The 72,089-nt window shown below is 40.8% G+C and overlaps 1 pseudogene; it reads right to left on the bottom strand.

Annotated features, from left to right (window-relative positions):
* Window positions 1–36,890: 36,890 nt before the first annotated feature.
* Window positions 36,891–53,600, bottom strand: LOC147459782 (uncharacterized; annotated as a pseudogene).
* Between the last annotated feature and the right edge of the window lie 18,489 nt (window positions 53,601–72,089).

Raw genomic sequence — 72,089 nt, 5'->3', positions numbered from 1 at the left:
AAGGGTAGGACCTCGATTGTAGGAACCAAGAATTGGTTCATAGGACCTTGTCACATTTATGTACCTTCTTCAAAGTAGCATGTAACCTTTTGACTCTTATGGTTATAAAAATTTCTAGAATTTATATTATCTTAAGGTCATAATCTTTGAGTTTGAAATTTTGTTTTACCAGCTCTAACTAACTTAAGCGATGGGGTGTGTGTCTAGATGACTGACATTTTACCTAAAGAGATATGGGAATAATGAGAATAATGTCGACCCTAATGCAGAAACTTGGGATTATCTAAAGACTCAACTAAAGAAGAAATATCAGAACAAAGTAAATCATTTGGAAAATATGAATGATTTTCTTGATTGTACTCAAGGAACCATAGATCTAGAGTCGTATTATCAACATTTCTTGACTCTTGTCATATATGCTTCAGCAGGGATGACTGAAGAAGTCAAAGTAGCACAATTCGTGTCAGGGTTACATAATCCTATGAAGACAATACTTTAGAGCTTATGTCTTACAAATTTTGTGGATGTCCTTGATGCGGGCAAACCTTTGAGCTAAAGTTATCAAACAGTGGGAAGAGGAAGCCAGAACCTAATCCTGTTGGTGAAATCAAAAGACCTTGTCATTAGAAGGAACAAAGGTGTGGGAACTCACAACAAAGAAAAGGGAACTTATTGCGTATGAAGGCCAAACGAGATCATCTATGTTATACTTGTCTTGATCTTGACTATCAATCCAGATATTTCCCATTCAACAATTCAAGATTCACAGGATTGGTGGACAATTATGAACCCTGAAACTTCAACCCAAACTGGAACTTCAAAAAATTTAGACCTAGACCGAGTAGAACTTCAACTAAAATCAGAGACAGACTCAAAACCAAGCAAACTTTAGACCATGGAATCCACCTTTTGTTTGAAATAGCCCACCCACCAACAACAATATCAATGGAAATAAATTCAACCATCAACCTCATCTAGGAGGAGGAGTAAATTAAAGACCTCATGGGAGAGCTCAAGCTAACAGTGCTCAAGGTGCTAGAGGTGAAGAAAATCAAGCAAATGCATATGTTCATGTTGTGATCAAACATTAGGGAGTGAATGAATAATTTTTAGCGATTCAAACCCCAACAAAGTATCAAAGTAACTATTTGACCTTATTGATTGATTCTAAAACTACACATTCTTTCATCACTCCTAGATGCATTAGAAACCTCATTCTGCATGAACACTTTGATTAAGAACTTACAATGGAATTAGCTATGGTTAGGAAGATTAATTCTTCTACTTCAGTGGGTAACTTGAATTTTGTTTTGTATGGTCACAATATCTCAAAACACTTTAGAGTCTTACCAAAATGAGTCTATGATGGAATCCTACGAATGGATTGTCTTAAGGCCAATGATGCTCACATACAAATGACCAAAACTCCAGAGTTACAGTTATCGAGAAACGAGGAAACCTAAACTGCAACTAGTAAACTTTACCAAACTAATGAAAGGCTACAAAAAGAATAAAATGATTTATGTAGTAAAGTTTAACCCTACAGAGAAGAAGTTAGACACACATGAACCCGAATGGCTGAAAAAATTTGATGATGTATTTCTCGAAGAAATTTCACAGTTATTGCCTAAGCATGAAGTTGATCATGCAATAGAGCTTATTCCAGGACCTCAACTAGTTGCTCGTAGACCATACAAGATGTTGGTACTTGAGTCTGTATAATTCAAAGAGAAACTTCTTGAACAAGGCTTCATTTGACCCAGTGTTTCTCCATGGAGTACTCCTGTTCTTTTTTCTCAAAAGAAGGATGGTACTCTATGTCTTTGTATTGATTATTGTGGATTGGATCAGGTAACAAACAAGAATAAGTATGCATTACCAAGGAGTGATGAGTTACTTTATTGATTAAATGGAGCTTCTATCTTCACAAAAGTTGATCTTAAGTCATAGTATTATCAAGAGTCTGATCAAGGACGAGGATATACCAAAGACAGGATTTAACACTTTCTTTGGACATTATGAATTTACAATCATGCCTTTTGGACTTACTAATGCTCCTGCAACTTTTAATTGTCTTATGATTGACATGTTTGAAGAACATCTTGATGACTTTGTTCTTGTATTCTTTGATGATATCCTAGTTTAATCAAAGAACACGGAAGAACATGAACAACATGTGTGATGATTACTTGAACTTCTACGCCATAATTAGCTTTATGCTAAGCGTAGCAAATACACCTTCTTTACTAAAAAGTTCATTACTTGGGATTTATTGTATCCAAGGATGGTGTTTCTATTGATCCAAGTAAGATTGAAACAGTCATAGCTTGGCCTACACCTAAATCTTGTCAAAGAAGTACGCAGATTTCTTGGTTTAACAGGATGGTATCATACTTTTATTGAACGCTATGCTAAGATTGCATCTCCATTGACTAATACAGTTAAGAAGACTAAAGTGTTTACTTGGAATAAACATGTTCAAGCTAGTTTTGAGAAACACACAGAAGCTTTGGTAAATGCTCCAATATTATAGCTTCCAGACTTCTCAAATACATTTGCTGTGCTCACTGATGCAAGTGTACAAGCAATTGGTGGCGTTCTATCTCAAGAAGAAAGACCAATAGTTTATGAATCTCGTAAGTTACATACTCATGAGTTGAATTACCCTACACATGATTTGGAGTTGTTGGCCGGTATTCTTGTTCTTAAAGTATGGCGACATTATTTTCTTGGAAGGAGATTTGAATTACATAAAAATCATAAAAGTCTCAAATGGATTTACACTCAACCCGATCTTAATATGAAACAATAGAGATAGATGGAGTTATTATACAAATATGATTTTGGAATTGAATATAAGACTGGAAAGGAAAACCTCGTGGTGGCTGATGTTTTAAGTAGAAAGATTACTGTCGCAGCTATCACAACCTCTATTAGCTATTTAATTGATCGTATTTGTAAAGGTATGCCTCAAGATCCATATTATACAAAGATTTTGTATTTAATGAACTTGAAGAATTGCATAGAGGAGAAAGAAAGGCAAATCAAAGGCTTACATGTTGACAACAATGACCTTTACTTCAACAAGTGTCTATGTATCCCAAATCATGGTAGGAAAATCATGGTGGGATCAAACTTCAAATACTACAAGAAGCTCATGATATACCTATTGCAGGATATCCAAGATACATTAAAACTTACACTACTGCAAGGAATAATTTCTTTTGGCCAAGATTAAAGCTTGATGTGTTGAAATATGTCATAAGATGTTTAACATGTCAATGCATTAAAGTTGAACGAGGTTGATATTCTGGTAAGATTCAACCTATTGATGCACCACAAATGAAATGGGAATTCATATCCATGGATTTCATTATGAAACTTCCTACATCTCTGGGCTATGACTCTGTTTTTGGGGTTGTTGATATGCTTACAAAAATGACCCATTTGTTTCTAATCAAGACAACGTTTACGGCTATGGATATAGGTCAAGTCTTCATGAACGGTGTCTTTATGTATCATGGTTTACCTCGTCGAATAATTTTTGATCGTGATGCAAATCTCACCTTAAATTTTTGAAAACCTTATTCTCAGCTACGTGAACCCAATTGGCCTTTAGTACTACTTATCACCCTCAAACACATGGACAAACAAAAAGGACCAACCAAATTATTGATGAGGATATGTTGAGAGCTTATTGTATGCATGAATAGAGTAAATGGATCAAATATTTATATTTGGTCGAAATTGCGTATAATTCCTCATTTCAACGTTCAATTGGAATGTCTTGTTTGAAAGCATTGTATGGACAAGAGTGTCTTACTCCAAAATGGAGATGCCCTCTAATACGAATACAAGCATCCAAGGATATATTGGATAAAATGCAACTACAGATGGACCTTATATGACAAGATATTAAAACTGCTCAAGATGGGCAAAAAAGTTATGCTGATCCTAAATGATTTACGCGACTCTTTAAAGAAGGAGATATGGTATTTTTGAGAGTGAAACCCAAACTTAGCTCATTATCAATGGGTAAATGTAATAAGCTCGGTGCCAGATATTGTGGACCTTTTTTAATCACAGAGAGGATCAATGATCAAGTTTACAGACTCTTGTTACCACCAATCATAAAGGTACATGATTTTTTTCATGTCAGCTTTCTCAAGAGGTATGTACCTGACCCAAATCACATTCTTGATGATTCCCTATTATCTACCACTACCGAAAATGAAACTTTTGAAGTGTACCTTGAAGAGATTCTTCAAAGTGGAAACAAACCTCTTCGGAATCGGACCATTACTGAACACCTTGTTAAATGGTCAACATATCCTGAGGAAAATGCTACTTGGGAATGCGCTGATGTAATGAGACTAAATTACCCAGAATTCATGTTGAGGTGAGGGCACCTCGAATTTTTTCAAGTGTGAGAGAATGTAAGATCCCCAAATTTTGGGTCTCTTTTAAAAATAAGAAAAATAGATTCTAATGCATGTTTCGTAAAAGTTTGGCTTTGAATGCTTATTTGGTAGTGTTGTAAGGTTCTAAAGTGAAAAGCAAGGTCGTTTCCATGTTTCAATGGGTCCAGAAGGATATTTGATTGAGTTTTGAAAAAAAAGTGCTTTTTTAGTTTTTTCATGCCCTTTTGTGCTTTTTTGCAAAAAGCAAGGCCGGATCCTTAATCTACGAGTCGCAGGGAAGCTATGGTCCAATTTTGCAAAAATTTGCTTTTTGAGCACTTTTCACGCTACTTTTAGCTTTTCATGATTTTTATTGCTTTTTAGTGAAAAGCGAGCCCACTTTCTTATTTCGGTGGACAATGGAAACTCGTGGTTCAATTTTAAGAAATTTTACTTTTCTTTGCTTTTTACGCTATTTTTAGTTTTTCATGCTTTCTGACGTTTTTGAAAAGCAACATGCTTTTTAAGATGACATAAACATAAAAATATTATTTTTAGTCTCCGGTCAGATTTAAAAACGACCACCTGAAAAAAAAGGATTAAACAAAAATTTTACGGGAATTATTTTATGACACCGTAAATACGTCGTGGCAGTACGAGAAAGCTATAATCATGTGGGGGCATCACAGTGCAACATATTTTAGTTATAGTCACATTAGTTGTTGCCAGGATAGTGTCCAATTAGTCAATTTTTACTAAAAATTTGAAGAAAATTTGGGAGAGTTGACCACCAAAAGCTAAGCCATGTTTCTAGCAAAGTATCCAAACGCTGTGCAACTATATTTGGCCAAAGAGGTAGCGCTACCTACAACTTGGGGCACACTCCAACCTGCTAGTATTGGCTATAAACTGACCTGCAGGCCTTAGTTTTTAGTGCCGACAGTTGCGTCTACTGCTGTACGGCAATACATATCTAGTATACGGAGTGGTGCAAGCTCTATATATTAGTTTCCATAAGATCTTATCTCTCGTTCGTGGGAAGAAGAAGAAGAAGAAGAAGAACATTCTCTCTCTACTTGCTTACTATTTCCTCTCTCTTTTCACGGTGTGCGCGCTCTCTAACGGCTTTTGTGGTGAAAAACTCTACATAGCTCTCATCACCGCTCTCTTGAAGCAAATAAATAAGCCTTTAGATAGCCCTTAACCAATTCTAAAGCACGGTGAGAAGCTCTAAACTGCATAGCCATCATGCTTTCTCTCTGTATATGGTGGTTGCTTTTTTGTATATGAGTACATGTATAGACTTCCCAGGTGTGTATGAGGTTGTTCCATGCTTATTTCATCATGTTTAGCACATTGATTTATACACACGATGTGTTTATGGTCACATGTGTACATAAAAACTTCTTTTCATTTCACGTCACTTAGGTGGTAGGAACACTGTTTTGGTCATATCTCACTATGAATCAGGCCAAAACCTTTAAACCAGAGATGAAACACATCTTAGGTGTCACACAAAAATCTCGCATGAACTGAGTTATGGTATAAAAAAAAAGCTTGCTGTCCACAACACTTAGTCAATATTTTGGACCCTAGGCTCCTTAGAGAACCACTATATAGATTCATTGGATGAGCAAACCCACTTAGCCAAATAAAAAGCTTGATTAAACTTAATGATAAATTATTTAGATCTCCGATATCACTTTGTGAGTGCAAGTTATTAACTATTCCAGGACCGGGTTTAAGGAGGAGTACCATATGCTGTCGTGAATTGGTCGAGCTGTTTATATATGATTTATGGTTTGTTTTGGTGAGTTGATTTCAAGTATTAGATGTCCATAAACTTATATGGGGTATATGGTTAGTCACTCCGAACCGTACGGACATATATGAATAAAGTGGCTTTCTTTTCGTGGAATGATATCATATGATGTATGGATTCTCACGAATGGATGTGGATGCCTCATATGCATGTGTAACGGTTGTTTTCCACCCTTTCTAGTTCAAAACTAGCTCTATGTGTTAGAGGGGTGAGGTGCAGTCATAGTGCATCACTTATGCATGGTTGGGTATTGTCAAAATTGGATTTTGATATCATGTTTAGTTGCTCGTCGAACTTATTTTATGCATAAAAAGTTCATGTCTCAAGGGCATATGCGGGGACTCAGTTTGATTGCATTGGATATATCAAACTCCAAGAGTGGGACTTGGTTCAGTATGGAATATGGTCTGAGATCCCTCATGGATTATGGTTGTGATTTTTTATTGTGGAAGCTGGTGTGGCTCTTGGATCTTTTTTGTGGATATGGTTGTGCTGCCAAAATTTTTGCAGCCATGTTATATATTAAAGTGTTTTTGCAGGATTGGATGTGCATCACTACAATTTAGGTGGAGTTCTCACCTATGTGATGTGATTGGATTATGATTTATCGTTTTTGAATTGGATCAAGAAGTGGTTTTTGATGGTTCATAGTGGACATGTAAGGGTAGAGACCCTAAATAGTCTAATTGCTTGGAAAAGATTGTTTGTGCATATGGAAGATGCTATTGTGATTGGACTCATGTGTTATGTTTCTCATGGCAGCATCTCTAAAAGATTAGGATCACCTACATCGCTTAGGGTCGATGACCTGGGGCTTTCTGGATCAATGGTTTTGCCTAGGTCTTCTTTTTTGTTAGGCTCATCTACACGGTTAATGCATCAGGGGTTGAATGACCTACACGGTTAACACGTCGAGGATATTGCCTTGGCTTTGCCTAAACACCCGATCCTGGGCATCAAAGAGGCATGGTGACTAAATTGGTATGGTTGGTTGATACTCTACCACATGCTGGTATTTGGGATTCTTTCAGAGCCCGGGTACATGGAGGGAGGCAAGGTAGCCTCAGCCTATGCCTAGCTCAGGTAGCTTGGAGGTGTTCTAGCTCGCTCTTAGCGAAGTGAAATTCTATTTGTCCATAGTCATTAGGAAAGTTTTGAACTCATTTTTGGGCCTTTTAAGAGTGCCACATCATCAAAGTTGTACAAAAGAAAGCAACCCGGTAGACCCCTCTAAATATTTCTCAGAACCCCATGATATGACCTATCATTGGAAAACTTTAAAAAAATGGATTCTAAAGAGATAAGGTCCGAAAATTTTGGATGACTTCTATGAAAGTTACGCCATTTATTTTCAATCAACCAATTTTTGTTACCGTTACGATAATCTAAAATCACCTTTTTCTAGATCTATATGAAGGCAATGTCCGATACATGCATGCTATATATCAATAGATAGCATTTGAAGAGTAGATTCTAAATATCCAACCTCCGACAAGTTTGGATCTTATTTACAAAAAACAAATTACCGATCCCCACTTTTTGAAAGCTATGCCACATCAACAATTCTTACAAGGCCCAAAAATGAGCTCAAAATTTTCCTAATGAGATCGAAAGTGGATGGGTGGACCAATCGATCCTTATACAGGGTCCAATGGTCTGCTAGTCGTTTTATATTTTTTTGATGTTATGGTATACCCAAATTTTTCTATTGCATTGATACATGATTGCCTGTTTCATTTAGATGGGGCATTTAAAAATTCTCTTTTTTCATTCTCATGCGTCTCTGTACACTCTATTTCATCCTCCACTACTCTCTCTCTCTCTCTCCCTCTATTCCCGCAATGCGGTGTACATATATATTCACCCTCCACAATGTTATTTTTCTTGAGTACACTTTCATTCATATTACCCATTCAGAGGTATCACTAGTCGCTAGGTGCCTCTAGATGCACTGTGGCTCATGGCCTAAATTCCATGCTAGGTCTAGCACTAAGAAATCCTCCCCTATGTAAACACTTGTGTAACTCTTATGTATATTGAAATTGTATAAAAGTGTAAGTTGTGTAGTTTGTGCATAGACCCCTGGGGAGGGGTATCTCTCAACTAAGCACGATGAGCAAGTGAAAAAACAAACACTTATCTCAAGCGAATATAAATGTGTTGTGAAAGAGTCCCATGATCTCCCCAAGTCGAATGCACCCCTGCAACCAACCAAGTGCAGTAAGGCTGCAACGCACACATGGCCACCCATCCCCATGCCACTAGGCACAACTTGCCCCTAGAACCAGCATATCCAACTTGCTAACCACTCCTACCTATGGCCAAGGGTTGTATAGCAATAGAGGACACCCAGTTTGCACTATGAAGCACATGTACAACCAGCTTCTATTCGCCCACACATCCTACCACCTCACAACTAGCCAAACAATATGATTCTCTAACATCGCTCCTAGCTCACCATTGCTCTCCCAAACTCTCCAATTTCAAGTGAGGTTTCTATAAGGCATTGAAATCTTTGTCTTTGAGTCTTCTTCTCCCACATAAGTTGAATTTGATCAATGCAAGAGATAGTTGATATATCAAATTTCCTTTATTTTTATCCAGGCTCCCTCAAATTATTCCAACCATCTGGAGGGGAATAATTTCATACTAGTCTCGATAGGGGTAATTTTGTTTACATATGCATTCAAGAATCATTAGGTTAGTTATTTCACTTTGGTCATCCGTTTGTGGATGATAGGTGGAAAGAGAAATTTAATCTACTTCCTAGATTCTCAAAGAGACCCTTGTAGAAATTACTGGTCATTCTAGGATCTTTGTTCGACACTATGGATGTTGGAAAGCCATGATACTTGAATTTGAGATCTAAAGAGGGTTGCCGTTTGATGTGCCTTAATAGTATTTTTGACAAGCATAGAGTGTGTTTTCATGCTAAGCTTGTCGAGACTGAAACAATCCAAGTTGCTTCCCTCGATCAAATTTCAATTCTTGGTAAACCATGCATTTTGAAACACACTCTTGTATGTTTACTTTTCATGGTAGACCAACAGACATACATTTTTACTCCTCGAAGAGTAGATTATGGAATCCCTCTTTGCCCCGCATAAGGAGAAGCATGGGATTCATACATGACTTTCTTATTGTATTGGTGAGTAGCACATAGCCTATTGCAATTTGGAAGATAACCATCCTTCAAGGTGAATGGTTCCTTTTTTCCTTTCCTAAAGCAAAGGCTGTAATTACCTACTTAAAGTCTTGGTCAGTAGCATACTCATCTATCATAAAAATAGATCATTCTGAGTTGCTATAGACACCACATTTACCCTTGGTTGTTGTGAAAGTGCATCGACCACTTGATTGTGCTTTCCATCAATGTGAGCAATATGGAATTTAAATTGCAAAAGAAAAATTTTCCACCTCATTTGTTTGTCGGAGAGCTTGGTTTGCTTCATGAAGTTCTTGAGGCTTCGTGATCCACTCATAGGATGAATGGAGTATCCAATAAATAGTGCTTCCATGTTTTAAGAGCATGTAGAAAAACTAAAATCTCTTTCTCATAAATGCCGAAGACCCGTTCATCCATATTGAACCTTCGTCTCTCATATGCTATGGCATGCCCTTCTTGAAGCAAAACTAGTCCAAGGCAATGACCACAAGCATCACATTGGACCTCAAATGGCTTTGAGAGATCCGGAAGCATGAGGACTGGTTGAGAGGTAAGCTTCTCTTTGAGCTTGTCAAAAGCATATTGTTCTTTAGTAGTCCATGAGTACTTAACGTTCTTCTTTGTTAAGTCATGCAATGGTCCAACTATTTGAGTGAATTTTGCTATGAAGCGTCTATAGTATGCAGACATACCAATAAAGCTTCTTAGCTCATATAGATTCCTTGGATTAGGCCATGCTTTTATTACCTCCAATGTTGATGGATCCGTACGGATACCATCTTGAGAGATAATGTGACCTAAATATTGAATCTCTTGTAGGAAAAACACTTTTCTTTTGATTAATGAAAAGCTTATTCTCTCTCACAACTTAAAAGATTACCCGGAGGTGTCACTTGTACTCCTCAAGAGAATTTGAGTGACTTGAAGATTTTTGTCCATTGTGAGTTTGAATGCGGCTGGAGCATTTGCCAGGCCAAAACTTGTAACTTATCAAATAGATCTTCTACCCTAGGCACGGGAAATGTTTTTTTTTTATAGTGATCCTATTTAGTGCTCTATAGTCGATACACATGTTATATGTGTCATATTTCTTTTGCACTAAAAATATTGGTGAGAAGAATGGAGAGGAGTTAGGCCTCACCATCCCTTTTTCCACCAATTCATGCACTTGCCTCATGATCTCCTCTTGTTGAGCTTGTGAAACTCAATAAGGAGGTTTATTAGGCGGTGAGCTTCCTAGTAGAAGCTCTATTGCATGGTCATCATCCCCTCATTTTGGAGGTATCTCACTAGGGATGTCATCAGTGAAAACATCTTGAAATCCATTTAGAAAATTAGACAAGTCTAATTCCTCTTGATTCCCTTTATTGCTTCTTGTGTTAACATTAGAATCATTTACAGGTTCTCTAACAAAAATTATTTACGCAAAAATAGAGCTTTTCATTGACTTATCAAAAGAAATCGTATTTACCAAGGATATGGTGTTTCCCAAATCATTAGCATCTATTACAAGCTCTTTTCCCTGTAGGTGAAGTAGATTCTCCTTTCAGGGAACTTTATGTTGGCAGCCATGCGGTTGAACCATGGTGTTTTTAGGATAACATCCTCATGTTGGAGAGGAGAGATAAAACAAGTATTCTTTGTCAACGTAGCTTTGGACATGAAGCCTCAACTTCCCAATCAAGGGAGTAATGGAGGCTTTCTATCCCTTGAAAGCTGTGTCAGTAGTTACAGTATCTCCCATCTCAAAATCTTGAATGCTCAACTTGGTGGCCAACTCCATTGATATGAAGTTGTGAGTAGAGCTAGGGTCAAACAAGATGAAGGCATCATGCTCCCTTAATTTTTCCCAAGCATAGGAGAGAGATGATCCTCTGCAATGAGCATCCTATTTTGGAGCTTCGATGGTGGACGCCATAGGAGTCTCATTGAGACCATTTTTCTTGGGGCAAGAACAATAGCCATGTCCTTGCTCCCCACACTTAGAACACTTATGGTCCTTGCGAAAATCTTCAAGCTCTTCATAAGAGAGTTTGTTTTTACCTTTGTAAACTCCCATCTCCTTGGACCTATTGTTGTTGTAGCTGTTATTGTAGGAAGTGTCTTGGGAAGAATTTTGGCCATTGGTTTTCCCCTTTGCATCATTTTTGTCTTTGTTTTCCATGGGTTTGACATTCCGTCTAGACCCTTGTTGGAAATTGATGCGGGAAGCAACCATGGTGTGGTGGATTACTTCGGTGATAGAACCAAGCCATTGGGAGTTGACATACTCGGCCATTTCTTCGGGTAATCCCGTAATGTTTTTTTGCTTTTGCTCAGCAAAGTCTATCTTTTAAAGATAGTAGCCTTGAGATGTTAATCCCAAAACTTGTCCACATATTTGTGAATAGACTCATGTGAGAGAAGCTTCAGACTTTGTCATTTGGTGAGCACTTTGTCCTTTGCATCGCTTGCAAGGAATTTCTTCATGATGGAAACTCGTAGAGTTTTCCACGTCTTTGGGACCTCGCCATTTCCACGAAGGCTAGCCCACCATTGACGTCTAGATTTTTGGAAGTGCAGAGCTACATGGTGTAGCTTGAAGGACTCCGTTAAGCCCTCATCTCCAGAAAGGCCGCATCCAATTGTTGGATGAAGGCCAATACTTTGTCTGTGGCACCAAAGGTGCCATCATAGGTGAGAAAAGAGATACTCTTTCCTCCCTCTTTGAAGTTCTTGAGCCTTTGGGACCTTCGCCATGCTGGGTAAGTTTTGCAATGTCCTCTCCTCTTGTATTCTCTAAGAGAATAACTATTGCTTTCGCCGGAAGAGGAGGAAGGTGAAGAAGAAGGAGAAGAGGGTGACCTCTTTTTTGCCTTTTTCTTCCTTTGTTTCATCTCTTCCCTTTCGAAATGATGAGGATCGGAATGATGAGGAGAAGTACTATGGGTTGACCATTTCCTCTTGGGAGGAGTTGTCCATACCGTCTGTTGGACGGATATGCCGCGACGAACGTCAGCACAACGAGAACTCACCTAACAAGATTTTTCAGCTAAGGACAAAGCTCGACCCGCAGGCGCATAGAAGCAAGCATAGGGTATCAATCTACACTCGACCGACTCTCGAATAATTCCTACAGAGGTCTCTACCCAATGTCTAAGCTACGGCCATCAGGAGTGCATAAGAGGAGGTTTCCTACAATGCTTCCAAGAGCCAAATATCCATCAAATGGTCTCGAAATGCCATAGAACTTGAAGGAGAGCCTACTAACACCAATAGGTCACTCTCCCTAAGGTCCATGAACCAAAATCCCAACCCAAAACACCCGGTGCAAAATCACGTAGAATGTCTGGTTGAAATTTGCAGATCGTCTTTTCCAAAAACTAAAGTGCCTAATGTGTAGCTCTACTCAATGCGAACGCGTAGATATGCTAAAATGTGAAAACGGATAACGTATGCTCACCGAATCACCAGATGAAGCTCGTAGGTCGAGCTCGCAAAACCGGACTATACGCGCGCAATGTAGGTATTGGCGCGTAGCTCTCGTCGGGGGCAACACGCTTCACTTCTTCGCACTCGATTCCAACCACCGGTGTGCGTGGAGCGTCAAGATGAAGCTCTCACTCTCTCTCGTACACAATACGCTCACTCACAAACTTCACTTTTTTAAAATGAGAAAGGTTTTTCATTAAGGTCAAAAAGTGGTATAAATACCTTACAATCTCAAACCCTAATGTTCCAATTTAACCATCTACTCAATCTAAATGTCAAAACTGGGATACAATCTAGAAACTTCTGTAAGCCCCCAATATTTACAAAGGTGAAATGTCGGGTTTTCTCAATAAATGAATATTTACAAAAAATAATAATCCGCCGAGCAATCATTTTCCGTAGGGTGTGTCCAACTTCTAACACTCCCCCCCTCCTTGTTCATGTCGTCCTCGACATGGCTGTTGAGCTGCTTCTTCATCATAGGCTTTCTCTCATCTTGAGCAGTGACTCATATCTTGCATGTTGAGCTAGTAGATTTTCATAGTTGAACCATTTACACTCTTCAAGACTTTAAAATTCTACAATCAATCATTTATCCAATCTAGACCTTTGATAACCAAAGTAGGTGTATCCGAGATCCCATAAGTCATTTAGAATAAGTTTTTTAAGGTAGTACATCTTGAATCCTTTAAAAATAGCCGTTTGAAATACGTTTTCAAGAAATTATCAATCTTAGCGTCGGGCCGAATATGTCTGTGCTGATTGTGAAGAAGCCGGTGTAGAAGGCTTCTTCAAAGGCCTGGAGGTGATAAGATGGTAAAAACATGATCCTTTGATACATGCATGTATCACCTCGTGAGAAGGCTGACCAGACCGATCGTATGCCCATCTGTATGTATCTTGAAAGAAGAAGATATTGTCTGTCACCTAGCCTGGTTTGAATGTCTCGAAGACTGCCAAAAGTGTTTTGCAAATCTTTCTCATCATGATGGAAGATAGGTCATGCGAGCTAGTGGACAATTTGATGGCGCCCGTTAGGGTTTTCACCATGTATTGCTCACTTATTCTCTCGCTTGCCTTCGAGCCTGGCAGCTTCGGGTAATTTAGCCAAGTAGGTTGGCTTCTTTGCAATAGCTCATGGGCCTTCCACGTCTGCATCCTTGGTAGAGGGCAGAAACTTAGGTTATCTCTGATGACTTTAGGTGCCTCTACCAGATGGATTAGATACTGTGGATACTTTTTCAACCATGCCTTTCTCCACCTGGGTTGAGAGTCGACTATCAACTTTACCCCTTCAGGCTTGGAGATGTCTGCTTTGTACAATGGCACTGTTGGTTCCTCTTTGATTTGCTTGTTGATTGTGGTAGCTTCATATTTCAGCAGAGGATATGGGAGAGAAGGTTGTAGCCATTCACGCCGAAGGTTGCTGGCATCTATCTTCTGAATAGTCATTGATTTAAAGACCCTCTGCTCTCATTCCAAAGATTCTCTGACTGTGTCTTTGACTATTGCTTCTATTGCCTTTTGCAGCTTCCCTTCTTCTTCTTGTGTCAGATCTTGTGGCTCTTGTGAGGGTCCTACAAGGATTTCCTCTTGCATGGTGGTGTCCACTAGATCTGCCGCATTCTCTATGTCTATTCCCTCCATGGCTGCTGGCCCGGTGCTAAACTGCTCTTCTGTTTGCTACTGGCCTCTCAGCTCTTCTATTTGCTTCTGAAATGTCTCCTTTTCTACTTCAACTTGTTCTCCCATATTCACAAGGAGGTCGTTTCGATCTGCGTTTATCTTTTCCGCCTCCTCGAGCTTTCTCTTGATGGCTTCTAGTTCATTCTTCATGGCTGTGTTTTCTTCTTCCATGCGGTTTTGCATAACCACTGAGCCTTCAGCCAACATCAGTCTTTGCCACTTCTCCAGGGTTAAATCCTTTTGGAGCTCCTTCATTTCCTCTTCATATAAATCCGTCTCAGAAGTAGTGTGAGTCGAGTTAGTAGCTCTGACTCTGGCAAGAGATGACCGTAGCGGTTAGATGGTTTGATCTTTGACTTTCATTTGGTCTTTAAGCTCTATTACCTCATCCTGGCTCCCTCATTCTCTAGCTCTGCCTTTTCCTTGGCATTTCTCAGTGTTTCCACTTCCTTGGATTCTTCAGCAAGTTGTAGGGTTAGGTTGTCCCTTTCCCTCTTTGCATCTGTCAATGTCTTGCTGAGTTTTCTGTATTCTTCTTTAGCTCTTTGCAGTCTTTGAGCTGCTGCCTGATTTTCTCGTTCCGTCTCCTAGCATCTTTGCAATGCCGTGGCCAGACTGGCTTGCAGCTCTGCTTGTTTCTCTATCTGCTCTTGGCTCTATCTGCTTGTTTCTCTATCTGCTCTTGGCTCTATCTTTGTAGTGTGTCTACTTCAGATTTGATCAGAACTTCATTGGCTTTGAGATTGTCAATCTCACTTTCCGTGGCCAATGATTTTGCCCTAAGCCCGGTTAGCTTGTGCATCACCACGTCCCAGTCATTGGTGGGTGGCTGTAGGTCCACTGTATCGGTGGCCATCTCTTTCAGTTACACTAACTGCAGGCTCTGCTTCTGTTCCTTGGGCTGTGTGCTTGCTAACTCAAATGCTACTGTAGCTGCCTCTTCTCTTGAATATCCCGTAGCTAGTAGATTAAGAAATGTGTTAAACCTTCTTTCCTCTGGCTCTGGATGCTCATCTTTGGGCTTAGCTTCTTCTCTTTGCTCTTTCTCTTTGGTCTCTTCTTGCTTTGATTCTTCTTGTTCATCAGATGTGTCTAGATCCTCCTTTTGTTGGGTTTGTGGAGGGCTACGAGGAGGTGGTGATGGCAGTGGGTTGGACTCCCTGCTTGATGGTGGAGTTTCTGGCTTCTTCTTAAAGTCCCTATCTTCCTTTGTCTTCCTCTCTCTCTCTTGGCCTTCCTGCTCCTCTAGCAGTTGCTGTCGTACTTCATCCACTTCTTCTTCTGTAAATGGGATGTTAGGGATGTTTTCTGTCGTAGCATCCTGGATTTCAAATTTTTTGATGTAATCATAAAATCTATCTTGGTGCACTCTCCTAGACGATCTTGACATGGCTTCCATAACGCACTCAAATCTCCCTTGAGTGCTCTTTCCGCTCTGAAGCTTTCAATTAATCTTTCGAGCCGTGCCGCTTTTTGTGATTTTGTCTCTTTGACTGGCACTTGTACAGTTTCCTTCTTTCCCTTCTTCAACTATGGCTGCTCCTCTTGCACGGTCTCTAACCGGCGCTTCAATCATGTGGCAACTCTGGGTGCTTTGGGCGGTTCCTCTTCTTTATCTTCTTTGAGCCTTAGCCAGTCATTCTGTGATGGAGATTCAGGCCATCTTCCCTTGGCGTGCAATGCCCCATAAACCACTTTTGTTATTAGTTCACCCGGCACAATGTAGGTGGGGTTCTTGTTGCCTATATTCACTAGATTGTCATGGATATAGGCAGTATAGTTGATCACCTTTGGCTTTCTCTTCTGCATTTCCCAGGTGAAGGTTGTGGAAATTGCTCCAGGCGGCATTCTATACTTCTGTGGCCGCTTTGTACACATATGGAAGTACTGGTTGTAGAGCTGGCTCATGACCGCCACTTTAGGGTTTTCTATATCTTCAAAGGTGTAGTTGCTCTTCTTTTCAGAGTATACCTTGACTTCATCTCTTCTTTTGGTTACACTATCCCCTTTGTTGGAGAGGTCTAGTGCTGCTACCACCACTCTCTATGTGATTACAATCATAGTGTCCGGCTTGCCCTGCAGATCAGTGACTCTGGCCACTCTATCTTCTTTGATTGTAGTTACAAATTCCCACACTCTTTTGATGTCAATTCCTGCCGGCAAAGCTTCAAAATAGTTTTGGAGATCTATCTTCTCTAGGTACTCTGCCATCTTGCTTCTGACAAACTCATTGAGCTCCCGAGGTAGCATGGGTAGCTCTATTGCATTTCCTTCAGTATCTTTGAACATGCCTTGGTAGATCTTCAAATCATTTGACTCTAGCAAGTCCTCCTAAATCCACGTGCTAGTTGGCTTCAGAGTTCCTTCTGGGATGAAAAAGGGCTATACTTCTTCCAAGTAATCTTTTATGGTCATCCTCTTCTTCTTTGCCGGTGATTTAGCGGCTACCATGGATCCTGTTGCATTCAGTAGTCCAAAGTTAGCATTTTTCCATATTAGCTGAGAAACTGAGTTCTAACTATCCAAATGACTTGAAAATTGAAAATAAAACTTAAAAGGAACTTGGGAAACCTTGCATGTGCTCACAATATCATTCTGGCCAAACTTTATCATTTAGACATCCTACGTGTAGGATGTCTTTTTCATCAGTTTTTGGTGAAACTTGGCATGCTGGTGGTCCTTGACCTGTTGAACATGGCTATATGATTGGAATTGGGTTTGGACATCAAAAAGTGCATATCTGGACAGATTCAGGCTTTAGGCTCACAATTTGGTAGGATGTCCCTAACAGGTGGCAAATGATATTCAAATGGGTTGAAATTTGATATATGGGCTCCTTGCACCATGGTAATGGCTCCCATGAGGTCATTTCTTGCACAGAAGGTCAAAATAATGTTGGAGACATCCTACGCGTAGGATGTCTTTTTCATCAAAATTGCTTGAGATTTGTTCTGTAGACAGCTTTTGGCATGTGGAACATGGCCCTGCTCTTGGATTTTGATTTGGAGAAGAATTGGTGTTGGTAAGACCATGTGTAGTGTTTTTGGGCTCAAAAAGTGTATCTTGGAGGTATTGGGGGCCAAAAGTAATGGGAATGGCTTGAAACTTGATATATGATCTCATGAAGGGGTAATAAAGAGATCTGGAACTGAAAAATGCAAGCTGGGGGCCAAAAATTTCATTTAGACATCCTACTCGTAGGATGTCTATTTCATCATTTTTTACATGTGACTACACAGATAGCTTGGTAATGTGCTCATGAATGTATTGTGCAAGTTTCATGTGATTTGGACAAGTTTTGGTAGGTCTATGGCCCCTTATTGCCTCTATGCCCTGACTTTGCGTTTTTTGGTACATATGAGGTCAATTTTTGTCCAAATGTGATGAAACTTGGTGGCTAGCTTATACAGGCTATTCAGAAGCTGTGTGTGATTACAGATGTTAGGTTTGGTGCCCAGATTTGGCCTTGAGACATCCTACGCGTAGGATGTCTCCTGATGAAATTTTCCTTGGAGGTGCTACTGGTGCCTACCCTGAGTCTCCCTGAGTCCCTTTTAAACATTATTTAAACAAAAATGTCAAATTGATAGAAAGAAACTTCCTATGTGGATTTCAGAGCCTCCGAGCCGTTTTCTAACTTTTGGAGTGCTTTTCGGCGAATGAAATTTCTTGATGTTGGTCTCCATAGCTTCCCGATCCCTTGGGGATCCTTGCCGTATGGTTTTGGCCGACTTTGGCTTCATCGGAGCTTCGTTTGGTAATTTGTCGCTCTAGAAGCACCCGTGGTTGCGTTTACTTGTCGTCGATGACTTTGTGGTGGTCTACCACCATAGGAATTGGTTGTTGATGGTCTAGGAAAGCCGCTCGTGAAGTTTGGTGGCAAACGGACATGAGGTTTGGCCGCGAGAGCTATTTGTTGCTTTGTGTGTTTGATGCCGTTTCTGAAGTTTAGTGCTGCTTCGGGTCACTATATGGTCATGTGGGCTATATAGACTTGTCGAGCATGTCGAGATGCTCCTACCCATGAGTTTTGGTAGCATTTCTAAGAATATTCTCATGTATTCTTTGAACGCATGCGTCATTAACCTTTGAAAGGTAGCTGGGGCATTAGTTAAGCCAAAAGGCATAACTCTATACGCATATATTCCTAATTCTATGGCAAATGCTGTTTTGTGTTGATCCTCTATTGCAATTGCTAGTTGGTTATACACTGAAAACCCATCTAGAAAGGAATAAGCCCGTTTCCCGGCCACCCTCTCAAGTACATGTTCTGTGATCCACAAGGGATAATTATCCCTTATGGTGGGTGCATTTACCTTTTTGAGGTTCACATACACTCGCAACTTTCCGTTCTTTTTGGGGACAACCACAATGGGTGACACCCAATCTGTATGTTCGATTTCATAGATGAATTCCGCATCCATCAGCTTGTCAATCTCCTCTTTGATTCGTTTAGCAAATGTGTCATTATATGTATAAGGACGTTGTTTGCTAGGTTTTGGCATCTGATTTCAAAGGAATTGTATGTTGGCATATCGATGGATCAACTCCTTTAAGGTCTTTGTAGGACCATGCAAACACATCTTTATACTTCTTGAGAAGTTGTGTTAACCGTTCTTCTTCTTCAGGCTCTAGATTAGTTGCTATATAGACCGGTTGAGGCTTCTCACCTGGTTCAGCAAGGTCTATCTTTTTTGCATTTTCCGGCCCATCGTAAGATTCCTAGTTCATTCTTTCCCTGACTGGTGGTGTCATTATGATTTTTCTGTCCTGGATGGTGAATTTCCGATAGTGTGATGGTACATTCATGTTTCCTTTTTCTGACTCCTCCTTACCGTCACTCTCTCCCTCAGTCATCCATACCTCTCGTAAAGACCGTTTCGGTTCTTGATATTTCTTTTTACGCTCCAGTTTGGTCCACTCTAGGTCTTTTGTTGTTTCTTGTTTTGATTTTTGAGATTTTTGTGATTTTGTTTCTGTTTTAGCTTTCCGTACTTGTTTTATTCCCACTTGCGTTCCTTTCCTTCACACTCTCGAGAATCTTCCTAATATTTGGTCTTTTACACAATCCTCTGCTTTGACAAGCATTAGATAGTGAGTTTTATCTTTTATCTTGGGCATCAAGTTCTCTCTAGTTTTGTTTTTTGCTCGTTTTCTCCTATAGCGTTCTTAGCGTCGAGGGCGTTGATTGGAAAAATCATAGAACTTGATATTCTTGTTTTCTCCCCACACTCGCTTGAGTTGTCTGAACACTCATTATCTGCATCGTTATTCACCTCCAGATGCTCACAGGAGTTATAAAACTCTTTTTGTTCTGGTGGTTCTACAATCTCATCTCCTCCTGGTATAAGGCTTACCATGTAATAGGGTAGCACATCATAGCCATCCTTATCGCAAAATTTTGTCATTGGGCTATCTGTAATGGTACAGACATCCAATGTTGCTAGTAAGTGTTCCCATTCCAGAGGTTCCGAGGCATCTTTAGGAAAAGGTTCTGAAATATAATCCTTGTCCTCAATCGCTCTTTCTAGAACACATTCCTCTCTTTTTAAGCTCCCACAATGTGAAGCTCCGCACATCCATAGCTCTTTTAGTTGCCCTAACCATGCTGGGAGTTCTGACCCTGCCAATGTAGCTGAATCAAACTCTTCTACTGGTGTTTGGTTCACATCCTTGTAACTATGGTCTTTCAAGCAAATTTTGGTTGTAGTCTCGCCATGTCTGAGGTATATGTGGTCGTAACCCCAATCCTAGACCATCTTTAATTGTCGCATGAATGGTCTTCCCAAGATGATCTCGTAATTGTTCTTTTTGTCGAAATCGACTATTGCAAATGTATGCTCATACTCGATTCTGCACGAGGTGATAATTACTTTTTCTAAGAGTCCTAGAGGCTTTTCCATGAACCCATCTGCCAATTGCAATTTCATTCTGGTAGCTCTCAAAGTCGGTTTTTCCCATTTTTCCAGATTTCTTTGGTGGCAATAGCGACTCTTGCTCCACTGTCAAGAATAGCTCTGGAAACTACTCCTTGGAATTCTACTGGTAACGTGGTGTTTCCATCTTCTCCCTCGCAATATTCTCCAACCTTGTTTAAAGGTACTGGCCTTGTGTTTAGTTGAGGCTTGTCCAATTCCCTGATCCCTTCTTGAAGCTTCACGGTGGGGTCTTTCACTCTGAATTTTTCTAATCATTTGCCTACAGTGGTCCACATGTTTGGTCGTAGCCTTAGGAGTTCGGCTAATGTGATTGTGCATGCCACAGGGGTGGACAATAACTCAATCAGCTCTTGTGAATCCATCACTCTGTTAGAAGACAGTCTTTGAGATGGGATTGCTCTCACCTCAGACTTGGCTTCATACTCTCCTAGGTAAGAGGATGGAGTTTCCAGCGATTCTGGTTGGCTGTGCCCCGAACTAATTGACCCCTGGTCTCTCCCTTGTGAATGCATATCAAAGTTCATTTGTGACCTGCCTCAAATTCTTCAATAGGAGGTAAGAACTCATTTTTCTCATTCCTCGTGCTATTCATGTGGTAACTCACCCTGTTAGCTTCGTTGGCATCAAGGATTTGCTTCCACGAGTCATCTAGACCGTTACAATCCTTTCCCATTTCTACCAATGTTTTAGGTTGGAACCCCTCACTTGTCTATCTGTTCTATTTGTCACTATGATAGGTTCTCCCCTAGACTCAGAGGCATTCGTGAGTCTTTGTTTTGTTTCTACTTGTTTCTATAAAGTTGGTTTGATAGGGGTTGGAGTTGGTACTTCATGCCAACTTCAGGTTTACCAAACGGGTTTTCTACCAAGGATTGAGCTGTTTCAATCATCTTTCTACACATTTCCAATCTCTGTTTTTCTATTTCAGCATATGGATAAGTCATCCATCTTTGCTCTTGGGTTTGGTTCTTTTTGAGTCTGGCTTCGTAAGCTTTTAGAAGTGCATCAGTGTTGGCATCTAAATTTTCTGCCAATACTGATCCTCCTGATCCTGCACTTTTGGGTTCTGCTATTTCCTTGGGTGCTATGATTGTCGCAGGGTGTGAGCTCAGGCTAGCTAGATCCTGTAACCGCTATCTATCCTTGGTGTGTTTTAACTCCTTGGATAGAGCCGTTTGCTCTCGTTCTCTCCTGACTTTCATACGCGCCTTTCTAGCTTTCTAAGTGCTTATCTGATTCTTCACTTCTGAACTTGGGGCATCGGTTTTTGGCTCTTCAATTATGGGTTCGTTCATCATTCTTTGAGCTTGGGCTCGTGTCACTGCCTGAATAGGTATTATTGTCTCGTTTTCTGACCCTCCACTAGAAGGCACTGCTTCCAGCATGTTCAAGGTAGTTTTTGCTCCTTTGCTCGGGTTCTTAGGGCAATCAGGAATCAAATGAGTAACTCCACACTCGGTGCAATATTCGTTGACTTTAATGATTTCATGATGAGGACAATCTCTTAGCCAATGGTCTCCACCACACTTGTAGCAGGGTCCCTTAGGCTGTTGAGGTGCTGCTTGAGCTCCTCTTTGTTGGTATGCATGTCTCTGCCCGCCTATGCCTCCGTTGGCTAGAAACAACAATGTTCGTTCATCCAAGCTATATCTTCCTTCTCCTGCTGCCTGTGCAGCTGTTGGTGGTCCTGCACCTCCTATCATGCTCCATGGTTCTGGCGTTGAGGGTTCTTCTGTTGGATAATAGACAAGATTTGTAGCATATCCATTGGGATCTTTGTAATATGCATGCATAGGCGCCAAAGCCTTCTCTTCTGATTCGGTTACGATTGGTGTGTATCTTATGCCAACTGGTCGTAATCTTAGTAGGGATGGTTGTTGCCCCAACACTGGTTGTGGTCTCTCTACACCTACAGGTCCTGGTAGGTTGCCTGCTTGATACCTAGGCATCGATGGAAGTTGAGGAGATGCTATCTAAGCTTGGGGAGCATACATTCCTCCGTCCCATGGTTTGTCCATTTTTGTTCAATAGCACACCATTTTGGCTGTTTAGCCTGTGGTTTGGCGTACAGGTTAATCTCTTTTAGCACTTCCTCTACAAGCTGCTCCTAGCTTACAGCTACTTCTTCTTTTGGTGTTGTCTTAGAAGACTTGCTTCCACTTTGTTGTGAGGATGAATCATCGTCAAGATTCTTGAATTCACCCTCTTTGTAGACCGCACAATTGTCTACAAGGTAAAGAGCCTCCTTAGTTAACTCATTTAACGTCGTGCTCCTCTTCATATGTAAGTCCTTCTGGAGATCTGCATTCCTTAGTCCTTGGATAAATATAAGCATAAGTTTGGACTGAGTTGGAAGTTCTTCCACAAGACAAAACTTAACATATCTTTTTAGTCTTAGGGACACCTTTCACACAGATTCCCCTTCTTTCTGTTTGAATTTATGGATTTGTGAGACTGTATTATAAGCTATCCCCCTTTGTGAGAATTCCTCGATAAACTCGTCAAACAACTCCTCCATAGACTCAAAGTCTCTACGCTCCACAAAGTCAAACCAAGTAGCTGCATCATCCTCTAGGGTTAGTCCAAACCCTGCAAATTGGGTAGGGAAGTCTAACATCTCTTCAGCTCTAATTACACGCACAAAGGCTGCTACATGATCTCTAGGATCTCTATTTCCCATGTATTTTTTGTTTACCCATTTTTGCACTTGAGAAGGTCTAATTCTACGATGGTCTACAAATCTCAACATTGGATCTCCTCGTCCTAATCGATATACCTCCTCTGCCCTTCGGTAGTGGGCGGGTTCCTATCCCAATGGTGTTCCTAAGCCGTAATTTCTAACGGTTCTTACAAGAGATGGTTCATCGCTTCGAACTCGTTCTATGGGTGGTCTTTTAGGCTCTATTGACCCTTAAGTTTTTGGCTTACTCTCTCCTTGATACCTTGAATAGAGTGGTGGTTCTTGTAAATCCCTTAGCCCTCGTGCGGCTTGATAATCATCTTGATTTCGGACTTGTTCCAATGTTGCACTCTGTCGAAGCCATGCCTGCAATGATGGCTGAGTTGCTGGTTGGTTTTGGTTGTTGAATGTCTCCGGTCGGGTAGAATGTGAGGTCGCGTCATACTCTTCTGAAAATGGATTTTTCAACTTGCCAGGGGTGTAGGTGGCTCTTGGCACTTCATCGGGGATATATCTTGATGCTCCTGGAGCTGTTGCCTTTTCTACCTCCTCTGGGAGAATACGTTTATACTTTCGCCCATACCTATCAACGAAAACAATATCCTTCCCCATAGCAATTTCATAAGAGAATAAGTAAAGAACCTTGTCTTTGCTTAATTCGTTTGGATAGGGTTCTTTGCAACGAAAGTAAGAGATTATTTCCTCGCTCTCATGCTTGTAAATTCCCACATTCTCGTTATATGTAGAGACCCTGGTTGTTCTCTTATCATACATAAAAAGCGCTCCAGGTCGATCAATGTTTGGTGGCAGTTCTTGAGTTTCTGAAACCATTTTTCCTTTCGTCACGTTATCTCCATATCTGTTGTAATCCTCAGGGTTACTAACTATCAGATAGTGGCTCCCCTTTTTGTCTCGGAATCTATCTCCATCATCATAGACTCGGATTATCTCCAGTCTCTGAGCCTGTCTTTCTTCAATACAAATACACTTGCGTCCTCAATAGTCAGAATAAACTAGGGCTCCCCTCGAGTTTGTTCCTTCTAGGAAGATTACAGTGAACTTGGAATTGTTCAAAGGATTTAGGGAGGTGCTCCCTCCTGGCATTGGTCCGTCGTAGGTGAAACCTCCTCGTTGTTGACTATCCATCATGAAGAAGGATTTGTCTGATGAAGTGTCAGTATCACTACCCTCCTCAATAATCGGTGCTAGTGGATCTAGCCTTGCCTGAGTTACACTCTCCTCAGTGGACACTAAGCTACCCTGATCACCTGCCACCTTTTGGTCTCTAAAAATGTATCTTCCTGATCTTAAATTCATCAAACTTATCAATGCAATTTATCACAAATCCAACAACTCACCTGGCAAAGGATCAGTTTCCACACAACTTCTTGCTTTGCTACTGAATATACCTGTACACAAGCGTTTAATTTCGGCAATCGAATCAAAGCATTTGACCGCTGGAGGTGATTTTGGTAATGATTGGTGTAACTGGAGAGTTAACCTCAACCACTACTGTATTTTATACACTTTCTGATGTTTTGGATTAGGTCTGCTAATCTGGAACTGTACTTCCCTCGGATGTTGGTCAATTTATATGAAAAGTCTGAATTCAGTCTTTGCTTCGCCAAAAGGTCAAACAAGGTCCAAATTCACTTCTGAAAGAAGTTCTGGAACCCTCAAGTCAATTGGAACATCACTGCATACATACAGTCAAATTTTCTCTTCCCTAAGCCCCAGTAGACATCCTATGCGTAGGATGTCTCCTGCTCTGTTTTGCCTGGATTTTTGCACTATAGACTCCCCTTGATGTGCTAAGTCCACAACTGTTTTTACTTTTTGATTTGGACACCTATAAGTTGGTCAATGGATCAAAAATCTGTTCCAGCAGCCTGATGTTGGTCTGATCAGTCAAATAAACTCTAATTTGGACCAAAATTGACAAGGAGGCTTGCCTCAGGCTATACAAAACCCTGCTATGCCCACAGTCAGTTTCTGGCTCCAATTACATGCATTAGACAGTCTACGCGTAGGATGTCTTTTTGCTCAAAATGGATTCAAATGCAAAGCACAGACTCCTCTTGAGGTGCTGATCACTTTGGTATGCTCAAATCTGGATTTGGAGTGCAAAATCACCCAAAACACATTCTACGCATAGGATGTCTTTTTGGCCTGTTTGACCCCAGACTTGACCCACAACTTCCCCTTGATGTCAGCAACCCAGTGGTATGCTTAGATTTTGGTTTGGATTTCAAAAGACCACAATTTTAGTTGTTCTAGCCTTTTTCAGTCACAAGTGCTAAAGTCTGCTTAGAACCCAATTTCTCACCCAATTGAGATGAAACCTCTCTCAGTCACTCAATATATCATGCAGATCATGCTCATGTAGGCATCCTATGGTTTTGGTCTTAAAATAATGCCTTGGCACAATTTGGGTAGGATGTCTGGCAATTTCTGTCTATATGGCCTTATCCTGTCAAGATATGGTCAAATTTCCACTTTCCAGGTGAAAGTAGGGTAAAACCTACCTTCTGAACACACTGGTCAACTCAAAATTTCAAAATTTCCACCAGATTAGCTTGTAGACATCCTACGCGTAGGATGTCTCCTGGCTTAAAATGTGATTTTTTCCTGACAGAAATGCTCCTGATGCTCTACAGCTCTATCATAAACACTCACAGCAACTTTTGAACTTCACTTCAGCTTTCAAACACTCTTTTGCGTCTTTTACAACCTTGTGATGAACCTAACAAGTAAGTATACATGCATGAAGTGCTCTAGATCATGAATCATGATGTCCTACTTACCCTACTCCTACTCATCATGTGAAATAGTGATAATGGTGTTTTGGTTGCTTCCTGGCCTCTCCGGACTCTCAAGCTCTCCTCTCACCGCTTCTACCACTCCAACTCCTACTCTCTACACCACAACTCAACTAAAAACTATCTCTACCTAAGTCAAAGGATCTAGGCCAGATACACGCTCCCTAGACTCCCTCTAATACCTAGAGAGACCTCCACCCTCTGATCCTATCTAAATGTAAAACGAGACTCTTGGCAAGCCAAAGAATCCCTATCCTCAAGGACTAGTCTCGGTCACCTACCTAGGGTTTTCGTCCCCGGCAGCAGCGCCAATGTTGGACGGATACGCTGCGACAGACATCAGCACAGCGAGAACTTACCTAACAAGATTTGTCAGCTAAGGATAAAGCTCGACCCGCAGGCGCATGGAAGCAAGCATAGGGTGTCAATCTACACTCGACCGACTCTCGACTAATTCCTACAGAGGTCTCTACCCAATGTCTAAGCTACAGCCTTCAGGAGTGCATAAGAGGAGGTTTCCTACAACGCTTCCAAGAGCCAAATACCCATAAAACGGTCTCAAAACGCCATAGAACTTGAAGGAGACCCTACTAACACCAATAGGTTGCTCTCCCTAAGGTGCATGAACCAAAATCCCAACCCAAAACACCCGATGCAAAATCACGTAGGATGTCTGGTCAAAATTTGCAGGTTGTCGTTTTCGAAAACTAAAGTGCCTAATGTGTAGCTCTACTCAATGCGAATGCGTAGATATGCTGAAATGCAAAAACGGATAACGTATGCTCACTGAATCACCAGATAAAGCTCGTAGGTCGAGCTCGCAAAACCAGACCGTACGCGCGCAATGTAGGTATTGGTGCATAGCTCTCGTTGGGGGCAACATGCTGCACTTCTTCGCACTCGATTCCGACCACCGGTGTGCGCGTAGCGTGAAGATGAAGCTCTCATTTTCTCTCATACACAGTACGCTCACTCACAGACTTCATTTTTTTAAAATGACAAAGGTTTTTCATTAAGGTCAAAAAGTGGTATAAATACCTTACAATCTCAAACCCTAATGTTCCAATTTAACCATCTACTCAATTTAAAAGTCAAAACTGGGATACAATCTGAAAACTTCTGTAAGCCCCCATATTTACAAAGGTGAAATGTCAAATTTTCTCAATAAATGAATATTTACAAAAAATAATAATCCGTCGAGTAGTCATTTTTTGTAGGGTGTGTCCAGCTTCTTACACCGTCGTCTTCATGGAGCCACATCTTTAGAGGAACTTAGGGATTCACTTCTTTCTCATTCTTTGAATTCCTCCTCTCTTATGGGAGAGAGTCTTCAAGAGACCTTCTAAACTCTCTCTCCTCTTGAAGAGGAAGGGAAATCCCATAAGCACGAAATTGTTCGGTAACTTCGGCTTGCAAAGTAGGGTTTCCCATAGCTTGATTCAACCTAGTAACAAGATAATTGATAAACATGGGGGCATCATCATTAGCACCTTCATGTGCAAAATCAAAGTTATCAATGTTCGTTCTACTCTCTTGGTTATTGTCAGCCATGCTAGTTATACTTATGTGTTTACTTAGTGTATCCTTTGGCAATTCAAAACCTTAGTTGCTACTCCACTTAGCCTTCAAAAATAAGCACTTAGGTATCTACACCCACGGTTTGGTTTGGTTAATTAGAGAGAGTAGTGGGGTGGGTCTAACATAGCAGAATTGCTGAGGGATAGCTCCTTTTGGACTTCTTATGGCTCAATAATGATAAAGCCATAGGCAAGTCTAAAAAGACCCCATTATTAAGACCAAAGCTCCTGAGGTGTGCACCATATTCCACATAGTGGGCTCAAAAAAATCGATAATAGATCCCATTCCCACTTACCCTAATTTAATTAACAAAACGAACCATTAATAGGCTACTTAAGGACCTCTCTTCTTAAGCAAGAAAAGAGAAACCAAATTCTCTGATACCAATGTAATGAAAATGGCCTATGAACTTTAAGAATAGCGGAATTAAGAGAATTAAAGTGAGAATTTTTGTGAGATCACTTTGAGAACATAGAGGGTGAACTTAATTGATGGTAGCAACATGAACATAGCAACATGAACAATACTTTTGCAAGAGAGAATTAGAGAACATGACAATAGTTGAGGACCGGATTTAATTGGAGCCGGTCCCCCCTTCAAAAGGAGTTTGTATTATAGATTCTCCCATCAAGAGAGACTTGGTACAATACAATCTTTGTGTTCCTTGTGACCTTGGTGATGCTATGAAGATGGAAAAAATTATGCATCATGAGCATAACGTAAACTTTGCAAAAAGCTTTAACTATCCTAAGCCTCAGTCCCAAGGTCTCAAACACCTTCAAAGGTGGAGAGAGCTAGCGGGGAATGAGGGTAGGGAAGAGGAAGAAGAATCATTCATAGAAGAAAGAAATAGTTCCTCACTTATCACCACTCTTCTTGCTTAGCATAGCATAATAGCATAGTAAGGAAGATGAAGAAGATGACAAGCTTAAGCATGGAAGCATGGCTCTTGGTTGGATTTTCATTTCATAGCCAAAAGTGTTGGTGTAGTCTCTCCACTTCTCAACAAGCTTGAAGAAGGAGATGAAGCTCTTGCACTTTACACTCCACACAATGAGAGAATGTGCGTGTGTATGTGGGAGAGTATAGTCCCCTCTCATGCTTGGTCCACACCTCTCTCTCTCTCTCTCTCTCTCTCTCTAGTAATATTTAATTATATCATTTGGAACATGTGTTCTCTTTTTCCTCTTTGAGAGAAAAAACTTGAATATTTATTTTTATGCATCTAAATTCTTATTGGACCCCTTTAAAGCCTATCCAATAGGATTCAAGCACATCATGAGGGCCACGTAGAGAATTTTTTTGAACTTTTCTTTTATGCTTCTTAAGTCATTTTGTTTGATTTAAATACTTTAAGCACTTAATCAATCAAGCATGTGTCTTTTATGCTTCTTAAGTCATTTGGTTTGAATTAAATACTTCAAGCACTTAAGGTAATTAAGCATATGTCTTTTATTCTTTTTAAGTCATTTGGTTTAATTAAATACTTCAAACACTTAATCATTCAAGCATGGAAACATTCATGCCTCTTGAAAATTGAAAATTTATGTTTGAATTTAACACTTCAAGAACCTTAGGCATTTAAGCATAAAAATCACCTCAAGCTTTGGGCAAGGTTCCCACAGCCACTTTAAGCATTTTAGCACCTCATGCTTGGGTAGGATTCCCAGCTCGAGGTTAGCCTTAGCTTGCGTAAGGTCAAAAGACATTTTAACACTAACTTTTGGAGGTCTTTAATGAAGCTAACCCTAAGGTATTTTAAGCTCCATTAGATGCACGTTGCTCTTTGATAGACTATCTCCTTTTGGACCCCTAATGAGATGTAACCATCTCTTCTCTTGGTCCCTTGCTAAGGTAAATCTAGAAGCACTTATTGCACATTGTTCTTTGGTATACCGTCTCCTTTTGGACCCCTATTGAGATGCAACCATTTCTCCTTTTGGTCCCCTGTCGAGATAGGTCTAGAAGCACATATCTATATCCTAACTCTTGTTCCTCTTTTATCTTCCCATATTAAATGACCAGCTTAATATGAGAAAATCATTTGGTAAAGCTAGATATTATTCTTTATGACAGCCACCGTACAATACTCTTGCCTATAGATTGAGTAGCTCGTCTACAGAGGGAGGGATCGAGGACTACATTGTGTGTGTGTGTGTGTGTGTGTGTGTGTGTGTGTGTGTGTGAGAGAGAGAGAGAGAGAGAGAGAGAGAGAGAGAGAGAGAGAGAGAGAGAGATAGACAGAGACCTTCTATGGTTTTCTAATGCCCTTGCTCTCTTGATTTCATCTGCCTTTACTTGGATGCCTCCAGCTTTGTGCAATCCACCCCACCATGTTTGCCCTTGCTTTAAATGTAAGTGATGCCCAGCTTGCCATGCGCCCCCTCTCCCTATTTCATTGGCCCCTGTTGCCTAAGTCCCTTGATCTCAAAAACTTCCCACAAAAGCATCCCCAACATCAACTTGATTGGTCGGCCTCTGAATTGCCTCACCATCCAGGTCTGTTGACTTTGCGAGGCTGGTCTGCATGCACCCATGGGAGCTAAAACTTCTTTGACCAAGTCTCACGTCTTGACAACACTCCACGAAAGCGCCAATCCAATTGACATACACAGAGAGAGGTGCGTACAAACTCTTGGGCTCCGTAGGACACTCTTCGATCGACAATGCCAGTCCAGTTGACACACATGGAGAGAGGTGTAGGCAAACTCTTAGGCTCCGCAAGACTCTTCGGTTGATTCGAGAAGCAAGCTCAGTTTGAGCTGTAAGCAGCTGCGCACGGGGTCTCCTCTTGCTTCTGTTAATCAATGCTCTGCATCACCCGCTTCTTGCACTTGAGGCCATCTCTATGTGTGTGTGTCGCGTGGTGTGTAGCCGAGAGACGCAAGGCACACATGCTAGATCAACGTGCTTTTGCAACGTGTCAAGGGGGGGGATCCCTCTCTCTTTTATTATAGCATAGATTTTTCTCCTTTTCCCCTTGCCCTCAACCGACATTTTTGAAATTAAAAACCTCGGGGGGTTCACTATGTGTAAAACTACCATATCACGTGCGTTCAAGGCATGTTTGTAAAACCCCTTATCTGTAAATTTTGTTAGGAATATAATGTACCCTTTTCTTTTAAAATCTGTAAGTTTTTTGCAAATTTAAACAAATAATGTCCTTTTGTATATATACTTCTATAAGTTTCAAGAACTTTAAATACCCTTCTGTTGAACTCACGCGATAGGTTACATTTTTATTAGGTGACCTCCCCGGGTTAAAAACGGCACGATATTAAGCAGAGACCAATTTTAGGAAATTAGGTTTATTTTTCTTCTTTTCCCCTTGCCTTGAACCGGCATTTTTGAAATTGAAAATGGCATGATATTTTCCAAGAGAAGATTTTAGGAAATTTTAGGATATTAGGTTAATTTTTCTCTGTTTCCCCTTGCCCTTAATCGACATTTTTGAAATTGAAAACGGAACGATATTAAGCTGAGACAAAGTTTAGGAAATTAGGTTTATTTTTCTCCTTTTCCCCTTTGTCCTCAACCGGTATTTTTGAAATTGAAAACGACACGATATTAAGCTGAGACATATTTTTCCCGTGGTCACGATTCTCTCTCTCTCTCTCTCTCTCTCTCTCTCTCTCTCTCTCTCTCTCTCTCTCTCTCTCTCTCCAGTGTTCGGTAAAAATCATTTTTCGAAACATACAAAATTCCTTTTTTTGAATTCGTGAAGAGGAAAATTTAGAAAATTAGGTTATTTTTTCAAATTTTTGCAGTATTTTTCTCTATTTTGCGGCGGTTTTCCCCTTGCTCTCAAACGGGATTTTAGAAATTGAAAACGACACGATATTAACCAGGGACACATTTTTCCCGAGCACCATGTCTCTCTCTCAAACTACCTCGACTCTCGTGCTATTGGGTCCCTTCAACAAACGAATGGCATTATGGCAGGGTGCAATGGAGGAACCTTCAAATTTAGTCAATTACCTCTAGTAATCCTCGAGTGTAGTTTTGTCAAGTTTTTGGGAAAAAGTTTTATTCAAGCACTGAATGGCAGGCTTTAACGCAGATCTCTTTGTCTCTCTCTCTCTCTCTCTCTCTCTCTCTCTCTCTCTCTCTCTCATATTCTCAATTGCCTACACTACGTTGCCCTGTGTGCGAGAGAGCAAGAACCCCCCTTTTATAATAGCATAGATTTTTCTCCTTTTCCCCGTGCCCTCAACCGGCATTTTTGAATTTGAAAACGGCACGATATTAAGCTGAGACAAAGTTTAGGAAATTAGGTTTATTTTTATCCTTTTTCCCTTGCCCTCAACCGGCATTTTAGAAATTGAAAATGGCACGGTATTATGCAGAGACACATTTTTCCCGAACATTGTGTCTCTCTCTCAAACTGCTTTGACTCTCGAGCTATTGGGTCCCTTCAATGGACAATTGGCATTATGGCAAGCTGCAGCGCAGGAACCTTCAAATTTAGTCAATTTAACTCTAGTATTCCTCAATTTAACTCTAGTATTCCTCAAGTACAGTTTTGTTAAGTTTTTGGGAAAAAGTTTTTTCGAGCATTGAATGTCAAGCTGCAGCGCATCTCTCTCTCTCTCTCTCTCTCTCTCTCTCTCTCATATTCCTCAACTGCCTGCACTACGTTGCTCTCTGAGCGCGAGAGCAAGAACCCCCCTTTAATTCCCAATGCGCATTGTGTGACTATTTCGACGGCCTTCTCTCTCTCTCTCTCTCTCTCTCTCTCTCTCTCTCTCTCTCACGAGCGAGCGAGCGAGCGCTCAATCCACAACGTTGCAAGGCACACACATCCGATCAAGGATGTCGCGCCATGTGGAGGGGGGGGGGGGAGGGGGGGATCCCTCCCCTTTTATTATAGTATATATTCTTTGTTGAGTTAATATATCATCTCCACTCAAAAGAAAACTCAAAAGAAAAGCATGGTCTCTTGCTTACGAGTAGTGCAGCCACTTTTTGGAAAAGTTGCAGCCTCAAAGTTTTGTTTGGCAAAACTAACGTTTTTTTTTTTCGGAAGTCAGAATTTGTGAGTGAATTGTATTAAATACTTAATAAAATCACAAAACAACTTCAAACTCAGGTCGAGCCTTGAGGTGCTGAAGATTACAAGTTGGATGTCTACCGCCTCTCATCAAGGCTTATCATCATTGACTTAACCAAGTAGGTGAATTATAGTTCTAGGCTTTACTTATCGGAGGTTGACAACACGGCATGGATAGCCTTAGACCAGTCTTTTGAGTCTTGCTTCCGTCCGAACATATAGATCAACACTCTGCTTTGTTGTATAATCTGTGAGAAGCTTGCCACATCAAGATCTTCTTCAAACACACGACAATTCCTTGCCTGACATATATGATGAAAGAAGAAGTACTTGATAGTTTGAGTGCTGATGAGAAGAGCAAGACTTCCCAAATTCTTGCCACCAAGGAACAGATGTCTTGAAGAATTTGATCTGGCATGTTCTTTGGACCCACTTGCAGATTTTTCCCTTCGAGACAAAACTCACAATTTATTGTACATTCTTTGTTGAGTTAATATATCATCTACACTCACAATCGTAGATATGGTAAAACAAAAAAATGTTTTAGCAATTATCATTTGTTGGTTTTTTTGGGTTTTTTTTTTTTTTTCTGGGTGTGGGGGGTTTGGGTTGAGAGAGAGAGAGAGAGAGAGAATGTTTTTTTTGTGTGTTTTGTTTCATTTTTGTTGGTGGTGATGGTGGTTTTTTGGTGTGTGTGTTGTGGATGGTTTTAGTGTGTACGTGTTAGTTTTGGGAAAAGGGGGGGGGGGGGGGGGGGCGCGCGTACAGAAAAGCACCTCCAACTAGCAATTGGAACGACAAGAGAGATTTGAAAGTGAGAAAATGTGGTACTATGTACATTTCCAGGCTTTAGAAATCGGCTAGGTATTATGAAGTGTGGTACCATGGTGATTTTTTTATAGTTATTAAACTGATTAGACATTATTTTTGGTGATTTATGAAAGGTTCTCAAAATTGACTAGGGATTGTAAACAGTGTTAGGATTTGACAGGCAACTCAAAATGTCAAAAGATAGGTATGTAAGAAGTATGCCCTTTTGGATAAAAAGGGAAAAATTTAACATTGCCATTTCAATGAGAGAAGAGTAAAAAATATCCCCTTACACAGCACATAAAACTTAAAGAACAAGCATTTTTCAGTACTATCAAATACTTATTCATGACAAAGGCCAGCAAAGAGTAGTAACAACATTCATTTGTGCAAATGCAAATCGAATGTCAAGGCATCGATTTTTCATACAAGAAACAAGTAGACTCTATTGGAGAAATTAATCAATTCTTACACTGTCCGAGGCTGAAGCTTCATAGGGGGCAGACTGAGAGCCTGAGAAGAGTCCGAAGGTTGCTCACAAGTCTCTGCTCATGAGTCTTCGTGTAATAGACTTCGACACTCCAAGTCGAGAATCTACCGCGATAACACAAATAAACACTTCACAACAATTCACAACTCATAATTGATTCGACATTGGCCCGACGGAGTTCCGTACGTAGATATATTGGCCCCAAAGATTGGCTCCCCTTTCAATATTTCTTTATGTATTAATATGTGTTCAAAGTACAAGAGTGCGGGCAGGCGTTCACACTCAGAATCTGTCTAGATGCTCTGAGTTGTGAGGCCCTGCCTGCTTATTTAAAGAATACAAAGGGATGATAAAAGTAGATCCCCCAAAAGCTGAAAATAAAAAACCCCCAAAAGCTTCAAGTTAAAAGCTCCTCGAAAAATAAAGCAAGAGACTCTTTCTCTCTCATTCTTGCTTAATGTAAAATAAAGCAGCTTTTAAAGATTGCATGAAATTTCCAAAAAGCATACCCAAAAAGAAAATCTGCCACAATTCAGTCTTCACAATGTATAAGCTTTCACGTGGCAGCTCCGCGATCTTCACCGGAATTTGCGGGACCTTGTTCATACAGCAGCGCCACGTCAGCAATCAGCCGGATTTCGGGTGTAGACAACAGAGAGTGTGTATGTGTGTTGTGAGCATGCCACGTCACAGTTTGTGACCCTTCGTGTTGTCACAAGACCTTCTAGCTCTCTCATGTGTTGACGTAGCAAATCCCACATTTCTTTCTCCTCTTTTACTGCAGTTCCTTTGTTATGTGTGGGGATGATGGGCACCTACAGAGAGAGGCTGAGAGCAAGAGTTACACTCGCGATGCTCGTGCCACGGTCTGGAGTCTGGCTCGTTCAAAATTTTGGGTGAGCACTAAGTCACCATTTCCCATTAGGTTAAGTTAGAACTTAGCAATGGCCACTAACCCATTTCCCATTAGAATTTAGAAAATTACCAAATTATGAATGGCTTAACCACAGACCCCAATCCCCCTCATCTACTTTTAATTCCTGTTAATATGTAAAATGCGAATGTGAATGCAAATGTCTCCACTCCTACCGTTGGTGGGCCTTGACCTCAGTTAAACTCCACGAAGGTCTTTCCTAAGGGTTGCCCTTCTAATGACAGGAGAGTGGGATTAGCATCCTTTCATGAGGATGGGCAGATTTTTCCTTCTCCCTTCAAAACATCGGCGTTGCCTCAAAGTGGCCTTCATATGAAGGGCTCGAGAGTCAAAGAAGGGAAGAAGGGCGTCAAATCCTAACACTTTTGTAAAGATATGTGAAGGTGGTGACAATGCACATGCTATGTTTGATTTAAAAAAGTGGTTGGAAAACATGCTTTTGAAAATATTTATCTGCCTAAGGGGGTGCCACACTAGGAGGGGGTAACTAATTCCCCTTGGTCCCCTTCAATAACTTAACCGAAAAGAAATTCCTATTCTTCATTCTTTCTGTCCAATCAACTCAATTCTTACAATTTACATCAATCAATCAATTCTTGTGTGTGTTTTTTTTTTTTGGTTGGTTTACATGGCGTTCTCACTTATAACTTATAAGTGTTTCTACCGTACTCTAAAGAGAAGAAAACTCTAAAGAAAATATAAGCAAAGAAAAACACAAACATATCAAGGTGCGATGGACCATCTCTCTTTTTATGGACACCAAGATATAAAGGTGTACTCAACCATCGCTCTTTATATGGACACCAAATGTCGTGAACTTTTTACTTCCATGGGTTTTTTTTTTTTTTTTTTTTTTGGGTTTTGGGGGGGGGGGGGGGGGCAACACAATTGTGAGTGATTGTATTAAAAAGTTACCAAGAAATATACAAATGAACCTCAAGCTCATGCCAAGCTTTGAGGGACAATCAATTACAAAAACCTAGTAACGGACTATTGCCAAAAGTTCAATCCTTCATATGACAAGACTCGATCGGATGGTAAGGGTGGCCCTATGTCAGCCCTCTGTGTTATGTCTTTTATCTATTACATATATAAACTCCTTACTTTCTTGTACAATCTCTCAGAAGCTAGTGAGAGAGATGTCGCTATCAAATACCTACAGTTCTTGGCCTTCCAGATATTCTTAAAGAAACAATATCTGACAATTTGAGTACAAGTTAGAACTGCAGAACTTTGAAACTGTTTCCCACGAAGACAAAAACCCTTCTTGAAAAATCCTAACTTCCACGTTTGTTGTATCCATTTACACACCTTTCCTCACATGCCACTAATTGTCGGGCATTCCATGAAAAGATGGGCGAGGTCTTCGCTAGCCAGTTTGCACCCTGAACGCCTATTGGACCCGATACCATGTGACTGAATCTTGAATCTTATTGGCAAAGCCCCCGCACATGAACTTCCACAAAAATACTTTCATAAACTGAGGCCATTGTGGATTCCAAATATTCTTCGTGACATCGACCATCGAGCTTCCGTCCATTGTTTCTTCCACTGCTTGTTCGAAGGGGAAAACCAATCATCCTGGAATATTAGCACTTCGTAAATTCCCTTGGTATGAGGTTTACAGAATTGGCTGCTCATGGGCCATTTCCAAGCTTTCCACTCAAAAGCAGATTCATAGATCGACATCAGAATATTGTCCAGGCCTTCTACAACCCTGTTGACAAGAAGCTTCGCAATACCATTAAGTTGAAATTGGACAACCACCTAGTTAGAGGATTTTCAGCACTTGCTATCTCCATCCTAGAAGTGGATTAGCCATTGGAGTCCTTTATTATTCATCCTACTAGCACTTTCACTCCAATAAGGGTTCATGGAAACACTAGTAACTTTAGACAACCAAGGGCACCAATGGGAGATGGAGTTCTGGAAGTATCTGGTTAATTCACCCCATTCGAGTACCCTTGTTTCTCTATTGCACTTACACACCAGCTCTCTTATGATGCCACCTAGTCTCACGCTAGACCATCTCGAGGCTCAAGCATTCAAACAACACGCGTACTTATGTTTGGCACATCCAAAATTTGGCAAAGAAGGAGCGGAGCATCTATACACATCCGCGAACCACAACTGTATTCATCAATCTGCGTGGGCACGCTCACCCGTTGGTGTTGAGTGGTAGCACCTATATCATGTTCTAACAAAATGTGCTCCAACAAATTTTCTGGCGGCACTACATACATAAGCACTTTCTTCAATAAGGCATTACAAGCATACACTACAAGCAAACACATAAAGAGTCACCTTCTGTCTTTACACGCCCATGGAATCCCCTGCTTTGCCCCCGAGTTTTTGTAGTAGACAACCTTCTCTTCAATGTCAAATAAAACCAAGCTCTAATGCTCAACTACACAGAAAAAAACACCAAATCCATCAAGTATGAGAAATAATAAGATCCAAAATCCAACATAGTTTTGCATACCAACACGAAACTCACCTTTGATTGTATGCAGTGACCAAAATGTGTGCTAAATCTCAATTTACTCTACTGAACCAGCCCAACAACACCAAAAAGGAAACTCCGATGTTCTGTAGCATAGGCGAGATAAACAGATCCATCACATATATTTTGTCCTTCACGTTCATGGGCAAAATCGAGATAGCGTGTCTAACACAAAAAAATGCTAGCGATTATATTGGTAAGTGGATATATATAGGATACTATAAATAGTGACCTTCAAAAGATACCAAGGGTCCCTATTTGCTTGGTTCTGAACCCCACTAGTGCAACGACATGAGTCAGAATGAAGCGAATAGGGGCCTTCAAAAGATACCAAGGGTCCCTATTCGCTTGGTTTTGAACCCCTATAGCGCAAGGGTATGAGTCAAAACAAAGTGAATAGGGGCCTTCAAAGGATACCAAGGGTCACTATTCGCTTGGTTCTAGACCCCAATAGCGCAACGATATGAGTTAGAACAAAGCGAATAGGGTCCTTAAAAAGTTCAAGGATCCCTATTTCTCTTGGTCCTGACCCCAAAGCTTTGATGTACTGAAATGAAAACGTACCAAAGGGCAATGTTGATGACTGCATTCATTGCACTGGCGTTGGAAAAATTGTGCATGCATAGAAGGTCTTGTTGATCAAGATTAAAAACTCCACTCACGTTTCGGGCAAATGAATGTAGTGGCGCTAAATTTTGGAGAACTTGTAGTTCCTCTTTGTTTTCTTCATTGATTTTCTCTACAAGATGCAAATCTTCTAGCACAAGCGCTTGCTGTCCGTTGGCTAGCACTGGCAAAGAAGAGGCTGACACTTGCAAAGAAGAGGCTGGAACATGCAAAGAAGAGATTAGCTCCTGCTTTTCTTGAGCTATCTCAACCTCTACTTGAGTGGTATCCTCCTTGATATGATCAGACTCCTGTAGTATGGACTCACGTTCCTCCCTGTGTGGCTCAGTTTCCCCCTCTTGACCTATGATTGGGTGTTTCTGTTTCTTTTAACCCTTGAAGGCTCTGTCTCTTGTGCATGAGGATGGAGAGGGGTAATGTTAAGGATATCCATTGGTATTTTGTCTTAGATAGGTACTGGCTAAAATAGCCCGTCATAGAAGAAACGCATCCTTCGAAGGGTGTCTAAATCCCTGGGCATGATTGTGGCGCGATGGGCATGGGCCGCCAAGATATATCCATCACTAAATAATTCAACAAGGTAGTCATCTGCAATCTTTTGAAGGCAGAGAAGAGCACTGGTGGCCCATCGCATGCCCACTCTCCAATGCTCATAGATCTCTCACACTACTTGTTGAAATGGAAGTCGTGGGATGGCAGGATGCATGTGTCTTTTGATCCTTTGGAGCTCTTGTAGGATGCATCTGTACCCCTCATATCGATGTCTTTATTGGCTTTATGACATGATCTCTCAAGGTATCATCTGTGCTTGAGGATATTTGCACATCTCTTTATGGGATAATATTACTCCTCCACTCACAAATGTGAGTACGGCTTTTGAAAAAAGGAATCATCTCATTATAGGAGGAAAGATTTTCAGAAACCAAGCCATTTTGGTTTGCACATAGATTGTTTGATTGTGCTATCTCAGACAAACTTGGAAAACAAGAAACAATACAATGATCAGATTTGAAGAAATCATACATGAAAGCAGGGAAGGGATTCTCTCTGTTGAAAAAAAATGAGTGGAAGAAAGCACTTTTTGACATTAGATACTCAAAAAGTGTTAATTGTGGGCTTCCAACAACCACATCTTGAATTGGAACCGTGTAATTGTCTATAAAAAGAACAAAGGTATATAAACTTTTGTATCTATTGGCTCCTCAAGGCACAAAAAAAGTGTGTGTATGCGCATCGATATATTAGCAAATCTATAGAAAGATAAATATACGCAAATTGTTGGAATAGGGTTGCAAGAAAATACACACACCTTGGAGAAGACAAAGGAAGCTCAAGGCACACAACAGAGAGTGTTTTACTTTAGTGTGCAATGGAAAAGATAGATAGCCCTAGAGTGATGGGCGTATATACAATTCACAAGGGGAAAACCTCCTAGTGAGGGAAAAAATGCCCCAGCGGTCCTAAGTGTGTTCACACATATCCCTACCACATGTATATGGTAACAAATCCCCCCTCGGTGAACAAGAGCTAGCACATAGAGTAAGTGTAATGGAAATGGCCTATGAACTTTGAGAGTAGAGGAATTAGGAAATTAGATGAAGCACTTTTGTGAGATTACTTTTTGTGAGCATAGTGGGTGAACTTAATTGATGGTAGCAACATAAACATGGTACTTAGCTAACTTGGCATGAACAATACTTTTGCAAGAGAGAGAGTTTAGAGAACATGACAATAGTTGAGGACTAGATTCATACGGAGACGGTCCCCCCTCCAATAGGCATTTGTATTATAGTTTCTCCCATCAAGAGAGACTTGGTACAATACAATCTTTGTGTTCCTTGTGACCTAGGTGATGCAATGAAGATGGAAAGCTTCATGCATCACAAACATAACATAAAATTTGTAGAAAGCATTAATTATCCCAAACCTCAATCCCAAGGCCTCAAACACCTTTGAAGGTGGAGAGAGCTAGCGGGGAATGAGGGTAGGGAAGAGGAAGAAGAAACATTTTATAGGAGAAAGAAATAGTTCCGCAGTTATCATCACTCTTCTTGCTAGCATACATAAGAGCATAGTAATGAAGATGAAGAAGATGGCAAGGTTAAGCATTGAAGCATGGCTCTTGGTTGGATTTGCATTCCATAGTCAAGAGTGTTGGTGTAGGCTCTCACTTCTCACAAGCTTGGAGAAGGAGGTGGAGTTCCTCTACTTTCACCAAGTGAGAATGAATCCACAAAATGAGTGTGTGTGTGTGTGTGTGTGGTGTATACCCCCCCATCACACCCCTTGCTTGCTTGGGGTGAGTTCTACCTTTTTCTCATGCCTCAAGCTCATTGGACCCCTCTCTCCCTAGCCAATCTCATGCCTCAAGCTCATTGGACCCCTCCCCCCCTAGCCAATCACATGCCGCATGCATTTAAAGTACATGGGTAGTCTTTGGACAAGTGTCCTCCTTACCCCTTAGAGAGAGAGAGCTTGAAAATATCTAGATATTTGTTGGATGGAACTAGAAGCTCATTGGACCCCTCTTTATCCCAACCAATAGCATTCAAGCACACCATGTGGCTAAGCATAAGGAGAGTGTGACATGTGTCCCATGTGCCCCTTGAGAAAAAGGTGCCCTTTGGGGTGAGTGAGAGGTTAATTCAAAGATTCCCTTAACTTCGGGGCTTTCTCCCTCCTTTGTATTAAGTACCTTAGTCATCAAGCATGAAAAGAACCTCAAGCACCTTAGTCATCAAGCACGACAAGCACCTCAATCACCTTAGTCATCAAGCATGACAAGCACCTCAAGCTTAGGTAAGATTCCTACCTCAAGCCTTGCCTAAGGTCAAAGGAATTTTAACACTAACTATTGGAGGTCTTTAATTAAGCTAACCCTAAGGTCTTTTAAGTTCCATTAGATGCACGTTTCTCTTTGATAGACTACCTCCTTTTGGACCCGTATTGAGATGTAACCATCTCTCCTCTTGGTCCCCTACTGAGATAAGTCTAGAAGCACTTAGTGCACATTTCTCTTTGGTAGACCATCTCCTTTTGGACCCGTATTGAGATGCAACCATCTCTCATTTTGGTCCCCTACTGAGATAGGTCTAGAAGCACATGTATCTATTCTAACTCTTATTCTCGTTTATTCTCCCACATTAAATGATCAGTTTAATATGAGAAAATCATTTGGGTAAGCTAGATATTAGATTTTATGACATTACCTCTCTCTTGAAATCATAGTCGTCCTCAACTATGAGGTAGAGAAGGTAAAACCTAGTCATTAGTCCATGTTTCTTAGTAGGTAGAGGATCCCTTTTTACACTTCGACATCATTCCAAGATGGAGAACTAATCCATTTGGTGCTTGGGAGACGTAAGTGCCACAAGCATGTCTGCTCTTTAGTCCATATCATACTTCCAAAGTAGAGTGACAAGTTCTACTTGGTGTTTATGAGACGTCGTTACAACAAACATGATCCTAAGCATGCATACTATTTAAATTTGTGCACAATAAAAAGAGAACTAGTCTTATAAGACAAAAGAATTTTTCATATGCTTACTCTAGTGCAGCATTGTAAGCATTGACAAGGTTCATATTATCCTTAAGCTAGATTCCTTGCATCCATTTAGCATCTTTAAAAGGATAATTCTTTTACTTAATAAGATATCGACAAATAATCTTGCCTTTTCTTAATACCTTGTGTTCATCATAGGATGGACTCAGATTGAAGTACTTCTTGATCTTCGATTTTTGGAGGGTATGCAACAACTATTGCTTCTTTTGGTGGCACTCCTTAGTAAGGGTTATGTAGGTTTTCATGGAAAACATGGTGCATGAGCCAATGGTTGGGAAACTTTAATTGATAATCCATCTCATTGATTGGCTTAAGAATTTAAAAATGACCATAGCATCTTTTTGCTAGTTTAGCATAATACTCTTGGTGGCTCGAAGAATTCTTGCTCATAGTTTTCCTTAGATGAGCCTTGAGAAACTTTAGCAAGACCCAATCATTTTCCTTAAAGGCTAAGGCTCTTTTGTGCTTATTAGCAGCAACCTTTTTTGCCTTTGCTTTGAGATGGATGTAACCTCTTTAATCTTTGAACAAGATTCTTGTGATTCTTGGCTATATTCATCAGCACTGAAGATCTTTCCATGTACTTTAAGTATTAAGGGACTTTTTGATCTTCCCTCTTTAACCTCGAAGGTGCTTTCCCCATAGAAGTATGTACAATGTCATTGTACGCATACTCCATAAGAGGTAGGTACTTCTCTCATTAAGAACGTTGATCCACTTCCATGACATAGGCTTTTAGTAGATCAAGAATCATTCACTTTGGTCATCCATTTGTGGATGATAGACCGAAAGGAAAATTTAATCTACTTCCTAGATTCTCAAAGAGACCCTTCTAGAAATTACTGTGGTCATTCTAGGATCTTTGTCCGACACTATGAATGTTGGAAAGCCATGATGCTTGAAAATTGAGGGCTGAAGAGGGTTTCCATTTGATGTGTCTTGATAGTCTTTTTGACAGGCATAGAGTGTGTTTTCTTGTTAAGTGTGTCGACTGAAACAATCCAAATTGCTTCCCTCGATCAAATTTCAACTTTTGGTATACCACACATTTTGAAACATACTCTTGTATGTTTACTTTTCATGGTACAGAAATATATTTCTACTCCTCAAAGAGTAGACTATGGAATCCCTCTTTGCCCCGCACAAGGAGAAGTATGGGATTCATACATGACTTTTGTATTGTTTGGGTGATTAACACATAACCTATTTTCGTTTGGTCGATAACCATCATTCAAGGTGAATGTTTCTTTTTTCTTCCCTATTGCAAAGGCTGTAATTACGTATTTAGAGTCTCGGTCAGTAGCATACTCATCTATCATAAAAGATATATCATTGTGAGTTGCTATAGACACCACATTTACCCTTGGTCATTTTGTGAAAGTGCATCGACCACTTGATTGTGCGTGCCAGCAATGTGAGCAATATGAAATTTAAATTGAAAAAGAAAATTTTCCCACCTCATTTGTTTGTCGGAGAGCTTGGTTTGCATCATTAAGTTCTTGATGCTTTGTGATCCATTCTCAGGATGAATGGAGTCCCCAAGAGATAGCGTTTCCACGTGTCTAGGGCATATAGAACAACTAGTAGCTCTTTTTTGTATTTGCCCAATACTCACTTATTAGCGTTGAGTCTTTGACTCTCATAAGCTATGGCATGCCCTTCTTGAAGCAAAACAACCCTAAGAATCACCACAAGCATCACATTGGACCTCAAATGGCTTTGAGAGATCTAGTAGTGTGAGCACACATTGAGAGATAAGATTCTCCTTAAGCTTATCAAAGGCTTCTTGCTATTTTGCAGTCCATGAATACTTAACATCCTTTTTTGTTAAGTCATGTAATTGGCACACATACCTACAAAGCTTTGTATCTCGTGTAGATTCCTTGGATTAGGCCATCTTTTTATTACCTATAGCTTTGTTGCATCCATACGGGTGTCATCTTTAGAGATAATGTGACCTAAGTATTGAATCTCTTCTAGGAAAAATTCACTTTTCTTTTGATTAATGAAGAGATTATTCTCTCTCACAACTTGAAACATTACCTGGAGGTGTCGCTTGTACTCCTCAAGAGAATTTGAATGGCCTAAAGGTTTTTGTCCATCATGAGTTTGAATGCATCTAGAGCATTTGCCAGGCCAAAACTTGTATCTTATCAAATAGATCTTCTACCTGCGGCATGGGAAATCTATTTTTGATAGTGATCTTATTTAGTGATCTATAGTTGACACAGATGTGATATGTGTTGTATTTCTTTTGCACTAAAAGCAATGGTGAACAAAATGGAGAGGAGCTAGACCTCACCATCCCTTTTTCCACCAATTCATGCACTTGCTTCATGATCTCCTCTTGTTGATCTTGTGAAACTTGATAAGGAGTCTTGTTAGGCAGTGAGCTTCCTTGTAGGAGCTCAATTGCATGGTCATCATGCCTCATTTTAGAGGTATCTCACTAGGGATGTCATCAATGAAAACATCTTGGGATCCATTTAGGAAATTAGACAACTCTAATTCCTCTTGATTCCCTTTATTGCAAGGATATGGTGTTTCCCGACTCATTACCATCAATGTACATGCTCTCTTCGCTGTAGGTGAAGTAGATTCTCCTTTCAGGGAACTTCATGTTGGAAGCCATGCGGTTAAACCATGGTGCCCCAACGATAACATTTTCATGTTTGAGAGGGGAGATGAAGAAATCCTTTTTGTCCACATAGCTTTGGACATGAAGCCTTAATTTTCCAATTAAGGAAGTAACTGAAATGTCTTGTCCCTTGATAGCTCCTTTGGCTTTCAATGCATCTCCCATCTCATGGGCTTGTATGCCTAGCTTAGTGGCCAACTCCGTGGATATGAAGTTGTGAGTTGAACCAGGGTCAAACAAAATAAAGGAATCATGCTCTTCATCTTTCCCCAAGCATAGGAAAGGAGAAATCCTTGTCAATGAGAATCCGTTTTTGGAGCTTCAAACATAGAGGCTCTTAGAAGTCTCATTGTGGGCAATTCTCTTGGGGCAAGGATGATAACCATGTCCTTGCTCCCCACACTGAAAACATTTGTGGTCCTTAAAAAAATTTTCTAGCTCTTTAGGAGAGAGTTTATATTTACCTTTGTAAACTCCCTTCTTCTTGGACTGATTGTTGTTGTTGTTGGAATAGCCTTGGTAAGAATTTTGGGCATTGGTTTTCCCCTTTGCATTACTTTTGTCTTTATTTTCCATGGGCTTGACATTTTGTCTAGCCCCTTGTTTGAAATTGATGTGCGAAGCAACCATGGTGTGGTGGATTACTTTGGTGATAGAACCAGACCATTGAGAGTTGACATACTCGGCCATCTCTTTGGGTAATCCCGCACAAAATTTTTGCTTTTGCTCGACAACCTCTATCTTTTGAAAGATAGTAGCCTTGAGATGTAAATCCCCAAAATTTTTCACTATGTGAGATATGGTGCACACCTCGGGATCTTTGGTCTTAATAATGGAGTCTTTTTAGACTTGCCTATGGCTTTACCATTATTGAGCCATAAGAAGTCCATAAGGAGCTATCCCTTAGAAACTCTGCTATGTTAGACCCACTCCACTACTCTCTATAATTAACAAAATCAACCATTAATAGGCTACTTAAGGACCTCTCTTCTTAAGCAAGAAAAGAGAAACCAAATTCTCTGGTACCAATGTAATGGAAATGGCCTACGAACTTTGAGAGTAGCCGAACTAGGAAATTAGATGAAGCACTTTTGTGAGATTACTTTTTGTGAGCATAACGAGTGAACTTAATTGATGGTAGCACATAAACATGGTACTTAGTTAACTTGGCATGAACAATACTTTTGCAAGAGAGAGAGTTTAGAGAACATGACAATAGTTGAGGACTGGATTCATACGGAGCCGGTCCACCCTCCAATAGGCATTTGTGTTATAGTTTCTCCCACCAAGAGAGACTTGGTACAATACAATCTTTGTGTTCCATGTGACCCAGGTGATGCAATGAATATGGAAAGTTTCATGCATCACAAACATAACATAAACTTTGTAGAAATCATTAACTATCCCAATCCTCAGTCCCAAGGCCTCAAACACCTTTGAAGGTGGAGAGAGCTAGCGGGGAATGAGGCCTCAGTAGGGAAGACTCGGAAGAAGAAACATTCCATAGGAGAAAGAAATAGTTCCTCACTTATCATCACTCTTCTTGCTAGCATACATAATAGCCTAGTAATGAAGATGGAAAATATGGGAAGCTTAAGCATTGAAGCATGGCTCTTGGTTGGATTTGCATTCCATAGTCAAGAGTGTTGGTGTAGGCTCTCACTTCTCACAAGTTTGGAGAAGGAGGTGGAGTTCCTCTACTTTCACCAAGTGAGGATGAATCCACAAAATGATTGTGTGTGTGTGTGTGTGTGTTGTATACCCCCCTAGCACACCCTTGCTTGCTTGTGGCGAGTTCTACCTTTTTCTCATGCCTCAAGCTCATTGGACCCCTCTCCCCCTAGCCAATCACATGCCGCATGCATTTAAAGTACATGGGTAGTCTTTGGAAAAGTGTCCTCCTTACCCCTTACAGAGAGAGAGCTTGAAAATATCTTGATATTTGTTGGATGGAACTAGAAGCACATTGGACCCCTCTTTAGCCCAACCAATAGCATTCAATCACACCATGTGGCTAAGCATAGGGAGAGTCTGACATGTGTCCCATGTGCCCCTTGAGAAAAGGGTGCCCTTTGGGTGAGTGGGAGGTTAAGTCAAATATTTCGCTAACTTTGGGGCTTTCCCCCTCCTTTGTAGGGTCTCATTTTGACTCAAGCACCTTATCCCCCATGCATAGGAAGCTTCTCAAGCACCTTCCTCATTAAGTTTGTAGGGTCTCTATTTGACTCAAGCACCTTACCCCCCATGCATGAGAAGCTTCTCAAGCACCTTCCTCATTAAGTATGACAATCACCTCAAGTACCTTAGTCATCGAGCATGACAAGCACCTCAAGAACCTTAGTCATCAAGCACGACAAGCACCTCAAGCTTAGGTCGGGTTCCCACCTCAAGCTCCCTAGCTTGCCTAAGGTCAAGCCTAAGGTCAAAGTACTTTTAACACTAACTATTGGAGGTCTTTAATGAAGCTAACCCTAAGGTATTTTAAGCTCCATTAGATGCACATTGCTCTTTGATATACTATCTCCTTTTGGACCCATATTGAGATGTAACCATCTCTCCTCTTGGTCCCTTACTGAGATAAGTGCATATTGCTCTTTGGTATACCATCTCCTTTTGGACCCGTATTGAGATGCAACCATCACTCCTTTTGGTCCCCTGCTGAGATAGGTTTGGATGCACATGTATCTATTCTAACTCTTATTCCCGTTTATTCTCCCACATTAAATGATCAGTTTAATATGAGAAAATCATTTGGGTAAGCTAGATATTAGATTTTATGACACTAAGGAAAGTGCCATGCCCTGAGGACATGATCAGTCCACAAAGGGGAGTAAGCCCAAAGCTTTGAACTTCTCATGAGACAATGCCTTTGTGAAAAGATTTGCAAGGTTGTCCTGTGTTGGCACATAAGCCAAGCTGATCTCTCTTGCTGAGAGCCTCTCCCTAACATAGTGATAATGCACCTCAATGTGCTTTGTGCGAGCATGAAAACCTGGATTTCGTGCAGCTACCGATGCGCTCTGGCTATGAGTGTAGATAGTGTCCTATCCAACACCCAAATCATCCATAAGGCATCTGAGCCATACACACTGAACTGTAGCTATAAAGACTACCCTGTGCTCAGCCTCACAACTAGAAGTGGCCACCGTAGGTTTCTTCTTGCTCAAACATGATATACATGAACTGCCAAGCATGAAACAAAAACCACTTGTGGACACTCGCGTGTCAAAACAACCAGCCCAATCTGAGTCCCAAAATGCATGTAAGTCTGGTGGCAATGATCCCCCCTTGGGATAAAACAAACCAAGATCTAAAGTGCCACTCAAGTAGCAAAAAATCCTCTTGAAAGCCTACCAATTCTTAAACCCTGTGCTATGCATAAATTTGCTGACCTATGAGACTGCAAATTGAATATCCGACCTCGTGTTGCATACATAAATGAGGCATTCAGGAGATGGTGTTAGGGAATAGAACTTCTTATAAGTGCATGAAGGATGTTTGAAAGGATATCAAGGAAACACTACAAAACATGCAAATTGGTTGGAAAATACTTGATCACATGATAGCTACTCTTCTAGAGAATAATGCATCAAGTAGCGAAGGCAAGCTAGCGAGAATGTTAGTTAACGAACAGAAACAATCCCTAAAATGATTTTTTGCTATGGTTAGAATTGTCTAAAAGATGATGCAAGCTACAAAAGGCATAGTTATGAATTGTATTAAGGTTGTACTAGACCTACATGTTTTGATGTATGCCGTGTCCATGAGGAAAGATGAGCTACCAAAGTTCTACTTGGAACTTTACCTGGTGTACAATGAACCTGGGCCAATGCATGTATTCGTGGTACCAAAAAGGGGTGTCTTGGATAGTCCTTTGCTTGCACTTTATAAGCCCCCATCTTCATGTGTTACATGTAAAATAAACTAGCATGCTATATATCAATGGATATATTTTTTCATGTAGAATCTAAAACTATAAAGTCCGACAAGTTTTTATTTTTTCTGCAAAAAAATTACCAGTCCCCACTTTTTCTTAAGGGTACTACCAAAAAGTGGTACCACCTGTACATACTTTCACCCACCTGTAAATAGAATGAGATATGTTCAAATAGTCGACTAGCTTTGAGAGTAGAATGAGCACAACAATGCTTTGTGGGTTGCCTAAAAAATAGTGATCAATGACACCGAAAAGAAAGATACAATTTTAAAATCAAAGATGATCTAGTCAATTTGAGAGGAATGGAGAACTGATGGAAGGACCAAGTAGGAAAACTAATGAGGTATACAAATGGTCTCCTTGAGCTATCAATAGAAGCGTCCAAGATTCTAGAGAAAGAATTATCCAATAAAACTAGTCATGCTCCCGAGTTCAAAGAAATGTATGAGATTCTCTTTGAAGCCAAAATTAAGGTTAAGCAACCTGATCCAAGAGGGTGGATGACGAGTATCTTAACTCATAGCAAGCTGTCCAAAGCAAGGTTGACTAAGGGAAAGAAAACTCTATATGATTATGATAAAAAGGAGTGGAACGAGCTCAAACCCTATGAAGTAGAGATATTAACTGAAAGAAAGGAGCAACTGGAGTAGGAGACCATATATAGAATAATCATGAAGGAGATTGCAGCTGCCCAGATGACTTGAAATCAAATGATGCTAACTAGGCAATCAAGGATCGATCAAGGTTATGGGCACCAATTCTATTTTCTCAAAGGTGGCTTGATCAAGTTTAGAGGCCTACAATGAAAAACGCGCTTGATAAGAGAAAAGGAAAATGAAAAAGATGAAGCCCTTAGATCTTAGAATTTTGTTATGACAATTCAAGAAATGGGAGGAGTAATGTAGATGGTGGGACCAACCCCTTATCTATAGGTTGACGCTTTTCAAAGTCTTTGCCAACAGCTAGCTGCCACATGGAGGAAAAAATCTCATACTATATGATTGTGCAAACCACTCAAAGCCCAATGCTGATACATATAAATAGGCTTGGTTCATCTCATTTTGGGTTCTCTAGCCTCTAATATCTAGAGTTCTTGACTTTTGTACCTTATACTCGAGGATCCAACAACAATCAACACCGACTAGTTGTATCATTTGAACTCTTTTTAATCCAAAAATCTAATTCCACTTGTATTCGGTCATGTTCTCAATCTAGATCTAAAGTTGAACTACCCTCTAAATTGCATTCACCTAGTGCCTCATAATTTGAATTGTCTATTTCATTTCAATTCAATTGCCCATCTATAGTATGAAGTCAAGGAACCTAAAGTCTAAGTCTGTCATTTGGTCATTTGAAGTTTGAAGTCTCCCATCTAGTCCTCTAAAGTCATCTAAAATTTTGAATCTCTTATCTGGTCATTTGAATTGATTCAATTACTATGAGCCTAACTCTAAATAGATGTCAAGTGATCCAGTTCATTATTTTTCTCGCTTCCTTTATCCTCTTTTTGGTCAGTTTTCACATCAGGTGCAACATTTACCATGGCTGACAACAACACAAATGTGTTCAAGATGTTTGCTTGATGAGAACAGATTAGATGGGAAAAATTACCCTATGTGAGCTTATATGATGCAACATGTTCTTGTGTCAAAGTGCGTTTGGAACATTATGCAAGGCATTGATGTACGTCCTGGGTCAGAGGATGTAGGCGATATTGAGGATGTTGCAGGTCTTGCTACAAGGATTGCTGCTGTTAAGTTGTTTTGCCTATGAAAAAACAAGCTCATTGGGATGTAAAAGATGTGAAAGATCATGCATTAATTGCATTGTCTATGAAGCACACTATTACTCCTCACATTTGTTCAAAAAAATCTGCAATCAAAACAAGCTTGGGATATTCTAGTTGGTCTTTATGCAAGTCGCATGAGGCAAAAATTGCATTGTTGCTTAAAGAGCCAGGAGTCAAAGATTATGCATGAGGAAGATGATATGGACACTTTCCTTGCTGATGTCAAGGATATCAATGAGAAACTTATTTTTGTAGGTGAAGTCATTTTAGACAATTTCCTTGTGCAGAGTGTTCTTGATGCCTTGCCAGTTTCTTACCAAAATTTTGCTAGTACTTGGAGACTTATGAGCCAAGGAAATCCTAAAGTTGTCAATTTAGATGTATTATGCACATTGATGTATGCAAGAGTCTCTTTCCTAAAAAAATAGAACTAGACAGCGTGCAGTTGAACATGCTTTTATTGCTGCTAAAAGAAAAGGTGGTAACGATAATGTAGCCACTTCTCATTGTTCTTCTACGAGTGGAAAATCAACTGTTCCTAATGCTTTTGTTGACAGCAATTTGTTTGGAAATTTTGGAGATAAGGGCAAAAAGAATATGTGTTGCCATTATTGTAAAGTTAATGATCACTTGATCAATCACTGTTCTAAGTTGAAGGACAAAGAGGCTAAGAAGAAAGAGGCTGTTCCACTACAAATGCAGCTATTTTTGAGTCTTATATGAAAGGATACTATGATGCTAATGTTGATGCAGAAAGGGCTTCTTTGCTTCTTTGATATGGTTGCTTCTTTGCCACCTCTTGAAGAACCTGTCAAACATGTCTGTGCATAGTGACATTTGTGGGCCCGTGCAAACTCCGTCCTTGGGCAATTACCTTTAATTCATGACTTTCATTGATGATTACTCCAAGCATGCATGGGTATTTTCACTTAAAGCAAAGTTCGAAGTATTTATGTGCTTCAAACAATTTTTGACTATGGCTAGAAATGTCTCGAAATGTACTATGGCACCCTCCGTTCTGATCGAGGGGGGGAGTATATGTCTCATGAATTTAATGCATTTCTGGCTAATCGTGGGATAAAACACCAATGTACACTGCCTTATACGCCTCAAAAAAATGGTGTTGCTGAGAGAAAAAATAGGTCACTTATGGAAATGGCACGATGTATGGTCAAAATTTAAGCTTTGCCGCATTTGTTTTAGCTTGAGGCCATCATGTGTGCCACTTATGTACTTAACATATGTCCTACAAAAGCTTTGCAGTCTATGACTCCATATGAAGCATGGCATGATAGAAAGCCTTCTATTGAGCACATGCATGCTTTTGGCTATGTACACGTCTGTCGCACATGTTAAAGCAAGGGACTTGATGTACACTGTGTGCAAGCCACAAATGGCTGCAAGCACACAACCAGATTAATCTAGCAAGCTCAAGAGAGCAAGGGTCTGTAACTCACTACCCTACGCTCGCCTTCGTGGAGGATTCCTCATCGCGAAGAAGAGGGAGCTACCGCCATGCCATGCTGAACCGCCTTGTCGCCATCGTGCCATTGCAATGCTCTCTCACTCTCTCTCTCTCTCTCTCTCTCTCTCTCTCACGCATACACACACACACACACACACAAGGAGCTCTCTCACGTATACACACATACGCAAGGAGAAGAAGAAGAAGATGGAGATGGAGCAAGAGCACTCTTCAATTGCACAAATGAGAGAATGAGTGGTTTTTAGGTTTAGGTGACTTTTATATGAGATCGCTCATTCACACTTGGGAGCCCATGCTTAGCCAGCTAACCCTTGAATGTTCCAATTTGAGTGCACCTCTCATCAGCGATCCCCTCTTACCCTTTTCCTATTGGACCGACAAGCCCAGCCCATGACTACTAGAAGTGGACGTTGGTGGTTAAGATGCCCCCCTTCTTGATGTAGATTCCGTCCTCGGAAGCTATTGAGTTGAAGCTCATTCTTCAAGGTGGAAGAGAATTTGAGATGAATGTCCTTAGCCTTCTTTAGTCACTGCAAAATCAAACAAAATTGGCATAGTAATTGCATTCTCATATACAATAAAAAAGCATATGCAGTTGTAGGTAGACAAATTGATTGGTAACAAAAAATTAAACAATTTTTTTATCAATAAACATTAAATTGTAATATAATCAAATACATAAATAGTTTTAAAGGTAAAAAACTAAACAAGTCTGGGGTCACTAATTTAATGGTCAAAAGGCACTAGAGATCAATTATTAATACCATGGGTAAGCTTCTCAATATTCTCTCGTCAATTAAGTTGTTTAATCGCGAGAGCCAAGTATTTCATGTCCAAGGGCTGACTAGAGGCTATACCTAGAAGACCTTGTAGTTAAGCTACGATAAAAGGAATTGTTCATGAAATCATCGCTTGACTTATTTCTTTTTCTTTGACCCCCCAAAGTCTTTTCACATTGATTCAATTTTGATGTGTGTGTTTATTTTATATGCCTTAGGTTTTTTGCTTTTCAAGGAAAATCGTCCACACTGGGAACCTCTAGGGCTCTAGTACCATAGGCGATACATGTGAGTGAAGTACCAATCAAGCAAAGATTTCTCTTCTCGCTTAAGATTTTACATTGTGGCACTTTGATTGTTTTTTTTTTGGGTTCGTTTTCAGCATTTTAATTTTGTAACTTTGGGGGTTCATATAGCACTATTACCCTCCTCAGGCTCATCACATTAGTAAACTCCCTTTATAATACTTAAGCTAAAGGTCAATAGAGACAAAGCCCACTAGAAAGCCCCAGTACATTGCACACAATGCTGCCTAAATTGGATTAAGAACCTAAGTAAGTATTGATTATTAGGAAGGCATTCCCATGCTATTAAGACAAGATCTCTAACACCTAGCTTGGTCAAACTAGCTTAGCCGGACTGCTTGATTTTTAAACCTAGACAAGTGATTATGACAAAAAATTACATTGAATTTAATGTTTGATACTAAGCAAATGCGCTGAATATTATGCTACCAATCACAATTAAAGCAGACAAACATGGATGCAAAAAAGATAAGGGACAAATGGACAAGAAACACCTGTTTGTGTTAATGATCGCGCTTGATTTGAAGAGAGAAAGATTCCATGAAGATCCAAACCCTAACAATAGCAACATGTTCTTGTACACACTAGGAAACACAAAGAATACCTCTAGGAGGCACATCAGTGGAAAGAGGTACCAACCCTTATTGAACACAATTAAACAACATAAGGAACCCTAACCTAATTATTTGCACTCCCCCTAGAGAGTCAAGGAAATAGGATATTGTAGAGATTGGGGGGGAACCCTTAGGCTAAACCCCTATCCTCGTCTGTCGAGAAAAACAAAGTCATCATTTGTGAGACCATAAGTGCCATTTGTGTAATTGTGTAAATTTTCTTCATCATTAGAGGCACCGATGTTTACTAAGAAGGTCACTAGATGTCTATAGTCATCTTGGTCAAAAGGGTAGGCTTGTGCAATGGGAAAAACGCTCTCTACTAAGTATGGATCAGTCATGGTCAAGAGACATATTATCCATTCTAACTCGTTGAAATTCCTCTCACATGCTAGTGTACCTACCAAATCCCATTCACAGGCAACCATCGGAAAGACCATGTGAAACACTTGTGAAAAGTAACGAGGGTACCACTCACCCAAGGAAAGAGTGGATGACTCTAGCGTACTAGCCATATCCATACACAGAGATAGATGATGGTTAGAGTGCAAATATTATAAGGGTCTTGTCAAAAGGTCGTGTCCTTGTGCAAAATGTGTTTTTATGATTTTGTGTTATGTATAGAACTTGTAAGTTTCTCGATTATTGTTTGGTGGCTCTTGCTCTTTTACTTTCTTATTTTTGTTTCTGTGAGTATAATGCTTTATATATACACTCCCTAAGATTGGGAGATTAAGAGGTCAAGGAGGAAGGTTGAGAGGGAAGCAAGTGAATGATGGATGTAAGAAAACACTCTCCCCTTCCTTGGGTAGATCATACCTTTTGGAATGATGTCGTCACCTTTTGAAACCAATTGTTCCAAGTTGCTATGGGTGAAGTCTTTAACCAATAGTTTTTGACCACCCTATGCGTTTCATCTAATTGCAAGGGTGGTAAGGTACTCTCCCATGATTTTACTTGCAACGTTGTTGTAGGTGGTGAACTTACAACGGGAGGTGCAAACTCTTTCTTATTTGTATGGATATGTACAATGGTAGGTGGAGGTTGTGTCGAAGCTTTTATTTCCATATAGGAACTACATGAAGAGCAAGAACCTTAATTTGACTTCCCTATTCCTGAGCTAGGTCAGACAAATCGTTCTTTATTCGGTACCCAAACTAGCTCTGGAGCGGGTGTGTAGCATTCTGTGATTTTTTTCTTTCCACGATTGTCAATTCGTTTTGGAGCTACAAGATTGGACTCACATGGGTCAGGTGACAGGTAAGAGCACAATTTATGTTTTGGCACCCAGATTTGATCATTTCCTTCGTAGCATCCTTGGGCTTCCAATATTTTTTTAGGAATCCTACGCAATGTTTCTTTACATTTCTTGGGGCGAGTGGGACGTCTCTTATGAGGCTCCTGTCTTTTATCACTAGCTATGGTTGTTAAAGAAGCTTTAGGGACCCACTTGTATGTTTTATTTGTTATATTAGGATGGGTCTTGTGTGTCTCGAGCTTTATTTCAACTACATCAGTTGAATCTCTAGAGAGTTGGGCTATGGGGACATATGGTTCAACCTCTTGGGCATGCAATGTTTTGGGTTTTATTTCCTTAAGAGGAAATATCTCAGGGACTATGGCTTGAGTGGAAGGGCTAAAAGTTGGTTTCTGCATTTTTGACATCCCCAATCCCCCAAGTAACAGTGCATTTGGTGGCTATCATCCATGTGCATCCTAGGTTTATGTTACCCTCCATAGTTCCAACAGGCATGACCAAAAAGTATTGAGCTACAACCCCATTGTCATAACTGACAGAAGTGTACCAGAGTCCAAAAACCGTAGTTTTTTTCTTGTTGACATCCTAGACTTGGATAATACTCTCAGATAGAGGTGTCTTTTCTAACTGACACCACACCCCATATGATAACAGATTATACTTAGCACTCGTGTCCAATAAGGCGTTATATAGCACTTTTCCATAGGTGCTATTTAGCTCAATAGGTTATCGTAGAGGTGTGTCAGAGTCCACCCAATCATCCTCTGTTTCAACGTGGAATGCATGTGTAACTCCAAGGTTGGCCTCTTGTTGGAATCTTAAGCGTTGTTGTCACTCTTTAGCCTCAGCTTGAGCTTGTATCTTCTTCAATTCTGTTTGTGCCTTGGCTGCCTTTTTTTGATGGATGGCACATAACTCCTCTTGGCTTAAAGGATCATAATATCTTTTAAATCTGCTACCATTGAGGAATCCAATGGTTTCAACTCCATCAAGAGTCTCAACACAAATGGTTCCTTGTGGGGTGATTTCATATACTGTTTATGGTCCTTTTCCACATATTTCAGCTTTTTCTTTTTGTTACGCACTCCATACATAAGGACTTTATCACTAACATTGATATCTTTGTTCTTTAGATGACGATCTGTCATAATAATCAATATCTAATTCTCCTAAATGATTTTCTCATATTAAACTGATCATTTAATGTGGGGAAGTGCCAAGGGAGAAAAAGCTAGAATATTGGTTAAGTTAGCAGACCGGCCACAGTAGGGATCCAAAGAAGGGAAAATAGGGATCCAAAGGGGGGGGACATCTGCAAAAGAGCCATGTGAAACAATGGGCTAAAAAGACCCTAAGGTTCAGCCCATTAAGACTTCCAAAATGCTAAGGTTCCAAAATTCAAAGGTTGTGTCCAAAGGTCAACCTTAGGGAAAATTGGATGCTTAGTGTATGCCCAAAAAGTCTTTCTGCATCCCTACATGGGAGGGGGCGAGCCCCAAAGCTAGGGGATGAGAGAGAAAACCACACACACACACACACAGGCTCCCTTTACACAAAGGGAATGAGGGACACATGTCAGCTCCCTAGGCCAGATGCCCACAAGGTGTGCCCAATTCCTATTGGAAGACCCTTGAAGTGGACCAATGAGAATTAAGCTAGAGTAAATCTAGTTTAATTAATTTAAAAACATTTAATAAAAGAAACCAATAAGAATTAAGTGTCCTAGAAGACTATTGGGCAGTCTCCCAAGGGGTCCAATGAGCATTCAGAAGCCCCATGGCTTGCCTGATTCCTATTGGCCAGGAGGCAAAGGGGTCCAATGAGAGTTTAGTTTAATTATTTAATTATCTAAAGCTCTCACAAAAGGGGAAAGGGGGACACATGTCAGAAGGCTATCACTTATGCTGCTTAATTCCTATTGGCTTGACCTGGGGAGGTCCAATGAGGAAAAAGCCAGCCTAACTTAGCAGCTAGGGCTCGCCCAAGAGAGAGGGGGGGCTGATTTTTGCTTGGCATTCACTCTCACACTCTCACACTGGACCATGTGTGAAGGGAAAAATACTCTATCTCCTCCCAAGCTTTAATGGAGAGCTCATCACCTACTCCAAGCTTGTGAGATAGAAGCCTACATCAACACTCTCTTGGCATGTGGATGCAAATCCAACCAAGAGCCAAGCTTCAATGCATGCTCATCTTCTCTACCAAGCTAATTACTAAGCTAAGCTATGCTAATATGAGTGATTATGTGAGGAGATGTACTTCTTTCTCGTAAGATACTTCTTTTTCCTCTCAATCTACTCTCATACCCTGCTAGCTCTCACCATCTTCGAAGGTGTGTGAGGTCTTGGGTCTGAGAACGGGGATAATTCAAGTTGTGTTTGATTAAGTGTTTTGCTTGGTGTATGAAGCTTCCATCTTCATTGCACTAGCTAGTCTTGAAGGAACACAAAGAATTGTATTGTACAATGTCTCTCTTGATGGGAGAAACCATAATACAAAGCCTTTTGGAGGGGGGACCGGCTCCATGCAAATCCGGTGTCAACTGTTGTCAATAGCTTAATTGCTCTCTCTTTTGAAAGTATTGTCGATGCTATCTAACTAGGTGTTATGCTTTTTGTTGCTCTCTCCACCCAAGCACTCTTGTAATTCTCATTAGGAATCTATTCTAATGAAATGCCCACTATGTTCATGCTAAATTCCGCTACACATAAGATTTTAGGCCATTAAGTGTTACATTGGTATCAGAGCTCAAGGTTTCTCTTTTCTTGCTCAAGAAGGGAGGTCCTCAAGCTAGCTACAAATGGTTGGTATTATTAATTGCCTGTGAGTAAGTAGAATAGGGATTTTTCAGCCTTGCAGTGCGCCTGCCTTTGTGCAGTTAACGGGGCATCACCGTCGAGAGCTATGGTCTTAATAGTGGAGTCCTACGGGGCTTGCCTACGGCTTAACCACTATTGAGCTATTAGAAGCTTGACAGGAGCCGGTGCTGTTTTGGTGTCGAAAGACCCTCTCTTCTATTCCTTGCAATTAATGGTATTCGAGCCGCGGGTACAGTAGCTTGAGTGCTTTTTCTAAAGGGGTAAAGAGGAGTAGCAACTAGGGCTTGAAGTGCCAAAGTACACCTAAAAATTTTACACCTAAAAATTGTTAGAATGGCTGACAATATTAAAGAGAGTGAAATTAATGTTGATAACTTTGATTTTGCTCATGAGCAAGCTACTAATGATGCTTCAATGCTTGTTAATTATCTTGTTTCTAGGCTTCAACAAGCCATGGGCAATCCATCTCTCCAAAGTGAAGTGCAACGGCAGCTCCGTGCTCACGGGATTCTCCAAGCTCATCACCATGACGAGAGAACACCTAGGAAGCCTCCTTGTGAGACTACCAAAAGAGGTCTCTCTCCGATTCGGGAAGAAGAAGAGAATCCATATGAAGGGCTCAAGAACTTACTTCTTGATGATGCATCTCCTTCCCAAAGGAGAACTCAAGAGCCTCCACCGAAGGAACGAGAAAGAAGCGAGTCTCCCGCCACCTCGGCGGAGATGGCTCCACGAAGACGGCGGGCTAAACGCTCTCCATCACCACCAAAGCGGAGAAGACCATCACACTCTTCTCCACGCCATAATTCAAAGAGGGATGATAAAAAGCAAGAGAAGAAAAAGGCGAGAAAGAGGACACCCTCTTCTCCATCTTCTTTATCCTCTTCCTCTTATGAAAGCTATGGTGAAGACGACAAAGATCAAGACAAGAAAAAGGCGAGAAAGAGGTCACCCTCTTCTCCACCTTCTTCAAATTCTTCATCTTCTGAAGAAAGTGATGGTGCAACTTTTGAACCATCAAAAAGAAGAGGCCATAGAAAATCCTATGCCGCATGGAAGAGGTCGTCCAAGCTGAAGAAATTCAAAGAGGGAGGGAAGAGCATCTCTTTCCTTACCTATGATGGCACCTTCGGTGCTACAGACAAAGTTTTGGCCTTTATCCAGCAATTCGATGCGGCGTTTGGAGATGAGGGCTTCACGGAGTCCTCTAAGCTACGCCATGTAGCTATGCACTTTCAAAAGTCCGCCAGACAATGGTGGTCTAGCCTACGAGCCAACGGTGAAGCTCCACGAACATGGAAGGCTTTAAGAGCTTCCATTATGAAGGAGTTTTTGGCCACCGATGCCAAAGACAAAGTACTCACCGAATGGCGAAGCTTAAAGCTCTCTCCCAATGAATCCATCCACAAATATGTAGACAAGTTTTGGGACCTACAACTCAAAGCCACTGTCTTCAAAAAGTTGGATTTTGGAGAGCAAAAGCAACAATTTTGTGCGGGCTTAACCGAAGAAATGGCGGAGTATGTCAACTCCCAAAGGCCACGTACCATATCGGCGGTAATAAACCATACTATGGTGGCCTCGCGAATCAATTTCCAGACGGGGGGTAAAAGAAATAATAAGCCCCCGGAAAACAAAGGTACCAATGAGCCTAAGGGGAAGGACAATGTCCAAAAGTCTCCTAAGGGCAATTCCAACAAAGCTAAAGAGAAGGGAGTTTACAAAGGAAAGAATAAACTCTCTCCTGAAGAGCTTGAGCGTTATCGTAAAGATAACCGGTGTTTCAAGTGCGGCGAACAAGGGCATGCGTACCGCGCTTGTCCCCAAAAGAACAACCGCCAAGATCCTCCTAGAGCTTCTTTGGTTGAAATCCAAGAGGAGGAGATTCACCAAACTCACCACAAAGGATCTCCTCTATGCCATGCTTGGGGAAAGGTAAGAGAACATGATGCTTTTATTCTCTTTGACCCTGGTTCTACTCACAATTTCATATCTATGGAGTTAGCCACCAAGCTAGGCATACAATCCTACGAGATGGGAGATATCCTACCCGCAGACAGTGCCTTCAAGGGGCAAGAAGCTTCAGTCACTCCCTTAATCGGGAAATTGAGGCTTCATGTCCAAGGCTATGTGGACAAAGAGGATTTCTTTATCTCTCCTCTCAAGCATGAGGATGTAATCCTAGGGGCACCATGGTTTGACCGTTTGGCTGCCCATGTTAAATTTCCTGAAAGGAGAATCTCCTTTAAGTTCAGGGAAAAGGACATGTATATAGATGCTAGGGAGATGGGTAACACCATCCCCATTGTACATACACCAGCTTTCAACAAGTCAATAAAGAGCTCTATTTCCGTGTACATGATTTTTGTTAAAGATTCTCAAAATGAACCTAATGCTTTAGCAAAAGAAAATAAAAGCAACCAAAAGGAATTAGAGTTATCCAATTTTCTCAAGGGGTTTCAAGATGTCTTTATTGACGACATCCCTTGTGAGCTACCTCCTAAACGAGGTAATGACGACCATGCAATTGAACTTCTTCCAGGAAGTTCACCGCCTAACAAACCTCCTTATAGAGTTTCTCAAGCTCAACAAGAGGAGATTATGCGGCAAGTGCATGAGTTAATTGAGAAGGGCATGGTTAGGCCTAGCTCATCTCCATTTTGCTCACCTGTGCTATTAGTGCAAAAGAAAGACGGCACATATCGTATGTGTGTCGACTATAGAGCACTAAATAGGATCACTATCAAGAATAGGTTTCCCGTTCCACGGGTAGAAGACCTATTTGATAAGCTACAAGGATCGACCTACTTCAGTAGGATTGACCTAAAAAGTGGCTATCATCAAATAAGGATAGTTGATCAAGACATTGTAAAGACCGCATTTCGTACTACATTTGGTCTTTACGAATACATTGTCATGCCTTTTGGCTTGACTAATGCACCAGCCACATTTAACCGCTTGATGGAGAAGCTGTTCAGACCTCATCGAACCTTCACTGGAGTGTTCTTTGATGATATTATCATCTACTCTAATTCATTAGAGGAACACAAGCAACACCTCCAGGTAATATTTCAAGTTTTAAGAGAGAATAAACTTTATGTTAATCGAAAGAAAAGTGAATTTTTCTTGCAAGAGATTCAATATTTAGGTCACATTATCTCTCAAGATGGAATCCAAATGGATCCATCCAAGTTAGAGGTAATAAAAGGATGGCCTAAACCAAGGAATCTTCATGAACTAAGAAGCTTTATAGGTATGTGTGCATACTATAGACGCTTCATAGAAAAGTTCTCACAAATTGCGGGACCATTACATGACCTAACAAAGAAAAATGTTAGGTATACGTGGTCTGCTAAGGAGAACAATGCTTTCGAAAAGCTTAAAGAAAAGCTTATCTCTCAACCTGTGCTTACACTACCGGATCTCTCAAAACCATTTGAGGTCCAATGTGATGCTTGTGGTGATTGCCTTGGGGCTGTTTTGCTCCAAGAAGGGCACGCCATAGGCTATGAGAGTCGAAGGCTCGACCCTGTTGAGCAAGCTCTAGGCATATACGAAAAAGAACTCCTTGCAGTTCTACATGCCTTAGACTCATGGAAGCACTATTTATTGGGGACTCCTTTCATTCTGCGAACGGATCACCAAAGTCTTAAGTACTTCATGACGCAGACCAAGCTCTCCGACAAACAAATGAGGTGGGCAAATTTCCTTTCGCAATTTCATTTTCATATTGCTCACATTGCTGGCAAGCATAATCAAGTAGCCGATGCACTCTCAAGACGACCGAGAGTGAATGCGGTTTCCATAGCAACTCACAATGATCTATCTTTAATGATAGATGAGTATGCTATTGATCCCGATTTTAGAGATGTGATTTCAGCCCTTGCATTAGGGAAGAAAGAAGAACCATTTACTTTACAAGATGGTTATCTTCTCTATGGCAATAGACTATGCGTTACTAACTCACTACGTGAGAAAGTAATGTATGAATCTCATGCTCCCCCATATGCGGGGCATAGAGGGATTCAGTCTACCCTAAAGGGAATTGAAACATATTTCTATTGGCCTACCATGAAAGTGAACATACATGAGTATGTTTCCAAATGTGTGGTATGTCAAAAGACAAAATTTGATAGAGGGAAGCAACTTGGATTGCTTCAACCCTTGCCAATCCCTAATTCACCTTGGGAGAGCATATCCATGGATTTTATCTTTGGATTGCCTAAGTCTATCCATGGGAATACGGGAATATGGACGATAGTAGACAGGTTCAGTAAACAAGCTCATTTTATACCTATCAAAAAGACTATCAAAGCCCATCAAATGGCAACCCTCTTCATTTCACAAATTTTCAAGTACCATGGCTTGCCAATGTCCATAGTGTCGGATAGAGATCCTAGAATGACCAGTAATTTCTGGAAGGGTCTCTTTGAGAATTTAGGAACAAGGCTAAACTTCTCTTCGGCCTATCATCCACAAACTGATGGCCAAAGTGAAATAGCTAACCTAACTATTCTCGATCTACTAAAAGCCTATGTAACGGAAGTAGATCAAAGATCCCAATGGGAGAAGTACTTACCCTTAGTAGAGTATGCTTACAATAACACTGTACATACTTCTACAGGAAAAGCACCTTTCGAGGTAATTGAGGGAAGATCAAAAAGTCCCTTGCTACTTAAGGTACATGGGAAGATCTTCGCTGCAGATGAGTATAGCCGAGACCTACAAGAATCTTTCCAAAAGATTAAGGATGCTATCTCTATCTCACAGCAAAGGCAAAAGGCTGCTGCTGACAAGCACAGAAGAGCCCAAGCCTTTAAAGAAAACGATTGGGTCTTGTTAAAGTTTCCCAAGGCTCGATTAAGGCACACGACGGGCAAGAATCCTACGGGCCACCAAAAGTACTATGCTAAACTAGCAAAAAGGTACTATGGTCCCTTCCAGATTCTTAGGCCAATCAATGAGATGGCCTATCAACTTAAGTTGCCCAATCATTGGCTCATACACAATGCTTTTCATGTGAGCCTCTTAAAGCCTTACAAAGGAGAGCCACCTCAAGAACCAACTATTGAAGACCCACCGGAGATCGAGGACCACGAGGAGGTGCTGCAGCCGAGTCCATTCTCCGACATGAAGACAAGGTATTAAGAGGCGGTAAGACTATCCGACGATATCTTATTAAGTTTAAGAATTATCCTTTTGAAGATGCTAGATGGATGCAAGGCATACAATTAAAGGATAACCTAAACCTTGTCAATGCTTACAATGCTTCCCAAGAGTAAGCAAATGTACAAAATGTTAAAAATGAACAAAAATTTTTGTCTTATAAGACTTCTTTTTCTTTATTTGTGCACAAAAATGAAGTAGTATGCATGCTTAGATCAAGTTTGCGGAGACGACGTCTCCCGAACACCAAGTAGAGCTTGTCACTCTACTATGGAAGACTGATAGGACTAATGTGCAGACATGCTTGCGGCAGCCTCAGGCTCTCAAGCGCCAAATGGACTGGTCATCCATTATGGAATGATGTCGTAGGGTAACATAGGGATCCTCTACCCGCTAAGAAAAGGACTCATGCATATGCTTTATCTTCTCTACACCATAGTCGAGGACGACTATGATTTCAAGAGAGAGGTAATGTCATAATAATCAATATCTAATTCTCCTAAATGATTTTCTCATATTAAACTGATCATTTAATGTGGGGAAGTGCCAAGGGAGAAAAAGCTAGAATATTGGTTAAGTTAGCAGACCGGCCACAGTAGGGATCCAAAGGAGGGAAAATAGGGATCCAAAGGGGGGGGACATCTGCAAAAGAGCCATGTGAAACAATGGGCTAAAAAGACCCTAAGGTTCAGCCCATTAAGACTTCCAAAATGCTAAGGTTCCAAAATTCAAAGGTTGTGTCCAAAGGTCAACCTTAGGGAAAATTGGATGCTTAGTGTATGCCCAAAAAGTCTTTCTGCATCCCTACATGGGAGGGGGCGAGCCCCAAAGCTAGGGGATGAGAGAGAAAACCACACACACACACACACACAGGCTCCCTTTACACAAAGGGAATGAGGGACACATGTCAGCTCCCTAGGCCAGATGCCCACAAGGTGTGCCCAATTCCTATTGGAAGACCCTTGAAGTGGACCAATGAGAATTAAGCTAGAGTAAATCTAGTTTAATTAATTTAAAAACATTTAATAAAAGAAACCAATAAGAATTAAGTGTCCTAGAAGACTATTGGGCAGTCTCCCAAGGGGTCCAATGAGCATTCAGAAGCCCCATGGCTTGCCTGATTCCTATTGGCCAGGAGGCAAAGGGGTCCAATGAGAGTTTAGTTTAATTATTTAATTATCTAAAGCTCTCACAAAAGGGGAAAGGGGGACACATGTCAGAAGGCTATCACTTATGCTGCTTAATTCCTATTGGCTTGACCTGGGGAGGTCCAATGAGGAAAAAGCCAGCCTAACTTAGCAGCTAGGGCTCGCCCAAGAGAGAGGGGGGGCTGATTTTTGCTTGGCATTCACTCTCACACTCTCACACTGGACCATGTGTGAAGGGAAAAATACTCTATCTCCTCCCAAGCTTTAATGGAGAGCTCATCACCTACTCCAAGCTTGTGAGATAGAAGCCTACATCAACACTCTCTTGGCATGTGGATGCAAATCCAACCAAGAGCCAAGCTTCAATGCATGCTCATCTTCTCTACCAAGCTAATTACTAAGCTAAGCTATGCTAATATGAGTGATTATGTGAGGAGATGTACTTCTTTCTCGTAAGATACTTCTTTTTCCTCTCAATCTACTCTCATACCCTGCTAGCTCTCACCATCTTCGAAGGTGTGTGAGGTCTTGGGTCTGAGAACGGGGATAATTCAAGTTGTGTTTGATTAAGTGTTTTGCTTGGTGTATGAAGCTTCCATCTTCATTGCACTAGCTAGTCTTGAAGGAACACAAAGAATTGTATTGTACAATGTCTCTCTTGATGGGAGAAACCATAATACAAAGCCTTTTGGAGGGGGGACCGGCTCCATGCAAATCCGGTGCTCAACTGTTGTCAATAGCTTAATTGCTCTCTCTTTTGAAAGTATTGTCGATGCTATCTAACTAGGTGTTATGCTTTTTGTTGCTCTCTCCACCCAAGCACTCTTGTAATTCTCATTAGGAATCTATTCTAATGAAATGCCCACTATGTTCATGCTAAATTCCGCTACACATAAGATTTTAGGCCATTAAATGTTACACGATCAAACCATTTCTTCCTTCTATATTTCTCAACAAGTGCGTTTTGCACAGCCAATTGTCTTTCTTCATCTAATCTCTCAAGGATATATAAGCGTTCAACTAAAGGGTTACCATCCCAACCTTCTTGTCAAGCTACGCGCAGACTAGGAATTACAAACTCCCATGGCATAACTACTTCTTGTCCATATACCATTTTGCATGGTGTACAATTAATAGCCACTTTGTAAGAAGTACGATAAGCCCATAGCGTTGAAGTCAGCTTCAAATCCCAATATATGCCATGAGCTTCCACCGTTTTGGTCAAGATAGAGATTAAGGTCTTGTTGGTACTCTCAGCTTGGCCATTTGCTTGTGGATAATAAGGTGTGGACCTATGGTGAGCTATCATAAAGTTGGTAGTGAGTTATTTTATCACTCCATTTATAAAATGAGTACCATTGTCACTCACAATCTCAAAGGGACAACCAAAATCTTGTAATAATATTCTCGAAGAGAAACTTGGCAGTTGACCTTGCATCAGCCTTATGTGTTTCCTTGGCTTCTGCACAATTGTCACATAGTCAGTGGCAACGATAATATATCGAGATCGAGTGCTAGGATCTGCTGGACCAATTGGGCCTACAAATTCCAAGCCCCATTTTTCAAATGGTTGAGTCACTTTAACAGGATGTAAGGGCACCTTATCCTTTCCTTGTGTGATCTTGTAACGTTGGCATTCATCACATCCTTTTGCAAAAAGTGATACATCCTTGAATAAGGTAGGCCACCAATAGCCTGATTGCAACACCTTTGTAGCTGCTAGTTCCCCTGATAAATTTCCTCCGGATATACCCATATGGGCTTCTTGCAGTATGTATAAATACTCATCCTCCCAGGCACAACATCTAAGAATAGCATCCTTCCCTAGCCTATAGAGAGTTCCTGCAATGAGAGAATAAGGTTCACATTCTTTTGAAAGTTTTCGAGCTATGTCCTTATTACGAAGCTCTTTGGGTGAAAAACCATTAACTAGAAAGTTCACAATCTTCTCACTCCATTCATGCATCGTCTTGACCAGAAATGAGGAAGTATTGAGCAATTCATCGTTGATTGTAGTAGGGGCTTCACCATTAGGTATGTGAGACAAATTATTTGCCATGACATGTCTTTTACCAGGTCTCACCACAATGGTAAAATTAAACTCAAGGAGAATCAACAACCATTGTGTAATTCTTCTCGTGGAACAAGGTTTATTTACTAGATACAACAAGGCTTGATGATCCACATAGAAGACAAACTTGTTGGCAAGAAGGTAATAGCGGAATTTCTTTACTGCATAAATCATAGCTAAACCTTCTCGCTCTATAGTGGTGTAGTTTCTCTTGGCATCATTCAATTGACGACTTGCAAAGCTAATGGGGTAGTCCAATTTATGTTCTCCCGGTTGAGTTAGAACACATCCAATAGAAAATTTTGATGCATCAATTTGCACATGGAAAATTACATTCCAATCGGGCACTCGTAGAATGGATGCGCTTGTCAAGGTCTTTTTCAATGACTCATAAAAATGGTCACACTTCGAGGTCCTGTGAAACTCAATAAGAAGCTTGCACAAAGGATGAGCTATCTTGGCAAAGTTTAAAATAAACCGTCAGTAATAACCAACATAGCCCATGAACCTTTGAACTCCTTTATAGTTTGTAGGTGGTGGCAATTTAGCAATGGCTTTGATTTTGCTCTTATCTATGGAAATCCCATTTTTGGACACTATATGCCTTAAAATGACTCCATGTTTAACCCAAAGTTGGCATTTGAAAGGGTTTAAGGAGATGTGATACAATCTACACTTTTCATAAGCATGATAGATATTCTTTCCAAGAGGAATAAACACAAAGGTCATCTAAGAAAGCTTCACAAAACTCCCTCAAATATTCTCTAAAAACATTGTTTATTAATCTTTGAAAGGTAGCAAGGACATTGGTTTAGCCAAAAGCCATAACACAAAATGAGAACACTCCAAATTGGGTTATAAAAGCTGTTTTAGCTTGGTCCTCTAGCGCAATTGTGATTTGATTGTAGCCAGAGTACCCATCTAAAAAGCTATAAGCTTCCTTCCCCTGCAACTCTTTCAAGCACATGTTCTGAATATGGCAAGGGATAATGGTCCCTCCTAGTGGCGGCATTGACCTTCTTGAGATCCACGCACACTCTTTGCTACGTGTTTTGCTTAGTGCATGAAGCTTTCATCTTCATTGCACTAGCTAGTCTTGAAGGAACACAAAGAATTGTAGTGTACAATGTCTCTCTTGATGGGAGAAACCATAATACAAAGCCTTTTGGATGGGGGACCGGCTCCATGCAAATCCGGTCCTCAACTGTTGTCAATAGCTTAATTTCTCTCTCTTTTGAAAGTATTATTCATGCTATCTAACTAGGTGTTATGCTTTTTGTTGCTCTCTCCACCCAAGCACTCTTGTAATTCTCATTAGGAATCTATTCTAATGAAATGCCCACTATGTTCATGCTAATTTCCGCTACACACAAGTTTTTAGGCCATTAAAAGTTACATTGGTATCAGAGCACAAGGTTTCTCTTTTCTTGCTCAAGAAGGGAGGTCCTCAAGCTAGCTATAAATGGTTGGTATTATTAATTGCGTGTGAGTAAGTAGAATAGGGATTTTTCAGCCTTGCAGTGCACCTGCCTTCGTGCAGTTAACGGGGCATCACCGTCGAGAGCTATGGTCTTAATAGTAGAGTCCTACGGGGCTTGCCTACGGCTTACCCACTATTGAGCTATTTGAAGCTTGATAGGAGCCGGTGTTGTTTTGGTGTTGAAAGACCCTCTCTTCTATTCCTTGCAATTAATGGTATTCGAGCCACGGGTACAGTAGCTTGAGTGCTTTTTCTAAAGGGGTGAAGAGGAGTAGCAACTAGGGCTTGAAGTGCCAAAGTACACCTAAAAGTTGTTAGAATGGCTGACAATAGTAAAGAGAGTGAAATTAATGTTGATAACTTTGATTTTGCTAATGAGAAAGCTACTAATGATGCTCCGATGCTTGTTAACTATCTTGTTTCTAGGCTTCAACAAGCCATGGGCAATCCATCTCTCCAAAGTGAAGTGCAACGGCAGCTCCGTGCTCACGGGATTCTCCAAGCTCATCACCATGATGAGAGAACACCTAGGAAGCCTCCTTGTGAGACTCCCAAAAGAGGTCTCTCTCCGATTCGGGAAGAAGAAGAGAATCCATACGAAGGGCTCAAGAATTTACTTCTTGATGATACATCTCCTTCCCAAAGGAGAACTCAAGAGCCTCCACCGAAGGAATGAGAAATAAGTAAGTCTCCCGCCACCTCGGTGTAGATGGCTCCACAAAGATGGCGGGCTAAACGCTCTCCATCACCACCAAAGCGGAGAAGATCATCGCACTCTTCTCCACACCATAATTCAAAAAGGGATGATACAAAGCAAGAGAAGAAAAAGGCGAGAAAGAGGACACCCTCTTCTCCATCTTCTTCATCCTCTTCCTCTTAAGAAAGTGATGGTGAAGACGACGAAGATCAAGAAAAGAAAAAGACGAGAAAGAGGTCACCCTCTTCTCCACCTTCTTCAAATTCTTCACCTTCTGAAGCAAGTGATGGTGCAACCTTTGAACCATGAAAAGGAAGAGGCCATAGGAAATCCTATGCCGCATCGAAGAGGTCATCCAAGCTGAAGAAGTTCAAAGAGGGAGGGAAGAACATCTCTTTCCTTACCTATGATGATACCTTTGGTGCTACGGACAAAGTCTTGGCCTTTATCCAACAGTTTGATGCGGCGTTTGGAGATGAGGGCTTCACGGAGTCCTCTAAGCTACGCCATGTAGCTATGCACTTTCAAAAGTCTACCAGGCAATGGTGGTCTAGCCTACGAGCCAACGGTGAAGCTCCACGAACATGGAAAGCTTTAAGAGCTTCCATTATGAAGGAGTTTTTGGCCACTGATGCCAAAGACAAAGTACTCACCGAATGGCGAAGCTTAAAGCTCTCTCCCTATGAATCCATCCACAAATATGTAGACAAGTTTTGGGACCTACAACTCAAAGCCACTGTCTTCAAAAAGTTGGATTTTGGAGAGCAAAAGAAACAATTTTGTGCGGGCTTAACCAAAGAAATGGTGGAGTATGTCAACTCCCAAAGGCCACGTACCATATCGGCTGTAATACACCATACTATGGTGGCCTCTCGAATCAATTTCCAAATGGGGGCTAAAAGAAATAATAAGCCCACGGAAAACAAGGATTCCAAAGAGCCTAAGGGGAAGGACAATGTCCAAAAGTCTCCTAAGGGCAACTCCAACAAAGCTAAACAGAAGGGAGTTTACAAAGGTAAAAACAAACTCTCTCCTGAGGAGCTTGAGCGTTATCGCAAGGATAACTGTACATACTTCCACGGGAAACGTACCTTTTGAGGTAATTGAGGGAAGATCAAAAAGTCCCTTGCTACTTAAGGTACATGGGAAGATCTTCGCTGTGGATGAGTATAGCCGAGACCTACAAGAATCTTTTCAAAAGATTAAGGATGCTATCTCTATCTCACAGTAAAGGCAAAAGGCTGCTGCTGACAAGCACAAAAGAGCCCAAGCCTTTAAAGAAAATGATTGGGTCTTATTAAAGTTTCCCAAGGCTCGATTAAGGCACACGACGGGCAAGAATCCTACGGGACACCAAAAGTACTATGCTAAACTAGCAAAAAGGTACTATGGTCGCTTCCAGATTCTTAGGCCAATCAATGAGATGGCCTATCAACTCAAGTTGCCCAATCATTGGCTCATACACAATGCTTTCCATGTGAGCCTATTAAAGCCTTACAAAGGAGAGCCACCTCAAGAACCAACCATTGAAGACCCACCGGAGATCGAGGACCAAGAGGAGGTGCTACAGCCCGAGTCCATTCTCCGACATGAAGACAAGGTACTAAGAGGCGGTAAGACTATCCGACGATATATTATTAAGTTTAAGAATTATCCTTTTGAAGATGCTAGATGGATGCAAGGCATACAATTAAAGGATAACCTAAACCTTGTCAATGCTTACAATGCTTCCCAAGAGTAAGCAAATGTACAAAATGTTAAAAATAAACAAATTTTTTGTCTTATAAGACTCTCTTTTTCTTTATTGTGCACAAAAATGAAGTAGTGTGCATGCTTAGATCAAGTTTGAGGAGACGACGTCTACTATGGAAGACTGATAGGACTAATGTGCAGACATGCTTGCGGCAGCCTCAGGCTCTCAAGCGCCAAATGGACTAGTCATCCATTGTGGAACGATGTCGTAGGGTAACATAGGGATCCTCTACCCGCTAAGAAAAGGACTCATGAATATGCTTTATCTTCTCTACACCATAGTCGAGGACGACTATGATTTCAAGAGAGAGGTAATGTCATAATAATCAATATCTAATTCTCCTAAATGATTTTCTCATGTTAAACTGGTCATTTAATATGGGGAAGTGCCAGGGGGGAGAAAAAGCTAGAATATTGGTTAAGCTAGCAGACCCGCCACAATAGGGATCCAAAGGAGGTAAAATAGGGATCCAAAGGGGGGGCCATCTGCAAAAGAGCCATGTGCAACAATGGTCTAAAAAGACCCTAAGGTTCAGCCCATTAAGACTTCCAAAATGCTAAGGTTTCAAAATTCAAAGGTTGTGTCCAAAGGTCAACCATGGGGGGAACTGGATGCTTTGTGTGTGAACAAAAAAGTCTTTGCAATCCCTACTTGGGAGGGGGCGAGCCTTTCTTGTAGGGGATGAGAGAGAAAGCCACACACACACACACACAAGCTCCCTTTACACAAAGGGAATGAGGGACACATGTCAGCTCCCTAGCCCAGATGCCCACAAGGTGTACCCAATTCCTATTGGATGGCCTTGGAGGTGGACCAATGAGAATTAGGTTAGAATAAATCTAGTTTAATTAATTTAAAAACACTTAACAAAAAGAACCAATGAAAATTAAGTCTCCTGGATGACTATTGGACAGTCTCCCAAGGGATCCAATGAGCATTCGGCAGCCCAATGGCTTGCCTGATTCCTATTGGCCAGGAGGCAAAGGGGTCCAATGAGAGTTTAGTTAAATTATTAAAATACCTAAAGCTCTCACAAAAGGGGAAAGGGGGACACATGTCAGAAGGCTATCACTTATGCTGCTTAATTTTCATTGGCTAGCTCTAGGGAGGTCCAATAAGAGGACAGCAAGAGCAAATAGCAAGGGGGCTCGCCCAAGAGAGAGAGGGGGCTGATTTTTGCAAGGAATTATTACACACGCAGTCTCACACGGTCTATGTGAGAAGCAAGAAAAAGACTATCTCTTCCCAAGCTTTAATGGAGAGCGCATCACCTACTCCAAGCTTGTGAGATAGAAGCCTACATCGACACACTCTTGGCATGTGGATGAAAATCCAACCAAGAGCCAAGATTCAATGCATGCTCATCTCCTCTACCATGCTAATTACTAAGCTAAGCTATGCTAATATGAGTGATTATGTGAGGAGATGTACATCTTTCTCGTAAGATACTCCTTCTTCCTCTCAATCTACTCTCATACCCTGCTAGCTCTCACCATCTTCGAAGGTGTGTGAGGTCTTGGGTCTGAGATCGAGGATAATTAATGTTGTGTTTTCTAAGTATTTTGCTTAGTGCATGAAGCTTTCATCTTCATTGCACTAGCTAGTCTTGAAGGAACACAAAGAATTGTATTGTACAATGTATCTCTGGATGGGAGAAACCATAATACAAAGCCTTTTGGAGGGGGGACCGGCTCCATGCAAATCCGGTCCTCAACTATTGTCAATAGCTTAATTTCTCTCTCTTTTGAAAGTATTGTTCATGCTATCTAACTAGGTGTTATGATTTTTGTTGCTCTCTCCACCCAAGCACTCTTGTAATTCTCATTAGGAATCTATTCTAATGAAATGCCCACTATGTTCATGCTAATTTCCGCTACAAAGAAGTATTTAGGCCATTAAAAGTTACACACGTTCCCATGACTTTAAGTCACTTTCTTCTTGGATGACATTAGGTATGGCTAGCGGTCCATGGATGTTGTGAGGTTGTTGTTGTGTAGGGAATAATGTGTCTGTAATCTGGATCTGCCTAGGTGCGGGTTCTAGATCCCTTTGGGTATCTTCTACCAAACTCCTTAATTGCTTGACTTGCTCGATCTCCTCTGTAGGGTTTGGATAAGTTCCTATCTTCTTCTTGGATCCTGGCCATTGTGGCTCATGACGATCTTCCTTGTTGGTTTCTTTCTTAGTGGCCGTTTTGGTCTCCATGGTTTCACCTAAATCAGAATCCTCTTCAACGTCGTTCATATATATGGGGTCGTCACCAGTCCCTATGTTGGTCTTTGAACCGGGGTCTGACTTTGCTGCTTTTTGCGATCTCTTCCTTTGTGTTTGTTCTTCTTCTAAGATTGGGCAATTGATGCCGTGTCTCTTTCTTCAAGAATATAATTTTGTTTTTCGAGCATCGATCGTGTGAGTACTTTTATTGGTACCATAGGTGTACTTTGTGATGGCTCCTTGATAGCCTCAATCAAGTTTAATAGTGTGATCTTTGGCGCATTTGGACTATTCCGACATTGGGCAATCAAATGATCTCTGCCACATCAATTACACATAAGTATCGGCATTATAGACGTGCTCGCTTGATTGGTTTGCATTAGTGTGGCATTCGTTTG

This window comes from Adiantum capillus-veneris, chromosome 4 (assembly GCF_014529385.1).
Source record: "Adiantum capillus-veneris isolate H3 chromosome 4, ASM1452938v2, whole genome shotgun sequence".
NCBI lineage: Eukaryota > Viridiplantae > Streptophyta > Polypodiopsida > Polypodiales > Pteridaceae > Adiantum > Adiantum capillus-veneris.
Note: the sequence above shows the minus strand (reverse complement) of the source record. Positions and strands in the feature narration are given on the sequence as shown.